The sequence below is a fragment of the Sycon ciliatum genome, chromosome 1, assembly GCF_964019385.1.
Source record: "Sycon ciliatum chromosome 1, ocSycCili1.1, whole genome shotgun sequence".
Taxonomy (NCBI): domain Eukaryota; kingdom Metazoa; phylum Porifera; class Calcarea; order Leucosolenida; family Sycettidae; genus Sycon; species Sycon ciliatum.
In genome coordinates, this window is record NC_088643.1 from 52,192,759 (window position 1) to 52,264,847 (window position 72,089).

General features: G+C 47.5%; 2 protein-coding genes across 2 annotated transcripts; both read right to left on the bottom strand.

The window, feature by feature from the left end:
* Positions 1–29,491: 29,491 nt before the first annotated feature.
* Positions 29,492–42,748, bottom strand: LOC135805306 (zinc finger protein 239-like; the record flags this gene model as incomplete). The annotated part of the gene is made up of 4 exons (XM_065319329.1): positions 29,492–29,887; positions 31,172–31,705; positions 37,812–37,826; positions 42,722–42,748. Coding segments are annotated over 4 exons (972 nt in total), but the record flags the coding sequence as incomplete, so codon positions are not given.
* Positions 42,749–47,532: 4,784 nt separating this feature from the next.
* Positions 47,533–53,861, bottom strand: LOC135805317 (uncharacterized). Its single transcript, XM_065319341.1, has 3 exons — positions 53,342–53,861; positions 51,293–52,804; positions 47,533–49,724 (listed from the first exon to the last, which is right to left on the bottom strand). Exons 1-3 carry the CDS (start codon positions 53,796–53,798, stop codon positions 48,145–48,147), a joined length of 3,549 nt encoding a protein of 1,182 aa, XP_065175413.1. The 5' UTR covers positions 53,799–53,861; the 3' UTR covers positions 47,533–48,144.
* Between the last annotated feature and the right edge of the window lie 18,228 nt (positions 53,862–72,089).

Below are 72,089 nucleotides of genomic sequence, written 5' to 3' on the forward strand. Positions count from 1 at the left end.
CATGCAGCAATGTGTATTTTTTCATTTGGGGAGGGGGGTAGCTATAATGATAATCATCCTCTTTGAGGTGTCGTTCGCTTGCTTCTTGCCATAATTCACACTGAACACATCTCCTATTTTAGGCTAAGTCAGCACTAACATGCATGGTTATCTGCCAATCTGTGCAGTTTTCTACCTGAAGAGTTGATGTATTACTCTCGACATAACGTTAGGTTAGATTAGAGAGGTTCTCAAAAACGAAAATGCGTGCAAACCTTTGCTCTACATCATGAAGTGATAGAGTAACTTCGCACGAACTTTCGCAACTTTGTACTCGCCACTTGTACTTGTTGTCTTGGTGGTATTGCAAGTAACCTGGAAATATGTGGCGACTGGATATGTTGTCTTCCTCGGTGTAAGACCATTGCTGGCTTTGGTGCTGATATCACATTACTGTAACTCAAAGGCGCAAACACATCATGATGTGCGAGTCCTGCATTTACATTGCAGCTCTTGCATGTGGGAACAGCACGCCATCAACCTGAGACTTGTACCCTATTGACCATGACTTGTCACCTTTACCAATTCTACGTTCCACGCATACCAACACCTATCGCCAGTCTGCACTCTGACCATTTCCTTTTTCTTGAGTGCATCGATCCTCAACACTTACCACCCACAACTCCAGCACCACTAACTGAGAAATATTCTCACCTGCATCTTACCACTGAATCTCATCACAATAAACTACTTTTAAACCATTTCTCACTCTATCAATCACCAAGTTGTGCATCTCGTGTGGCCTCCCGGTATTTTACGACTCCCTGGGTTCAACCGAAGACCAATCACACTGTGCACGGACACCATTCTCCTACCTCCGAAGTACGACTGAATGCACCAATTAGGTCCCGGCGGATAATGCTGGAGAATTTGATGGATTCTGCTTTTCAATATACTCGCATTCTGCTCCAAAAAAACACTGATAATCCTTGATTTCTGAATATACAAGAACCACAGAATTGTTATTACTCAGCAGGCAAAGGCGTGGTAGCTGGTAGTAGTCGGGAGGGCATTCCGCATTCTCACGAACATCCAATATTTTGCAGTAATACGCTAGCTTTTGCAAGAATATGCTAGTTCTCGCAAGAATATGCTAGTTCTCGCAAGAATATGCTAGTTCTCGCAAGAATATGCTAGTTCTCGCAAGAATATGCTACTTTTCGCAAATTATGTTAGTTGGTTTTCTGCAACACGTACGGGATTATGCTAGCGCAATGCTAGTTTCCAGAATGTGCTAAATATGCTAGATAATTATAATGTTAGCAATATCCGCTGGGGCCTAGAACCAATCCTTCAGCCTAACTATTTGATGCGGGATCACTGGGGCTATACTAGTGTAATGGGTAGCCGAGTGGTAGGCGCGGTGAAATCAACAATAATTACTTTTATTCTACTTCTTTCAGGTACACACCTGAGATATAATTGTTAGTGAAAGAAGAAGCGGCAAAATAACTGAATTTCTCTCCGGTGCACACCTGGAGGTTGAATAGCTCGTTATTATCAAAATCTCATCTTCATCAAAACAGAAATGCGCAGCCGCTTTTATGCAGCAGACGCCGTACGCTTACATACGGAGATACACTAAATATACATCAGGCAAAGCTCCGTATTAGTTCCGTACTGCTTCCGTATTAGTCGGACAGGGATACTACACCCTCCCTTCCTACAGATAATCACGCCCTCGTGATTTTCAAAAAATTAGTGAAGAGTTACGAACACAGCGTCAACCGGAAGATGGCAAATAATATATCGGAAATGATAACGTTTAGAGTAGACAGAAGAAATGAACTGATAACAAATCGTAAAGTAGAAGTAAAAGCACACAAGGTTCACACGATCTCACGGGGTCAAAAGGGAAAGAACTGTCCTCCAAATAGGACCTGAAACCACAGCACTCTTGCTGCACTACGCTGGCACAACCCGCCAGGAACATCGCAGATCAAAAACCGAACTGAATACATTATAACTATAAGGGGCGTTGTCACACACATTGTCCCACGTTAGCTGGGTAAACCGTGGCTCACCATGATCAGACGCCTACCAAACTAAACAGGATTCACACACTCGCATAAAGGAAGACTGAAGAGAACAAGGAGACTGAAGGAAGACAGGAAAGAAAATGCCATACCTGGAATCAGCGTTAGTAACCACGGCGGCGGCTGGAGCTATGGCGGAGGGCGAGCCAGGTTTTATCGTCATCTTGGTTGAGCCGGTCACTCAGAGCGGCTAGCTCGGCGTCAGACAAATAACCTCACTCCTCGTCTTGAATCGTGGTCTTCACATTGTCGATAGCATCGCTTTGCGCGACGTAAAGAGTGATGGTCTAGCCAGGAAGAGTGTTGACGAAAATCTGCTTCCCACCACGGAGGCGAAGTACCAAGTGAGCTCCTGCTTCCGACTGCGTGCCGGCGAAAATCAAACGCTGCTGGTCTTGGGGAATACCCTCCTCATCTTGGTCAGAAGCCTGCCTGTCGTCGTCATCATCAGCTTCGCTATCACCACCGGTAGTATACATGTAGGTTGCGGGTCGCTTGGAATCGCCATCTGAGTCTCCAGTGTGTGCCGTGCGGAAAGAATGGTGATCCACGTTAGCACCCTGACTGTGCTGCAGGCTAATAAGCATGGCCAAGCCCAGGAAGGCAAGAAACATGATTCTCATCTTGATTCGTCGCAGGGAGCTGCAGCGGGTTGAGCCATGGGGGTCTGGGGTCGAATCACGTTGTTTTATTTAAAACTACACCGCTGCCACCAATGTAATGGGTAGCCGAGTGGTAGGCGCAGTGAAATCAACAAGAATTACTTTTATTCTACTTCTTTCAGGTACACACCTGAGATATAATTGTTAGTGAAAGAAGAAGCGGCAAAATAACTGACTTTCTCTCCGGTGCACACCTGGAGGTTGAATAGCTCGTTATTATCAAAATATCATCTTCATCAAAACAGAAATGCGCAGCCGCTTTTATGCAGCAGACGCCGTACGCTTAAATACGAAGATACACTAAATATACATCAGGCAAAGCTCTGTATTAGTTCCGTACTGCTTCCGTATTGGTCGGGCAGGGATACTACACTAGCAGCCTGCATGACACACCCTTTCCGTCCTTGCCACAAGTCTCTACCGGCATTGACTCGATTGTAAATAAAGGACTCATACATAAAGATATGTTGGCGCCTCCGGATGATAGTAATTTGATGGCAGCACCAGAGCTGCCTCTAGTGCATGTGTGCGTGTTTTTTCTTGATATTTACCCTATGCTAGTGGCTTTGTTTGAGGTTTATGAAGTTGACGAAAAATTGGTAGCAAAGAAAACGGAGGTTTTTGTTGTTGGGCGGGAGATCGGGAGATCGGGAGAGGTTTCAAAAACATCAAAAAATCGGGAGATCTTGTGGCTGATAGGGAGATTTGGAACCTCTACCAATGTCGATGGTGTCCTTTTTTGCGACCTCTTTGAACTCCGCTCTTCAGTACCTAATACCTTACAATGTCGAGATTGCATTCACTCCCCCAATAGCTTATTTCTTTCCTGCGTTTTTCATTCACGCTACGGTCTGTTTTATCATTCTTATTTGGCTGAAGACAGATACAACAGAAATAGATATTCGGACTGCTGCATCCCCATTGCTATTTCGACATGCAGTACTTCGTAGAGTACCGATACATACTGTTACGGTATCACGGCCATTCGTACTCAGGGGCGCAGGACACAGGAGACAAGCACTCGTTTGTTTGCATTAACGTATTTGAACTAGGACATGACGGGAAACCAGGGACAATAACTCCACTGGAAGGAACAAAAAGACTCAAAAAGACAAAACTGAAGACTCAAACATCACGAATGCTCTTATCACGCCTCTATGCGAGGCAATAGACAGTTTGGTGAATGTCATCATGCAGAAAACAACACATCGTTTTACAACACCTGCCCCCTTGATGACATTCCAAAAGATCAGTACACGGAACAAACGAACACCACGTTCCACATGCACAACAGTCACATGAAGCAAAAGGAACCACAGGAAAAGAGAAAAACCACAAACGAACCAGCTGACATTGTATCAAAACAAGCCAAAACTCTATGCTATTTTGTATCATATTAATCAAAAAAGTGAGGGTTTTTTGATAGCGGAGGGTGGAGGGATGTCTGCACCGGCAAATGCATTTTTAGGCAAGTACGAGTACACGTGCATGTATGGCGGTCTGGGTGTGGCACCATATTTTGGGAGTTGAGGGTACGAAACGTACATACCCAAATTGTACTACTGAAGGCACACACACACGCACACATGTCAGATTCTTCTATTGCTCATATTCGGCACAGTACGCGCCAGTGTGCAAAGCATGCCCCTGCCCATAATTGGAATTAATCTCACGTAAACTGAAACTTCTGTCGCTGGTTTCTTCTTATTTGCTGCTCCTGCGGACATTGTTGTTTTTGAACCGGTGATGCGGGAGTAATAGTGCAGTGTCTGTTTAGTTGCATCCACTGGCAGGTTTGGTTTGCTTCTCGATATTCGCCTTGTGGGTACGCACATGCCGGTTGCGGTTGAAGGAGTGTGAGAATGCCTGTTCGCAGCCCGGGATAGTGCACTTGTATGGTTTCTCACCTGTGTGTGTTCTCTTGTGTTTGGTTAGTGCTGATTGTTCATAAAAACGTGAGTTGCATCTGTCGCAATGATGTGGCTTCCCCCCGGTGTGTTTTCGGATGTGCGCAGTTAGATTACGCTTATGCTTGAAGGCTTGTCTACACTCTGTGCAACGATATGGCTTCTCGCCGGTGTGCACTGTCATGTGTGTTTTGAGCTGCGACGGATAAGAGAAACTCCTTTTGCATTCCGGGCAGACTCGGTTGGCTTTGGCAGATTTTTCAGGTTCTTTACTCGACGGCTGCTGTTCAAGTACGTTACTCGGTGGTGGTGGCTCGCTGAGGTCATGGTGATGCGGTGGCATTACCTGCAGCCTGGGAATATGTGGTGGCTTGTGATGTTGTTGTTGTCGTTGTTGCTGTTGTAGGCCTCTTGCTAGTGATATTGATAGCAACACATCACTACGACGGTGCCCTCAGTGGACACGGAAACGGAGTACAATGTCATGTACTCTGACGCAGAGGGTACTGAACTCCTGCCAGTCAAGAACTCCAAGCCTGTGTTCAGCACCATCACGGACGACTCTTGGAAGTTGGTCTCAGCAGGACCACCCAAGACCAAGCGCTCTGTCGCCTATGTGGGCAACATCTCCCCAGATTGCACAGAGGGCCGCCTGAAACAGTTCATCATGGACAGAAGCGAACAGGCAATGTCAGGGTCTTCCATGCCCGTGCATACCTGCAGTGTACATGTAGGAGAGAGTGGACGAGTATCAGCCAGAGTCACTGTAGATGCCACCTCCATGCCTATTGTGACCGCCCCCAACTTCTGGCCTAGGCCTTTGTACTGCCGACCGTGGCGCTTCTCCAAAACTCTGGCGGAAACCGCAGCAGCAACAGCGAAAACAGCAGCAGCAGCAGCAACAGCGAAAACAGCAGCAGCAGCAGCAACAGCGAAAACAGCAGCAGCAGCAGCAACGACAACAGCAGCAGCGACAACAGCAGCAGCAGCAACAGCAGCAGCAGTAGCAGCGACAACAGCAGCAACAGCAGCAGCAGCGACAACAGCAGCAGCAACAGCAGCAGCACCGCAGAATCTTCCGCACCACAGGCAAACACCACTGGCAACGCAAGCAGTGCAGATGAAAGGGACAGTGAGGATGGAAGCTCTGCCAATGCAGGTACCTCGAGTCGAACTCCAGGGATGAAAGCTCGCTCCCACCAGCGAGATTAACCACCTGCAGACCAAGCAGCCAAGTAATCTGTCTCAGTTGGCAATGCGTTTGTACCCCTAAGCCGGTCATGACCAACAAAACCCTGAAACTGTTCGTAACAAATGCCTTTGGGCTAATGAGTAAGTTGGATGAATTCCGCCATGTGCTCCATGCTGAATCCCCAGATGTTGCCATAGTAACAGAGTCTAAGCTGTCAGAGGCTGTGACTCAAGCAGAGTTGACACTCCCTGGCTACTACCAGCCTCTGAGACGCGACCGAAACCGCCATGGTGGCGGGGTGGCAGTTTGGGTGAAGGCCACGCTAGCCATGAACGAACTGGATACCATTGATGGCTTCGGCCAGGAGCTAGTATGGCTACATGCACGGTCTTGAGCAGCTAGTCGACCAACCAACGCGTGGCCGCAACACACTGGACCTGATTATGTCCGACCTACCCGTAGAATCATTGGCTACTGTCTTGCCACCTCTTGGCAAATCTGACCATGCCTGTATACTTGCTGACTTCCAGATCCGTGCATCACGCGAGCCTCCCATATCAAGAACAGTATGGAGGTATCAGCATGCTGATTGGGCCAGGCTCCGTCACTTCTTCAGAACCACCAATTGGGCAGCTATTGCTCGGACTGATCCAGACCTGTCATGCACTGGCATCTCAGAGAGGATCCTGGAGGGTATGAAGAGATTCATCCCCTCTAAAATTCTGAAAACCCGAGCATCAGATCCTCCATGGTGGACCCCTGAGTGCACTGCTGCCACAGTGAGGAAACGACGTGCATGGAGGTGCCTGAGAGACGACCAGTCTGACCACGATCGGCAGTCAGCCTACCAAGATGCACGGCTCTCAACGATTGCCTGTCTCAAAACTGCCAAGAGTGCTTTCATGGCGAAACTGAGACAGAAAATGACCTCAAAGCAGCTGCCACCCAGTGACTGGTGGCGCACCGTCAAGCGTGCCTCTGGCAATGGGCGTAGTCAATCTGTTCCGACATTACGTGATCCCGATGGACGAGAGTACACAGCCAGCGCAGACAAAGCAGAATGCATGGCCCGCTATTTTGCAAGCAAATGCAGTCTCGCACAAGATGACCTGTCCGCCCCATTCCCATATGTCAGACCTCGAACTGACCAGGCTCTTTCGGACGTCCGTTTCCGCGTCGCTGCTGTTGAACGCACCCTTCGCCAGCTCAACCCATCAAAGGCAACCGGGCCGGATAGGATACCGGCACGAGTGTTGAAAGCCTGCTCTGCTGAACTGGCGCAACGCTTTCCATACTGTTTACCCAATGCTTCCAAACTGGGATACAGCCCAAGACATGGAAGATTGCCAACATAGTCCCTATATTCAAACGGAAATCAAAGTCTCTACCCTCCAATTACCGTCTAGTTTCGCTCTTGTGTATTCTGTCCAAGGTGATGGAGACAATCATCAACAGAACAATCACAAATTTCCTCGAGTCGAACAACGTCTTCTCCACCAGACAGTTTGTATTTCGCCATGGTCATAGTGCAGCCGACCTCCTTACCAGCCTCCACCACCAGTGGCTGCATACAGCCGGGGAGAAAAGCGCAGCACGCATACTCGCCATTGACATCGCCGGTGCGTTTGATCGCGTATCACACTCCGGTATGCTACACAAGTCCGACGTATACGGCCTGCGTGGGCAACTGCACCAGTGGCTCAGCAGCTACCTCAGTGAACGCTACCTTCAAGTGGTCATTTGTGGCCAGACATCCTCAAGGCTCCCAATTCAGGCTGGGGTCCCCCAGGGCAGTATTCTGGGTCCAACTCTCTTCCTCATGTACGTGAACGACTGCGAAGACCACGTACTAGCCGGTGCTGACCTAGCCTCGTTCGCAGACGACACTACGCTGTATGCCAACATCACCCCCACCACCCAAGAAGATACCACCCAAGCCCTCCAGCTAGCAGTCAACAACATCTCCCGCTGGGGTCAAGAATGGAAAATAAAATTTGAACCAGCCAAATCCCAGGCACTGACCGTCAGTTTCCACCGCACCCAATGGGACATGCCACCGATTGACTTCAACGGATCAAATGTGACGAAACAGGAGGAGCTCAAAATCTTGGGCATCAGTTTCGATGGTCAGCTTACCTTCCGGCGCCACCTTCGTACCGTAGCCCTCCGGGCAACACAGCGACTTGGTGCTTTGCGTAAGGCTTTCCACCTCCTAGACGTGCCCGGTCGCATCCAACCCTACAATGCTACTGTGCGCCCAGTGATGGAGTACTGCCCTATTGTCTGGATGGGAGCGGCCCCATCCCATCTTGCAAGACTCGACCGTGTGCAAGCCCGGGCCATCCGTGCCATCGCCCCGATGTGTTGGCTGCCAAGTCTTGCTCTTCGTCGGCTGGTTGCAGCACTTTGCCTCCTGTACAAGATGCATTGTCCGGATGGGCATCCCCTTCTACAGAGGACGCTGCCACCCCAGCAGCCCCAACACCGAACAGTCCACTCCACCCGTAGTACATTCCAGAGATGTAATGCTCACGCACACCAACTGGCCAATGAACTTCCAGTCCGTTCCCGCAACAACCTGTGTCGAGCCTACCCTCACGCAGTTGTCCCCGTCTGGAACCAGCTGTCCGCCGGAGTCTTCTCTGGTCCTTTCTGCACCAAGAACTTGCAACACTTCAAAGTTGCAGCTAACCGCTATTTGAAGACCAACGACTGGTCGTGGGCACATGACCATCTCTGATCATCAGCATCATATCTGCCTCACCCCATGACTTCCAAATTCCGCTCCACATACTATTCCCAATAACGTCTGTTCTTCTTTTCTCTCCTTCTCCTCCTAGCACTGTCTGTCTTATCATTCCCCTCCTTCTAATGTACTGTCTCTCCTCCTAACATTTCGTATCATGTACCTGTCACTCCTTTCATTTTTCTTCTTTTTTTCGTGCGTTATGTCCCCATGACGTCGAGACCTCAGGTCGGCTGAGGGCAAAAAGCCTCACCATCACTATGCTCCCACTATGCAATTTTTTGTCTTTGCCTGTGAGCTGTGATCATTGTAAAAAGATAAACTACCACGCGATGTCGCAAACACATCATGATTTAATCCTGTATTTACATCGGAGCGCATAGCGGTAGAGACTTTTGGCAGGTAGGGAAAGATTGCTGCATCACTCAAGCTGTTGAGTAGGTTACTCTGAATGAGTGGTTCCGCCTGACCTGGGTTTAAGGAGAATGGTGTCGCTGAGTAATCAGGTTCTTTCATTGACAGCTGCTGCCCGAGTAAGGTGCTCTGTGGAAGTGGCTCACTGAGGTCGTGACGACGACTTGGTGGCATTTCCGGTAAACTTGGAATATATTGTCGTCCTTGCCTTGACACGACCATCGCATTCGTGTCACCAGTAGGCGCAAACACATCATGAGGGAATCCTATATTTCCAAATGAGCTGACGCCTTTAGAACCTTGTGGCGGGAACGGAAAGAGTGCTCCATCACTCAAGCTGTTGGAATTATGCTGGTTATCCGGCATTAGGCTATGCGGAAGGATCGGTGTCGTCTGACCTTGGTGGAAGGAGAATGTTGTCGCTGGGGTTTCAGGTTCTTTCATTGACGGCTGCTTTCCGAATACGTTACTCTGTGGTAGTGACTGGCTGAGGTCGTGTGGACTTGGTAGTGTAATGGGTAGCCGAGTGGTAGGCGCGGTGAAATCAACAAGAATTACTTTTATTCTACTTCTTTCAGGTACACACCTGAGATATAATTATTACTGAAAGAAGAAACGGCAAAACAACTGACTTTCTCTCCGGTGCACACCTGGAGGTTGAATAGCTCGTTATTATCAAAATCTCATTTTTACAGAAATGCGCAGCAGCTTTTATGCAGCAGACGCCGTACGCTTAGATACGGAGATACACTAACTATACATCAGGCAGAGCTCCATATTAGTTCCGTACTACTTCCGTATTGGTCGGGCAGGGATACTACACCCTCCCTTCCTACAGATTATCACGCCCTCGTGATTTTCAAAAAAATTAGTGAAGAGTTACGAACACAGCGTCAACCGGAAGATGGCAAATTATATCGGAAATGAAAACGTTTGGAGTAGACAGAAGAAATGAACTGATAACAAATCATAAAGTAGAAGCACACCAGGTTCACACGATCTCTCGGGGTCAAAAGGGGAAAGAACTGTCCTCCAAATAGGATCTGAAAAACTACAGCACTCTTGCTGCACAACGCTGGCACAACCCGCCAGGAACATCGCAGTTCAAAAACCGAACTGAATACACTATAACTATAAGGGGCGTTGTCACACACATTGTCCCACGTTAGCTGGGTAAGCCGTGGCTCACCATGATCAGACGCCTACCAAACTAAACTGGATTCACACACTCGCATAAAGGAAGACTGAAGAGAACAGGGAGACTGAAGGAAGACAGGAAAGAAAATGCCATACCTGGAATCTGCGTTAGTAACCACGGCGGCGGCTGGAGCTATGGTGGAGGGCGAGCCAGGTTTTATCGTCATCTTGGTTGAGCCGGTGACTCAGAGCGGCTAGCTCGGGGTCAGACAAATAACCTCCCTCCTCGTCTTGAATCATGGTCTTCACATTGTCGATAGCATCGCTTTGCGCGACGTAAAGAGTGATGGTCTAGCCAGGAAGAGTGTTGACGAAAATCTGCATCCCACCACGGAGACGAAGTACCAAGTGAAGAGTGGGCTCCTGCTTCCGACTGCGTGCCAGCGAAAATCAAACGCTGCTGGCCTTGGGGAATACCCTCCTTGTCTTGGGCAGCAGCCTGCCTGTTATCGTCCTCATCAGCTTCGCCATCACCACCGGTAGTATACATGTACGTAGCGGGTCGCTTGGAATCGCCATCGGAGTCTCCAGTAAGTGGCGTGCGGAGAGAAGGGTGATCCACGTTAGCACCCTGACTGTGCTGCAGGCTAATAAGCAGAGCCAAGCCCAGGAAGGCAAGAAACATGATTCTTATCTTAAGTCGTCGCACGGAGCTGCAGCGGGTTGAGCCATGGGGGTCTGGGGTCGAATCACGTTGTTTTATTTAAAACTACACCGCTGCCACCAATGTAATGGGTAGCCGAGTGGTAGGCGCGGTGAAATCAACAAGAATTACTTTTATTCTACTTGGTCCGCCCAGCTAAAATTGGCGCTTATCTTCACACTTGTCTCAGGAAAGAAATACGAATATTCGAAGCAAGCTACGATCACAAAGCACTATATACATGATTATTTACATGTCAGTAAGCAACTCAGTCGAAAATTCAAGCAAGTTACACATCTTCCTCGCCACTATCGTCGCTGGAGGAAGAGCTCAAAACGTACGATCCGGACAGCTGCTGCAAGGGTCGTTTCATAGCTTGTTCCACTTCTCCTCGTCTCGAATCACGCTCAAAGGCAGTGCGTGCCTGTAACCTTCCCATCAGAAGCTGAGTGAGACTGCCCACATGTTGGCTGTAAGTGTTATCCCCGTTCGTCGCAATAATGCGACTTTGTTGGAGACAAAAAGGCAACGCCATATCAGTGTCGTTTTTTCAAATCGCCTCTCGATCTTGCGCTTGTCGTACTTGCTGATCAGCACCCGTACCCACGCGAGCCGCTGGTGCTTGTACATGCAGCGCAGTGATAGCTTCCGCTTGATGTAGCACCTGTGCGTACTGCACCTACAACGTTAACGCCGTGCACCATGCTTTTCGGCTAGTTTCCTGAAAGTCCTTTGCACAAGTGTTTCTCTCAGGACTTGGTGTTTCCTTTGATTAGCTCCTTTGCCCTGTCCTCTGTGAGCTTCAAAGTGTGTCCGCCGGATTGGTCTCACTTACTGGAGACATCGACATGAGCTGCAGTTTCTTCGTCAGCGATTTGCTGGTGATAGCCCTTCACTAGGAGCTGTACTGTGCAAGCACTGAAATTCAAGCTCGCGAAGCGCTTTTTCAGCTTTTCTATACCTCCCCGGGGTAAACACACCTTGCCATCAGACAGCTGGAAGTAGACAGAAACTGTATTCTCCATCGCTATGAAATGCGAACATCCTGACCTATTTTACGGACTCGAACGGAGGTTGCAGTGTTTTCTTGCGCTGACGGAAGTGTTTGTCGGCGGCAGCTCCGTCAAAAAGACTCAAACGAACCGATCGCAACTTCTGTGATGGTTTGTGCTGCTTGTCGTCGGATGCAATGGTCAATGGTCATGTTCGGATGGTGAATCGGTGGTTCCATGCCGTGTGGCACAGGCAGAACACCAAAAAACCAAGTGAGAAGATAAGCGCCAATTTTAACTGGGCGGACCAAGTACTTCTTTCAGGTACACACCTGAGATATAATTATTACTGAAAGAAGAAACGGCAAAATAACTGACTTTCTCTCCGGTGCACACCTGGAGGTTGAATAGCTCGTTATTATCAAAATCTCATCTTTACAGAAAGGCGCAGCAGCTTTTATGCAGCAGACGCCGTACGCTTAGATACGGAGATACACTAACTATACATCAGGCAGAGCTCCATATTAGTTCCGTACTACTTCCGTATTGGTCGGGCAGGGATACTACAGTAGCAAGTCAAGTAAGCCAGGATTATTTGGCGGATGGAGATGCTGTCGTCTTGGCTGTAAGGCCATTGCTGGCGCTGGTGCTGCCGTCAACTTAGTATCACCGAAAGGCGCAAATGCATCATGATGTACGAGTCGTGTGTTCACATTGGAGCCCATGCCCGTAAAGACTTCTGGCAAGGAGGGAAAAAGTACTCTATCAAAGAGGTTGTCATAGTGCTGGTGATCCTGAAGCTGAAGATTTGGTGCCGCCAAATTTTGTAGGTAGGAGAATGGTGTCGATGCGCTGCGTGATTGGTCTTGTGGAACTAAAGCGTCGTGAGCGTAGGAGTTTGACGCTACACCACTCTGACTGAGTTGATCAAAGGTAAACTGGCTCATCCTGCTTGCGTTGCTATTGTCCATGACAAAGACTAAAACTCACAAGGTGAAACAGAAACAAAATGGAGAGGTTCTGAACAACGGTTGCAGCGAATAGGCATGAATCTGGGTGGTGGTACGAGTTAATAGGGAGTTGATGGTGATGAGTTACGATGTTGAGGTGCAGGTGGTAATGTCTCTCAGTTAGTGGTTGTGGAGTTATGCAATGTTAGTGCTGCGGGTCGATACAGGTGAGTAAGGGGAAATTGTTAGGGGTGTAGGTTTGTATCTTCCCTCTGCATGGAAAACAGCTAATGTTATACCGATCTACAAGAAAGGGTCCCGCCACGAAGCATCAAACTACCTTCCGATATCTCTACTGTCCTGTGTTTCCAAACTCTGTGAGCGCGTTTTCTACGACCAATTGTACTGTCATGTCTCGTCACGTTTGAGTTCAGCTCAGTCCGGATTTCGCAGAGGCGATTCTACCACCCTTCAGCTGACGCGCCTGGTGCAATTAGTGTGTCGACATGCTAACCATAGGTGTTGGTGTTCGTGGGCGATAGACGTTGCAAATGTGGCAAGTCATGCTCCATAGGATATGTGAGTCAGGGTGACGGTGTGCTGTATTAGTCTGCAATCAGCTGACAGCGGGTGAGAAGTGGTAATCTGGGCTAAAAGTGAAGAGCTATGATTGAAAGTAGAATAAAGATTCACGTGTGCAATACGGTTGTGCATGCAGCATTGTGTAGCTTTTTATTTTGGATGGAGGGGGGGGGGGAGGGCGGTAGCCATCATAATAATCATACTCTTTGAGGTGTCGTTCGCTTGCTTCTTGCCACAATTATCGCTGAACGCATCTCCTGTTGTAGGGTATGTCAGCACTCACGTGCATGGTTATCTGCCAGCCTTTCCAGTTTTCTACCTGAAGAGTTGAGGTATTACTCACGACATGACGCTGGGTTAGATTAGAGAGGTTCTGAAGAACGAAAATGCGTGCAAACCTTTGCTCTACATCATGAAGTGAGAACCTTTGCACGAACTTTCGCAACTTTGTGCTCGCCACTTGTACTTGTCGTCTTGTTGGTATGGCAAGTAACCTGGAAATATGTGGCAACTTTATATGTTGTCTTCCTCAGTGTAAGACCATTGCTGGCAGTTTGGGAAATATCATCATACAGATAGGAAGTACATCGTTCTACAACACCTGCCCCCTTTGATGACATTCCACAAATAAATTTTGATGTTGTTTGTTTGTAGTGAGAATTCAAGTCCGCAGGAAAACAGCGAGATCCCATGTAGGGAGCAACACACTTTCCCCTGTTTCTTTGTTTGTTTACCTTTTTGAATTCACAAATCCAAAACGGGTACATGGAATAAACGACTAAAATGTTCCACATACACAACAGCAACATGTAGCAATAGGAAACACAGCAAAAGATAAAAGCCATAAAACAACAAGGTAACATTGTAGCAAAACTCGGCAAACCAAGAATGCGACTAAAAACTATACGCGAGGCAGGAGACAGGGAGAATTAAATCAATCATTCCAAAAACCAATATAGTACCCTGTACATATGCTGTTTTGCAATAATATATATATCAAAGACGTGACTGTGTTGATAGCGGAGGGTGTTAGGATGACTGCAGCAGCAAATGCAGTTTAGGCCAGGATACTACATGCACACACACACACACACACACTTGTCAGATCATTCTATTACTCAAATTCCACACAGTGCACGCCAACACAGAAAGCATGTTTCCAAAACGTATAACCGCATTTCCTGGCGCTGTTATCTTCTGATTTGGTGCTCCTGCCGACATTGTCGTGTTTGAACTGGAAATGCTCGTCCAATAGAGCAGTGTCTGTTTAGTTACATCCACTGACAGGTTTGGTTTGCTTCTTGACATTCGCCTTGTGGCGAAGCACATGCAGGTTGCGATCGCCGGACTGTGAGAATGCCTGTTCACAGCCCGGGATTGCACACTGATATGGTCTCTCACCTGTGTGTGTTCTCTTGTGGACGGGTATTACTGATGGGTCAGAAAAAGGTTTTTCGCATCTGTCGCAATGATATTATGGCTTCTCCCCAGCGTGTTTTCGGATGTGTACAGTTAGACTACTCTTCCGCGAGAAGGCGTTTCCACAATGCGTGCAACGATATGGCTTTTCACCGGTGTGCACTGTCATGTGTCTTTTGAGCTCCGACGGATATGAGCAACTCGTTTTGCATTCCGGGCAGACTAGTTTGGCATTGGCTGATTTTGCAGGTTCTTTAGTCGACAGCTGCTGTCCAAGTAAGTTACTCTGTGGTAGTGGCTCGTTGAGGTCGTGTTGATTTGGTAGCATTTCCGGTAAGCTCGGGAGTTGCGGCGTATGGAGATGTTGTTGTTCTCATTGCGGGTCTCTTGCTAGTAATGGTGATAGCAACACATCACTTCCACTCGAAGAGGCAAACACATCATGAGGTAATCCTGTATTTGCAATGCATCCGGTGCGGGTAGAGACTTGTGACGAGGACGCCGAAATTGTTGCATCACCCCAGCTGTTGGGTAGGTTAGGCTCAAAGAGTGGTCGGAAGGGGAATGGTGTCGCTGAGTTATCAGGGTGTTTCATTGACGGTAGCTGACCAAGTAAGGTGCTTTGTGGTAGTGGCTCCCTGAGCTCATGACGACTTTGTGGCATTCCAAGTAAACTTGGAATATGATGTGGCTGGAGACGTTGTCGTCCTTGCCTTGGCACTGCCATCGCATTCGTGTCATCCAAATGCGCAAACACATCATGTGGGAATCCTATATTTGCAAATGAACCCACGTCGGTAATGACTTGCTGCGGGGACGGAAAGAGTGCTGCATCCCCCACGCTGTTGGATTTGTGTTGGTCATTCGGCATTAGCCTAGGGGGAAGGTTGGGTGGCGCCGAACTTTGGTCGAAGGAGAATGTCAAGGCTGGATTTTCTGGTTCTTTCATTGATAGCTGTTGTCCAAGTACGCTACTCTGTGGTCGTGGCTTACTGAGGTCGTGTTGGCTTGGTGGTATGGCAAGTTAGCTTGAAATATGTGGTGGTGCTGATATCACATTACTATAACCCAAAGTCGCCAACACATCATGATGTACGAGTCCTGTATTTACATTGGAGCTCTCGCCCGTGGACACGTGTGGCAAGGACGGAAAAAGTACTCCATCACACAAGTTGTCATAGTGCTGGTGATCCTTAAGCTGAAGATTTGGTGCCGCCGAACTTTGAAGGGAGGAGAATGGTGTCGGTGCGCTGCGTGTTTGGTCTTGTGGAACCAAAGCGTTGTGAGCGTAGGGGTTTGATGCAACACCACTCTGACTGAGTTGATCAAAGGTAAAATGGCTCATCTCTCTTGACTTGCTGTTGTCCATGGCAAAGCCTAAAATACACAAGTTGAAACAGAAACAAAATGTAGAGGTTCTGAACAAGGGTTGCAGTGAATAGGCATGAATCTGGGTGGTGGTACGAGTTAATAGGAAGTTGATGGTAATGCGATACGATGTTGAGGTGCAGGTGGGAATATATCTCAGTTAGTGGTGCTGGAGTTGTGCAGGACTGCCTGATATATACAGGTGAGGAAGGGTAATTGTTAGGGGTGTAGGTGTGTAGTTTAAACATAGGTGTCGGTGTTCGTGGAATATGGACGTTGCAAATATGGCAAGTCATGCTCGATGGGATATGTGTGTCAGGGTAATGGTGTGCTGTATTAGTCTGCCACCAGCTGAAGGTGGGTGAGAAGTTGTAATTTGAGATACGAAGACGTTAAAAATGCCAGTTCACAGCCCGGGATTGTGCACTTGTATGGCTTGTCACCTGCGTGTTAACTTGGTGGCATTTCCGGTGAGCTCCAGATGCGCGGCTGTTGGGCATGTTGTTGTTCTCGTTGTAGAGCCCTTGCTAGTACGGGTGATATTAACACATTACTACCACCTGAACGTGCAAATACATCGTGATCTTGTCCTGTATTTACAACGGAGCCCATGCCGGTGGTGACTTTTGACAAGGACGGAACGTTCGCTGCCTCACTCAAGCTGTTGGCATCCAGCTGGTGATCCGGAATTTGGTTAAGCTGGATCTTTTGAGTCGCCGATCTTTGGAGTGTCTCTGAGCTGTGTGATTGGTCATGTTGAACCGAAGCGTTGTGAGTGTAACTGCTTGCTGCGACATCACTCTGACTGGGTTGATCAAAGGAAGGATGGCTATTCCTGTCTGCAATGCTATTGTCCATGGCAAAGACTACGCACCGAAGTCGGAATATAACCAAAATCAAGAGGTTCTGAACACTAGTTGCAGTGAATATGCAGAATTCTTTGTAGTGGCCTGAGTTAATAGGCAGTTGATGATGCTAAGAAAGGGTGATACTGTGAAGGCGGAAATATCAAACAGTTAGTGGTGCTGGAGTTGTGCAGGGTAAGTGTTGCGGGTCGATGCAGGTGAGAAAAGAGAAATGATCAGAGTGTACTGTATTGTGTTGTATTGAATTTATTTTACTTCACTGGCTCAACAGTACAATGTACAACTACAAAGAGGCCAGGAAAACAGATCAAAAGGAGATAAGTGCGGACTGGAAATCAGGGTTGGTGTGCGTGGAAGGAAAAAAGGTGACAAATGTAGCAAGTCATGGTAGATACGGTAAGGATGTCAAGAGAAGTTGTGACTTCGACTAAAACTGAGAAGCTGTCCAGTATAATAGAAATTAGCGGGTGCATGGAGAGGTATGCATGCACTGTGGCAGTGTTAGAAAGGACCGAGATTCAGAGCCAAGGATAAATTCATAGAAATGAAAAAGGGACCAAGGAACTACGAGCTACGCCATTATGTCCACTAACACCACCTTCCCCTCCTATGTTATCATAATACCTTAGAACCTTCCAAGTTGGCAGGCTGTTGGAGTGCGCATCCAAGTTGCGCTACAGCTGACAGCCAGTTAGTTGTGAAACGTCAGTACCGTCAGTCAGTGTGGTGCAATGTTATCGCATGAGCTGCGAGCCCGCGTTAATCTCTTTACATAAAGTTAGGTGGCATGTGGCTTTGCAAACTGCGAATTTGTAGTTAATTGTCTATTTGGCTATTGGAGATTCACGCATCCTGAACGGCTCTGGTTTTCTCTTTTCTTTCTGAGTACTTTGGTAGGTATGACCAGGGAGTAGTACACTACACGAAACTACAGCTACAAGACACCATCTTCGTGCGATTACTGAAGTGCGAAGTTGCTTGTTGGGCGTTTGCTGTTTACCCTTTTAAAACAATAAGGATTCAGTTTCCTCTGGTATTTCCACAGCAGTTACAGTGTTATCCGCGTAGCGAAAGAAAACGTCTCAGTAGATACTGTGTCGATTTTGAAGCTGTCCATGTTGATGGCGGCTAATGCAGTTCAGAGTTGGCTTCCCATTGCCAACCACCCTTTCTGCTGTAGAAACCAGATATAGCAGAATCCTTATTGAGAAATAACATACGTTCCTCTATTACAAGCGCAGTCTCTTGTAGAAGCCCAGTCTCTATTATAAGCGCATTCCAAGAGGGCTTCGAAGATAAACAAGCGCGGTCTCCAGTTTAAGCGCAGGCCTTTTATTGGAGAAGTGTATGGATCGTGTCCATGCAGGTTTGACATCACAAAGTGTCACAAACCCACATGCTGCGCACTGAGTACAAACACCAAGGCTGCCATATTCGAGAACGGGTCGGATGTAGGTCGTGTATTTTAATAATAGGCTGGAAGCGTTCATTGTGCCACGTGTCTTGTGGAGTTGGTGTAGTAGTTTTATTGGCTTTGTTGGTAATTATTTATATGATGTGTTGGGTCCATCGCATATCGTCTTGGAGTGTAACGCCAAGGTGCCTATGTTATTGGACCTGCTGCAACAGAGTCTATTGGAGCGTGATGTGGATGATATGGTGTGGTTGAAAGGAAAGGACGACGATTTTCGTGATGTTGACGAGGAGATGCCAATACCCAGCCGACTTCCGGAAATCAAGTGCGGAAAGGATGGTTCTGACCTCCTCCAGGATGGTGATGATTTCATTCAGTTCGCTTCCCATGATGCGCGACACGCCTATCTCTGGTACGGCTTTAGTTTTGTTGGTCCGGTGACGCACTTCTGGCTTTCAGAAATGAAAAAAAGATTATTAAACGCTTCCGCCTTTTCTCCATCTGATCTAGCCACTGTTTCGTTCGCTAAAATACATGTACTGTGTACTGCAGATCCGATGCGACCACGTACCAGCGCGCTGTAGCGCATAAATGCATGTGTGTACCGCTTATCCATGGCTGCATGGCCAGCGCCCTGGGACCGCTAGACGTGCGACTGGATTCCCATGTCCACGACAGTAGGTGAAGGGTCCTTGAACGGGGACGACCGCAGTGACGTCATTAACTTGTACAGGTTCTGCTTCTGCACACCAGTTACGTCGCCTTGCACGGGAGCGGATACAAAGGCGGATTTAGCTTCTCTCAGCTGTGTAGTGGTCCTATTGCGTTGAGTAACGAACGGAATCCAGTTCTCAGCGCTTTGAAAGTTTAAGTTCTGAGATACTGATTATGACGGTAGAGCTGATACTTGAGTTCAATGCTGGAAAGAAGCTGTGAGTCATCCATGGTCGCCGACCTGGGCGAGACTGGTGTTTACGTCGTGGTGCAAAGTTAGTACAGTACAAGTATGCTGTGTTGGTAAGCGAGTGATGCTAATGCGACCAGAGATCTGACATTGATAACTGCGGAATTTCCTCAGCTGGTGGCAAAAGCTGCATTGAGCCCAGGGCTCCTTTCAATGCGACGACGCGATCAGGGTCCAGGTTCCAGCGCCAAGTTTCGACGTGTTGCTGGGGTGTTGGTGCTTGTGGTGTGCATGAAATGGACTGATGTCCTCCGACGAGTACATGATCTGACGCTCCGACAGGATTATATGATGTGACAGATAGGTCTTCTTCTGGTACGTTACAGTGGAGATGACTACTTCGAGGCAGGACTTCAAATTGCCTCTGGAAATACAGGTCGGAAAAGACACGTGCTGGTTTGGTTGGTTGGTTTTCATTTCACTTCGCAAATTCAAACGGGATGACGACCCAATAAAATGACGGCGAAGGCTTAGCCTAGTAAAGGCTGTGGAAGCACATAGTAAGAGAGTAGGATACTAATAACTGCGAGTAAACGGGGGGGAGGGAGAGAGAGAGAGAGAGAATACGATGTATCTGTGATGCTACCCGAGGATTACTGAACTGCACGTGGAGCGAGAGCAGAGCTATCAGAAGAAACTCGAACTAGTACTCCCTACAGGCGTATGGTACACATGCATGCTTAAACTCAGGTAGCCGGATAATTGTGCGTACCTCTCCAGGGAGAGCGTTCCACAGCAGAGCACCAGCAACAGACAATCTCCCCGCGGCGGCTACAGTTTGCCTGGCTTAGTAGGCCAGTTTAATCCTGCAGTGTCCAGAAGGTCGCCAGCTCTATCAGTGGGAAGCCATGAGGTGTGTTTTGCGTTCATGCCTCATACCAATAGAAACGGAGAGTTGATATAGCACAGACCTAGACAGGGCTCCAGTTGTTGGCAGAATGTAAACGGATCTGTGTTTGGAGGAAGGTAGGAGCATCCAACTGTAAGTGATACATTCGATAGAACAAATTCAAGCCAAAGCTTTTGGAAGTTGTTCATCGTGATGATTGTTTTGTGTTTGTATGGGATGGATGAGTGAACATACATGGCGACTCCTCCGCCTCTACAGTGCTGCCGATCGTGCCTATAAAGGGAGTAGTCGGGGAGTTCGTATAGGGAGTCTGGCTTAAGGGGATTTGCCAACTTCACCCCTCATCAGTTGAGCTTGAGTAGGCTGAGGAAGATTGTGCCTGAAGAGCACCAATTATATTGCTCTCCAAGTACAAACATCAGCAGGGATACAAACTTACAGAGACGCTCCGTTTCCAGCGCGACAAAACCTCGTGAACACGAGAGAGCATCGTGAGTCAGTGTCGCACCAACGGTCCTAAGCGTTTGTTCAGCACCTCCATGAATGACACAACTTCCACGGAAGAAGAAGAAGACTGAAAAGGCAAGACTGAAAACTCACGAATTGCGTATGCTCATCTCACGCATGTACGCGAAACAAGAGACAGTTTGGGGAATATCATCATACAGAAAAGAAATACAATGTCATCGTTTTACAACACCTGCCCCTTGATGACATTCTACAACATCAGTACATGGAATAAACCAACACCACGTTCCACATGCACAATAGCAACATGTAGGAAAAAGAAGCACAGAAAATGGAAAAGCCACAAACGAACTAGCAAAACAAGTAGAAATCAAAACTCTGCAAACCCAAAATGCGACTACGGTAAAGTACTATACGCGAGGCAAGAGACATGGGTAATGTCATCATTCAGAAAACCAATGCATCGTTCTACAGCAATATAACGCCCACCGCTTTAGGAGCTGCATCTGCGCCTTGATCCATGAAGGGTGGTGGCGTTCCTACGGATGCGGAAAACTCGGCCTCTATATAGATAAACTAAGTCTGACGCGAACGGTGATTTTTTTGGGTGATGACGGCCATGAGTCGTCGCAGCCAGGTACGCTGTCACGGCGATGACGGTGAGCAGGAGCGGAAGGCTTATAGTCAGGTCGATGGAAACCATCCTCTGCTACCAGTGTTACCGGCTACTGCGGGTTGAGGAAAAGAATGATCTTTATTCATACTGCACAGGGTATATGATGTAAAGGTGTCAACTAGATAGGCGGGATGGTAGGTGATTGGCCGAAGGGCCGTGGATAGAGGGGATAGGAGTGTGAACCGCAGTTAACACTGTTACAAAGCCACTCTTAACAACTACCACGAGAGAACAAGAAGACTGAAAATGCAAGACTGAAGACTCCCTACTTACGTATGCTCATCTCACGCATGCACGCGAGACAAGAGACAATTTGAGGAATATCATCATGCAGAAAGGAAATACAGATAGACTCCCTCTAATTCGAATACGTTATGTACATTGTTCTACAACACCCGCCCCCCCCCTTAATTATGAGTGCGGACTGGAAATAGGTGTTGGTGTGCGTGGAAGGACACCACCACACTCCATTATTCACCCCAGTGTCTGGAGATATGTGGATTTTGTAGAAAAAAAAAGGAAGAAAGGTGACAAATGTAGCAAGTCATGGTAGATAGGGTAAGGATGTCAGGAGAAGTTGTGACTTGGGCTAAAACTGAGAAGCTGTCCAGTATAATAGAAATTGGTGGGTGCATGGAGAGGTATGCATGCACTGTGGCAGTGTTAGAATGGATCGAGATTCAGAGCCAAGGATAAATTTATAGAAAAGAAAAAGGGACCAAGGAACTACGAGCTACGCCATAATGTCCACTAACACCACCTTTCCCTCCTATGTTATCATAATACCATAGAACCTTTCAAGTTGGCAGGCTGTTGGAGTGCGCATCCAAGTTGTGCTAAACCTGACAGCCAGTTAGTTGTGAAACCTCAGTACCGTCCGTCAGTGTCGTGCAATGTTATCGCGTGAACTGCGAGCCCGCCTTAATCTCTTTACATAAAGTTAGGTGGCATGTGGCTTTGCAAACTGCGAATTTGTAGTCAATTGTCTATTTGGCTATTGGAGATTCACGCATTCTGAACGGTCCTGGTTTTCTCCTTTCTTTCTGAGTACTTTGGTAGATTTGAGCTGGGAGTAGTACACTACACGAAACTACAGCTACAAGACACGATCTTCGTACGATTACTGAAGTGCGAAGTCGCTTGTTCAATCCTACAGTGTCCAGTAGGTCGCCAGCTCTATCAGTGGGAAGCCATGAGGTGTGTTTTAGGGTTATATGATGTAAAGGTGTCAACTAGATAGGCGGGATGGTAGGTGATTGGCCGAAGGGCCGTGGATAGAGGGGATAGGAGTGTGAACAGCAGGTAACACTGTAACAAAGCCACTCTTAACAACTACCACGAGAGAACAAGAAGACTGAAAATGCAAGACTGAAGACTCCCTACTTACGTATGCTCATCTCACGCATGCACGCGAGACAAGAGACAATTTGAGGAATATCATCATGCAGAAAGGAAATACAGATAGACTCCCTCTAATTCGAATACGTTATGTACATTGTTCTACAACACCTGCCCCCCCCCTTTTTTATTATTATTATTTCACAATCACGATGACATAGTGCCAATAAGCATGTGATGCGGGCGATTTTAACCAGCCATGGTGGGGACAACTGAGAAAAAGAAGGAGAAGAAAAAGAGAAAAGAAAAGAAAACAAAAGGAGTACTATAGGAACCTGGAGAGAGCAGTATGAAGATTAGGCTAGCAATGGAAAACAACGAATTCAATTCAATTCAACTTAGGCGCGGGCAGAATGGAACAAAATGCAGCGAAGGTGTCACGAGACTTTACCTCCTGCGGAAGCCGAGACCAATGAGAATAGGACTTGAACAGAGGGGATTTTAAAAGGATCGATGACCTGGCAAGTGGGAAATGGAGAGAACATCTAGTACGCGAGCTATTATTGAACCAGCTTAAGTGCGCAAGTGCATGAGGAGGAGCAAGTTGAAGCTTAATACGGTGAATGAATTTGCATGCCGAGTGGGGAAAGCGTTCTGAGAGAGGGGAAGAGGAAGCCAAAATGTATAGCGTCTGAGAGGAGGTCAGAGGGGGCATGCGAAATATTAATCGAAGTAATTTACGGTGGGCGACTTCTAACCGATGCATAAGAGCGGAGGATAGACCGGAGGACCAACCGAGAGAGCAGTAATCAAACAAAGGAAGAACATAAGCGTGATAAATTTGTATTCGACAACCATGGTGTAGATGGGAGATGTGAGGAGAAATGCAGCCTATCGCGGAGCAAACTCGCTTTTCAATATAGGTTACGTGCGTTTAATTATGACATTCCACAAATAAATGTTGATGTTGTTTGTAGTGAGAATTCAAGTCGGCAGGGAAACCGCGAGCTTCCCATGTAGGGAGCAACACACTCATCCCCTGTTTCATTGTTTGTTTACTTTTTTTGAATTTACAAATCCAAAACGAGTACATGGAATAAACGAACAAAACGTTTCACATACACAACAGCAACATGTAGCAACAGGAAACACAGCAAGGGGAAATCCATAAACGAACAAGGTAACATTGTAGCAAAACTCGGCAAACCAAAAATGCGACTAAAAACTATACGCGAGACAAGAGACAAGAGACATGAGGGAATTAAATCATTCCAAGTGGTTTTCATTTCACTTCGCAAATTCAAACGGGATGACGACCCAATAAAATGATGGCGAAGGCTTAGCCTAGTAAAGGCTGTGGAAGCACATAGTAAGAGAATAGGATACTAATAACTGGGAGTAAACGGGGGGGGGGGGGGGCGGGGAAAGAGAGAGAGAGAATACGGTGTATCTGTGATGCTACGTGGGGATTACTGAACTGCACGGGGAGGGAGAGCAGAGCTATCAGCAGCAACTCGAACTACTCCCTACAGGCGTATGGTACACGTGCATGCTTTAACTCAGGTAGCCGGGTAATTGTGCGGACCTCATCAGGGAGAGCGTTCCACAGCAGAACACCAGCAACAGACAATCTCCGCTGACCGCGGCGGCTACGGTTTGCCTGGCTTAGTAGGCCGGTTTTATCCTGCAGTGTCCAGTAGGTCGCCAGCTTTATCAGTGGGAAGCCATCAGGTGTGTTTTGCGTTCATTCCTCCTACCAATAGAAACGGAGAGTTGATATAGCACAGACCTAGACAGGGCTCCAGTTGTTGGCAGAATGTGTACGGATCTGTGTTTGGAGGAAGGTAGGAGTGTGTCCCATATGGTGCAGTGGTATGTGCAGTCGATTTCCAATCGAGAGGTTGCGGGCTCAATTCCCGACGATTATGGTCGCACACGTCTTTCTTCTCTTTCTCGGACTCTTCCTGACTTTTCTTTCATTCTCCTGGGTGGTTACCAACAGCCAGTGTATGCCGGAGTATGTGGTGTGGTGTGTGTGTAGAAAAAAATGGAAAAATGAAAAATAGGGATTCACTGGCCAGAAAAAGTCACTTCAAACAGCTGTGTGGTGGATACCAGGCTAAAAATAGTGGCGGTCAATTCATCAGCCTTGCAAGCTGTTGAATGGTGTAATCCCAGCACAAGTTGCTATGTCTAACATAGCTGTTCGCTATCATCGCTTCCGCGATGGGCATGTCTGAGGTCTGAGGAGCATCCAATTGTATGTGATACATTCGATAGAACAAATTCAAGCCAAAGCTTTTGGAAGTTGTTTATCGTGTTGATTGTTTTGTGTTTGTGTGGGATGGATGAGTGAACATACACGGCGACTCCTCCGCCTCTACAGTGCTGCCGATCGTGCCTATAAAGGGAGTAGTCGCGGAGTTCGTATGCAGGGAGTCTGGCTTATTAAGGGGATTTGCCCAATTCACTCCTCATCAGTTGAGCTTGAGTAGGCTGAGGAAGATTGTGCCTGAAGAGCACCAATTATATTGCTCTCCAAGCACAAACATCAGCAGGAATACAAACTTACAGAGACGCTCCGTTTCCAGCGTGACAAAACCTCGTGAACACCAGAGAGCAGCGTGAGTCAGTGTCGCACCAACGGTCCTAAGCGTTTGTTCAGCACCGCCAAGAACGACACAACGTGAAAGACGGGACAACAACTTCCACGGAAGAAGAAGACTGAAAAGGCAAGACTGAAAACTCACTAATTACGTATGCTCATCTCACGCATGTACGCGAAACAAGAGACAGTTTGGGGAATATCATCATACAAAAAAGAAATACAATGTCATCGTTTTACAACACCTGCCCCTTGATGACATTCTACAATATCAGTACATGTAATAAACCAACACCACGTTCCACATGCACAATAGGAACATAATTATAGCAAAAGGAAACACAGAAAATGGAAAAGCCACAAACGAACTAACAAAACAAGTAAAAGTCAAAACTCTGCAAACCCAAAATGCGACTACGGTAAAGTACTATACGCGAGGCAAGAGACATGGGTAATGTCATCATTCAGAAAACCAATACATCGTTCTACAGCAATATAATACCCTGTACATAGGCTGTTTTGCAATAATACATAAATCAAAGACGTGAATGGTTGCCAGCGGAGGGTGTTAGGATGACTGCAGCAGCAAATGCAGTTTAGGCCAGGATACTACATTCACATGTACACACACACAAACTTGTCAGATCATTCTATTGCTCAAATTCCACACAGTGCACGTCAGCACAGAAAGCATGTTTCCAAACACGTACACCACTAATGGCCCTATAACTGCATTTCCTGGGGCTGTTATCTTCTGACTTGGTGCTCCTGCCGAAATTGTCTTGTTTGAACTGGTGATGCTGGTCCGAAAGAGCAGTGTCTGTTTACTTGCATCCACTGGCAGGTTTGGCTTGCTTCTCCATATTCGACTTGTGGGTACGCACATGCCGGTTGCGGGCGGAGGAGTGTGAGAATGCTTGCTCACAGCCCGGGATAGTGCACTGATATGGTTTCTCACATGGTTTTTTTTTTTTGGGTACGATGGCGGGCGGGAGCAAATTTGTAGCTCCTGGCTCAGCAGCATCTGTTCTCTTCCCCAAGGATCCAGAGTGGCCCAAGGACCACGTTTTCTTCATTGAGGAGCTATCCAAGAATGGAGTGAAGCCAGAGGAGTTGCTTCTAGTGGACTTACACGGAAAGCCAGGTTGGTATGTAGTAACGTTGTCCTGCCCAGCTGTGAGAGATAGGATCGCGGCAAGTGGAGTCCGGATCGCCGGTAAGGATGTGTATGTTATTGTTGGAGGCAGCCAAGTCACTGTGGTGTCCTTGTTCGGCTGTCCCTTGCATTTACACGATGGAGCGTTAATCAATTCTTTGGAGGCACATGGGAAAGTTTTCGGTCAGCCGACGAGGAAAACAGTCAAGCATGGAGATTATGCTATCGAAACAGGAACCAGGCAGATTCGAATCAGCTTGCAGAAAGGAGTACCGAGTACGCTGAGAGTAGGTAGTGTCACTGTACGTACATGGTACCCTGGCCAAGTACAGACATGCTACCTCTGTACACAGACTGGCCACGAGGCAAGGTACTGTCCAACACGCAAGAACAGCAACCAGGCGTACGCAGGGGCCGAGGGTCAAAGCAGCCAGACCCAGGCAACCCCAAACACGCATGCAGGAGAGAAAGCACTGTACTCACAGGTCACACAAGGTCAGAGCAATACGCAAGAACGGCATGGAAATACCGTAGCGAACACAAATGAAAGTGCTGAAGGCGGACAACAGGAAAAAGACGCATCAACCCCAGGCCGGGGAGAAATACACCCGACCGAACCCAAGGGAAAGCACCCCCTCGACGGGATCTCAGAAACCTCACAGCAGGAAAACGATACTTCCAGCACAGAGCAGAATGAAGAGACAAACCGTACATATGCCTCCACTGTTGATGAGCGGCATCACAGGCACCCTGACCCCAACAGCGCGGAACAAGCGACTGGCGATGAGTCTCTGCCCCAGGAAAGCCGGTCCGTGCAAGATGAACAACAATCATCTGTGGACTCAGCCAATCCTCCCCAAGGGCTGCAGCAGCAACAGCAGCAGGCCTCTACACCTGTTGCTCCATCGCTGCCACCACCATCCCGAGGTAAAGCCGCCCACTCATCTCCAGATGAAGAAGGTTTTACCCTAGCATCGGGGAAGCACACCTTCGCACCCCATGTCCTGACCCCCACCCAGCTGACCCCCGAGCAGCAGCCAGCATTCAATGTCGACATACAACAGCAATGGGCAAAGCAGGCCAGCGCGAAAGAGATGGCCGATGTTGCCAAACGAGTAGCCGCAAGTCATCGACGGCACTTGAGTAAGTAAGCATCCTAGTAATAGTGGTCAGGAACATTTTTGCGCATATCAATCTGTATTCTACTACTGTACTGATTCTGCCGACACTCTTACAAATGGCGTCTCTTAATCCCCTAGCACCCAGCTTTTTCCCCTCTAAGTCAAATCTAACCAGGCCTACCAGTATATGTCCTACTCACGATGCAGAACCCCTCCCTGCCCTTCTTGCTGATGTGACATCTAGCCATCCACCCTACACGCCCATAACACATTCATTCCACCTTAGGATAGGCCAACTCAACTGCCAAAGCGCCACTCATAAGATCCCAGTCATTGAGTCGCTACTACACACTTCGTCCCTTGACCTCCTATTCCTCTGTGAGACGTGGTTCTACCAATCACTGCCGGATGCAGCCATCTCAATTCCCGGATACAGCATCCTGCGCAAAGATAGAGACGGTGCCCGACACTCCGCGATAGGCGGAGGACTTGCTGTTTATATTCGACAATCGCTCATGTGCCATTTCCAACGGCGGACCGACCTTGAATGCAAACTGGAGCACATTTGCGTGGAATTTATAGAATCGCAGAGCAGTCGAAAGAATACATTCCACATGTTTTACAGGCCCCCTCACCGATCATCAGCAGAAAAACACGACTTTTTTGTGTCCTTCCAGTCCACCATTGCCAACGCACTGTCAGCCTCAGGCACGACAGTCATTCTCGGTGATTTCAATGCCAAACTCCGACAGTGGAACGCAACAGATGTTGATACGGCAGAGGGCAAACAGCTAGCAGGATTGTTAGACGACCTTGCACTACAGCAAATTGTCCGAAACACCGCAACGCGATACTCAGCTACGGGTAGCCAGTCATCACTTCTCGACCTGGTTATCACAGACGCAGAGCATCGTATATCCGACCTTGAAGTCCTAGATCCGCTATCAGACCACTGTCCCATAATCTTTAAATATCTCTCAGGAAAGCACACCCCAAAGCACCCGCCGCCCCGCTTTGTACCAGACTACGCGAACACTGACTTTCAATCTCTACGACAGAAACTTTCATCTCTTCCACTCCGGGAGTGTATGCTCGGTGCTTCCACCATCGAGAGTGCGTGGTGGGCATGGGAGTCATGCATCACACAAGCCATTGCCAGCTGCTTAGCGTACAGACGAGTTTCATCTCGAAGACAGCAAACCAAGCCTTGGTTCACCCCGCATCTGCATCACCTTCATCGCCAGAAGCAGCGCCTTTTCCGTGCCGCCAAGCGCCACCAAACAGTAGCATACTGGTTAACCTACAAGGCCCAGAGGAATGCATATCAGAACCAGTTAAGAAATGCCAAGACCCTGTACTTCAAGCGCCTCAGTGAGAATATTCACGATGAGCAAGATGCCCACCTTTGGTGGAAGAAAGCCAAGACACTTGCCAACATCTCCTGTAAGAAAGATAAAGTTCCTGACCTAACGTGTGAGGGCTACACGGCACAGAGTGAACCAGAGAAAGCAGAAATGCTCGCGAAGGTATTTGAGCGCCAGTGCACTCCTGCTCACGGTACAGGTCCAATACCAGCACCAGCCGACAACTGTCCGAATGAATTATTCTCTCTGCCAGTCTTGGCCGAATCCTCAGTGTACCGGGTGCTCCGAAGGCTCCCGCAGCATAAGGCAACTGGCGGGAACATCTCGAACAGGATCCTCCGAGAGATCGCACCATGTATAACATCCTCTGTTACCAACCTGTTTAACGCTAGCCTCACCTTAGGTGAGTTTCCTAGTGCCTGGAAGCTGGGAACAGTAATCCCCATATTTAAAAATAAAGGTAACCCGTGTGATCCCTCCAACTACCGCCCTATAACCCTACTCCCAGCTATTGCGAAAGCACTAGACAAGATTGTCGCCACCAAATTCGGTCACTATCTCGAGGTCAACAACATCATTGTCCCGGAACAGTTCGGCTTTGTCCGTGATCGCTCCACAGTTGACCAGCTGATACAGCTCACTACTAAGATCGCCTCGACCATGGATAAACGCATCCCTTACGATGCTGCATTTCTCGATTTTGCGAAGGCCTTCGATAAAGTGCCGCATGACGTGCTTCTCCAGCAACTCGGGACTATCTGCGATGCTCCGGCTACGAGTTGGTTTAAGAACTACCTCGATACGCGAACATTCAGCGTCCGCGTCCAACACCATCTGTCCTCCCCACGTCCCGTCAAGTCTGGAGTACCCCAGGGTTCCCACCTCGGGCCATTGCTTTTCCTGGTACATATCAACAGCCTACCCAGTGCCTCGAAACGCAACCAGCACGCTGATGTTTACCTGTTCGCGGATGACACCGCCGTCGGCCAAGCACGAACCAAAGGTACCAGCCCAATGGAGACTGCCCTGCAGGACACATTTGCCTGGGCCGACCGAGTAGGCGGAACCTTCAACCCATCGAAAACCGTTGTTATCTCATTCGCTGAGGAAGGAGCTGCAGAGACCATCCGCGGTATCCAGCCGTCAACCAGTCACCGTCACCTGGGCGTGTTGTTGAGTGAAACACTTAGCTTCCAGGAGCATATTGAACAGACAATAAGCAAGTTTAGACAGCGCTGCGTTCTTCTGTGCCATATGGCTGACCGTTTAACAGGAGACATCGTCAGGAAGCTGTACCTTACGTATGTCCGCCCCACAGCAGAATACGCCGCCCCAGTATGGGAGTCCTCCCTCTCTGCTGCACAGCGGCTCACCCTTGAACGGCTGCAAGCCAGAGTAGCTCGCACAGTCATGCGGCTTGAGAGATGCCCTTGCCCATCAGACGAGCCCAAGTCATCATTGTTTAAACAGCTGGGGTGGCCAAGTCTATCCTGGCGCAGGAAGATCGCCTGCCTTATGGAATTCTTCCATTTGGTCACCACCCAACCAGAACTTTTTGAAGCAGCGGGATACTGCCCCACGCGTAGTCGCCGCCGCCAACTCGCATTCACTCTGCCACGGGTTGGGAAACACGCCGGGAGGTCATTTCTCTTCCGCACCGCTACTGTCTGGAATGCCTTGCCCGCAGACCTGAGAGCCACAGCCTCGCAGTCCCTGTTTCACAGTCACATTTGCACGCACTTCTCTGACACCAAACACAGTGCCACTCCTCACTGACATGCCTCTGTCCTCCTTCTTTGTGCGTTGCGCTTATTCTTATTAATTTTTGTGTTTCTGTTTCGGTACATTTCGTATTTCAAGGCATATCCCGAGGCTATAGGTATCATTGATTAAAGGACCATTCTGGAACATTCAGCATAATTGTATTTCTCTTGCTAGGCTGTTCATTACGAATTATTAGCCCTCCACTGTCTGCTATCTCAACCCTACAGCCTCCCATTATAATGGAACTCCCTTCAATTTAGACTACGTCTTTGGGAAATCCTCAAATATATATAATAATATAAAATAATAATAATAACCTGTATGTGTTCTCTTGTGTCGGGTTAGTGTCGATAGCTGAGAAAAACGTGAGCTGCATTTGTCGCAACGATAAGGTTTCTCCCCAGTGTGCGTCGCTATGTGGCTGTCGCGGGTGCAGGCCTGTGCGAATGCCTGTTCACAGCCCGGGTTTGTGCACTGATATGGTTTCTCACCTGTATGTGTTCTCTTGTGTCGGGTTAGTGTCGATAGCTGAGAAAAACGTGAGCTGCATTTGTCGCAACGATAAGGTTTCTCCCCAGTGTGCGTCGCTATGTGTCTGTCGCGGGTGCAGGCCTGTGCGAATGCCTGTTCACAGCCCGGGTTTGTGCACTGATATGGTTTCTCACCTGTATGTGTTCTCTTGTGTTGGGTTAGTGTCGATAGCTGAGAAAAACATGACCTGCATTTGTCGCAACGATAAGGTTTCTCCCCAGTGTGCGCCGCTATGTGGCTGTCGCGGGTGGAGGACTGTGCGAATGCCTGTTCACAGCCCGGGATTGTGCACTTATATGGTTTCTCACCTGTGTGTGTTCGCTTGTGGGCGGCTAGAACTGATGAGGTAAGAAAACGTTTTTTGCATATATCGCAATGATAAGGATACTCCCCAGTGTGTTTTCGGATGTGGATTTTGAGATTCCATGACGTTGGAAATGCCTGTTCACAGCCCCGGATTGTACACTGATATGGTTTCTCACCTGTGTGTGTTCTTCTCTTGTGGACGGTTAGTTCTGATGAGGTAAAAAAACGTTTTTTGCATATGTCGCAATGGTATAGATACTCCCCGGTGTGTCTTCGGATGTGGCTTTTGAGATTCCATGACGTTGAAAATGCCTGTTCACAGCCCGCGATTTTGCACTTATATGCCTTCTCACCTGTGTGTGTTCTCTTGTGAACGGTTAGATCTGATGAGGTAAGAAAATGTTTTTTGCATATGTCGCAATGATAAGGATACTCCCCGTTGTGTTTTCGGATGTGGATTTTGAGTTTCCATGACGTTGGAAATTGTATGGCTTGTCACCTGCGTGTTGACTTGGTGGCATTTGCGGTGAGCTCGAGATGCGCGACTGTTGGGCATGTTGTTGTTCTCGTTGTAGAGCCCTTGCTAGTACGGGTGATATGAACGCATTACTACCACCCGAACGTGCAAATACATCGTGATCTTGTCCTGTATTTACAACGGAGCCCATGCCGGTGGTGACTTGTGGCAAGGACGGAACGTTCGCTGCCTCACTCAAGCTGTTGGCATCGGGCTGATGATCCGGAATTTGGTTAAGCTGGACATTTTGAGTCGCCGATCTTTGGAGTGTCTCTGAGCTGTGTGATTGGTCATGTTGAACCGAAGCGTTGTGAGTGTAACTGGTTGCTGCTTCATCGCTCTGACTGGGTTGATCAAAGGAAGGATGGCTATTCCTGCCTGCACTGCTATTGTCCATGGCAAAGATTACGCACCGAAGTCGGAATATAACCAAAATCAAGAGGTTCTGAACGCTAGTTGCAGTGAATATGCAGAATTCTTTGTAGTGGCTTGAGTTAATAGGGAGTTGATGGTGCTAAGAAAAGGTGATACTGTGAAGGTGGAAATATCAAACAGTCAATGGTGCCGCGTGGAGTAGTGCAGGGTAAGTGTTGCGGATCGATGCAGGTGAGAAAAGGGAAATGATCAGAGTGTACTGTATTGTATTGTATTGAATTTATTTTACTTCACTGGCTCAACAGTACAATGTACAACTACAAAGAGGCCAGGAAAACCGATCAAAAGGAGTTAAGTGCAGACTGGAAATAGGTGTTGGTGTGCGTGGAAGACAAAAAGTGGCAAATGTAGCAAGTCATGGTAGATAGGGTAAGGATGTCAGGAGAAGTCGTGACTTGGGCTAAAACTGAGAAGCTGTCCAGTATAATAGAAATTAGCGGGTGCAAGGGGAGAGGTATGCATGCACTGTGGCAGTGTTAGAATGGACCGAGATTCAGAGCCAAGGATAACTTTATAGAAAAGAAAAAGGGACCAAGGAACTACGAGCTACGCCATTATGTCCACTAACACCACCTTCCCCGCCTTAGTTATCATAATACCTTAGAACCTTCCAATTTGGCAGGCTGTTGGAGTGCGCATCCAAGTTGCGCTAGAGCTGACAGCCAGTTAGTTGTGGAACGTCAGTACCGTCCGTCAGTGTCGATCAATGTTATTGCATGAGCTGCGAGCCCGCGTTAATCTCTTTACATAAAGTTAGGTGGCATGTGGCTTTGCAAACTGCGAATTTGTAGTTAATTGTCTATTTGGCTATTGGAGATTCAAGCATCGTGAACGGCTCTGGTTTTCTCTTTTCTTTCTGAGTACTTTGATAGAATAATAAATTAAATAATATTTAATTTTAAAATAATGATATGACCAGGGATAAGTACACTACACGAAACTACAGCTACAAGACAAGATCTTCGTATGATTACTGAAATGCGTTTGCTGTTTATCTTTAACAATAAGGATTCAGTTTCCTCTGGTATTTCCACAGCAGTTACAAAGTCATCCGCGTAGCGAACGAAAACGTCTCAGTAGATACTGTGTCGATTTTGAAGCTGTCCATGTTGATGGCAGCTAATGTAGTTGGCTTCCCATTGCCATTCACCCTTTCTGCTGTGGAAACCAGATATAGCAGAATCCTTATTGAGAAATAACATAATTATCTCTATTACAAGCGCAGCCTCTTGGAGAAGCCCAGTCTTTTTATAAGCGCATTCCAAGAGGGCTTTAAAGATAAACAAGCGCAGTCTCCAGTTTAAGCGCAGGCCTTTTAATGGAGAAATGTATGGATCGCGTCCATGCAGGTTTGACATCACAAAGTGTAACATACCCAAATGCTGCGCACTGAGTACAAACACCAAGGCTGCCATATTCGAGAACGGTGTGGATGTAGGTCGTGTATATTAATATTAGGCTGGAAGCGTTCATTGTGCCACGTGTCTTGTGGAGTTGGTGTAGTAGTTTTTTGGCTTTGTTGGTAATTTATATGATGTGTTGGGTCCATCGCATATCGTCTTGGAGTGTAACGCCAAGGTGCCTATGTTATTGGACCTGCTGCAACAGAGTCGATTGGAGCGTGATGTGGATGATATGTTGTGGTTGAAAGGAAAGGACGACGATTTTCGTGATGTTGACGAGGAGATGTCAATCCTTCAACCATCGTCCGGCTGTGTCCACGGCACGTTGGAGGAATGCAGCTGATAAATCCCTCGTGTAATGTGTCGCGATGAGTGCCGTGTCATCGGCAAACTGGGTGCATTTGGAGTGCGAGTTTGTACATGCTGGGGGGAGGTCGATCGTGTACACCAGGAAAAGAAGGTGCCCCAGAACAGAGCCCTGGGGTACTCCAGCTGGAATGGATTTCCATTATGAAAAGGCGGAGCCAACCTTGACGCGTTGTCGGCGGCGAGTCAGGTAGCTTGTGAGCCCGCTATGGGCAATGCCACGGACACCAAGTTTGCTTGAGTTTGGCCAGGAGGCCAGCATGCCAAACTCCGTCAAAGGCCTTTGATAAGTCAAAGACGCATGCTGACACAATGTCTCGGCTGCCGGAAATCTCATGCACTAGGCAGGAGAGCTGTATTTCAGTGCTATCCTTAGATCGAAAACCAGATTAGTCGGCGGGTAGGTGGGGCTCAATGTGGGCGTTGGTGAACAATCCTCTCCTTAACCTTGCTGACAACGCTCAGGAGCGTTATTGGCCTTTAGTTGGTTATCTCTGCACGAAAGGCTTTCTTGTGTAGAGGACTGATAGTGGCGTTGCCCCAGTCCTGCGGCTGCTCGCGTCGCGAGGAGGACTCATTGAAAAGCGTTGCGAGGGTGCACAATATTTCCTCTGCAGTGATCTCAATCAATTTCGTCGGGATGCCATCGTACCCAGCCGACTTCCGGAAATCAAGTACGGAAAGGAGTTTTCTGACCTCCTTCAGGGTGGTGATGATTTCCTTCAGTTCACTTCCCATGATGCGCGACACGCCTATCTCTGGTACGGCTTTAGTTTTGTTGGTCCGGTGACGCACTTCTGGCTTTCAGAAATGAAAAAAGATTATTAAACGCTTCCGCCTTTTCTTCATCCGATCTAGCCACTGTTTCGTTTGCTAAAATACATGCACTGTGTACTGCAGATCCGATGCGACCACGTACCAGCGCGCTGTAGCGCATAAAAACATGTGCGTACCGCTTATCCATGGCTGCATGGCCAGCGCCCTGGGACCGCTAGACGTGCGACTGGATTTCCATGTCCACGACATTAGGTGGAGGGTCCTTGAACGGGGACGACCGCAGTGACGTCATTAACTTACACAGGTTTCGCTCCTGCACACCAGTTACGTCGCCTTGCGCGGGAGCGGATACAAAGGCGGATTTAGCTTCTCACAGCTGTGTAGTGGTCCTATTGCGTTGAGTAACGAACGCGATCCAGTTCTCAGCGCTTTAAAAGTTTGAGTTCTGAGATACTGATCATGACGGTAGAGCTGATACTTGAGTTCAATGCTGCAAAGAAGCTGTGAGTCATCCATGGTCGCCGACCTGGGCGAGACTGGTGTTTACGTCGAGGTGCGAAGTTAGTACAGTACAAGTATGCTGTGTTGGTAAGCGAGTGATGCCAATGCGACCAGAGGTCTGACATTGATAACTGCGGAATTTCCTCAGCTGGTGGCAAAAGCTGCATTGAGCCCAGGGCTCCTTTCAGTGCGACGACGCGATCAGGGTCCCAGTTCCAGCGCCAAGTTTCGACGTGTTGCTGGGGTGTTGGTGCTTGTGGTGTGCATGCAATGGACACATGTCCTCCGACGAGTACATGATCTGACGCTCCGACAGGATTATATGATGTGACAGATAGGTCTTCTTCTGGTACGTCACAGTGGAGATGACTACGTCGAGGCAGGACTTCAAATTGCCTCTGGAAATACAGGTCGGCTGGTTTGGTTGGTTGGTTTTCATTTCACTTCGCACATTCAAACGGGATGACGACCCAATAAAATGACGGCGAAGGCTTAGCCTAGTAAAGGCTGTGGAAGCACATAGTAAGAGAATAGGATACTAATAACTGTGAGTAAACGGGGGGGGGGGAAGAGAGAGAGAGAGAGAATACAATGTATGTGTGATGGTACGTGAGGATTACTGAACTGCAAGGGGAGGGAGAGCAGAGCTATCAGCAGCAATTCGAACTAGTACTCCCTACAGGCGTATGGTACACATGCATGCTTAAACTCAGGTAGCCGGGTAATTGTGCGGACCTCACCAGGGAGAGCGTTCCACAGCAGAGCACCAAGAACAGAAAATCTCCGCTGACCGCGGCGGCTGCGGTTTGCCTGGCCTAGTAGGCCGGTTTAATCCTGCAGTGTCCAGTAGGTCGCCAGCTCTATCAGCGGGAAGCCATGAGGTGTGTTTTGCGTTCATGCCTCCTACCAATAGAAACGGAGAGTTGATATAGCACAGACCTAGACAGGGCTCCAGTTGTCGGCAGAATGTGTACGGATCTGTGTTTGGAGGAAGGTAGGAGCTTCCAACTGTAAGTGATACATTCGATAGAACAAATTCAAGCCGAAGCTTTTCGAAGTTGTTCATCGTGATGATTGTTTTCTGTTTGTGTGGGATGGAAGAGTGAACATACACGGCGACTCCTCCGCCTCTACAGTGCTGCCAATCGTGCCTATAAAGGGAGTAGTCGGGGAGTTCGTATACGGAGTCTGGCTTAAGGGGATTTGACCACTTCACCCCTTATCAGTTGAGCTTGAGTAGGCTGAGGAAGATTGTGCCTGAAGAGCACCAATTATATTGCCCTCCAAGCACAAACATCAGCAGGGATACAAACTCACGGAGACGCTCCAGTTCCAGCGTGACAAAACCTCGTGAACACCAGAGTGCAGCGCGAGTCAGTGTCGCACCAACGGTTCTAAGCGATTGTCCAGCACCTCCATGAGCGACACAACGTGAAAGCTAGGACAACAACTTTGACGGAAGAACAAGAAGACTGAAAAGGCAAGACTGAAAACTCACTAATTACGTATGGTCATCTCACGCATGTACGCGAAACAAGAGACAGTTTGGGGAATATCATCATACAAAAAAGAAATACAATGCCATCGTTTTACAACACCTGCCCCTTGATGACATTCTACAAAATCAAAATCAGTACATGGAATAAACCAACACCACGTTCCGCATGCACAATAGCAACATGTAGCAAAAGGATACACAGAAAATGGAAAAGCCACAAACGAACTAGCAAAACAAGTAGAAATCAAAACTCTGCAAACCCAAAATGCGACTACGGTAAAGTACTATACGCGAGGCAAGAGACATGGGTAATGCCATCATTCAGAAAACCAATACATCTTTCTAAAGCAATATAACGCCCACCGCTTTAGGAGCTGCATCTGCGCCTTGATCCATGAAGGGTGGTGGCGTTCCTACGGATGCGGAAAACTCGGCCTCTATATAGATAAACCGAGTCTGACGCGAACGGTGATTTTTTTGGGTGATGGCGGCCATGAGTCGTCGCAGCCAGGTACGCTGTCACGGCGATGACAGTCAGCAGGAGCGGAAGGCTAGTAGTCAGGTCGATGGAAACCATCCTCTGCTACCAGTGTAACCGGCTACTGCGGGTTGAGGAAAAGAATGATATTTATTCGTACTGCACAGGGTTATATGATGTAAAGGTGTCAACTAGATAGGCGGGATGGTAGGTGATTGGCCGAAGGGCCGTGGATAGAGGGGATAGGAGTGTGAACAGCAGGTAACACTATTACGAAGCCACTCTTAACAACTACCACGAGAGAACAAGAAGACTGAAAATGCAAGACTGAAGACTCACTACTTACGTCTGCTCATCTCACGCATCCACGCGAGACAAGAGACAGTTTGAGGAATATCATCATACAGAAAGGAGATACATTGTTCTACAACACCTGCCCCCCCCTTTAATTATGACATTCCATAAATATATTTAGATGTTGTTTGTTTGTAGTGAGAATTCAAGTCGGGAGGGAAACCGCGAGCTTCCCATGTAGGGAGCAACACACTCATCCCCTGTTTCTTTGTTTGTTTACTTTATTTGAATTCACAAATCCAAAACGAGTACATGGAATAAACGACCAAAACGTTTCACATACACAACAGCAACCCGTAGCAACAGGAAACACAGCAAAAGAGAAAAGCCATAAACCAACAATCGGACATTGTAGCAAAACTCGACAAACCAAAAATGCGACTAAAAACTATACGCGAGACAAGGGACATGGGGGAATTAAATCATTCCGAAAACTAATATAATACCCTGTACATATGCTGTTTTGCAATATAAAAATCTAAGACGTGACTGTGTTGATAGCGGAGGGTGTTAAGATGGCTGCAGCAGCAAATGCAGTTTAGGCCAGGATAATACATGCACACACACACACTTGTCAGATCATTCTATTGCTCAAATTCAACACAGTGCACGCTGGCACAAAAATCATGTTTCCACAAACGTACACCCCTATAACCGCATTTCCTGGCGCTGTTATCTTCTGATTTGGTGCTCTGGCTGACATTGTCCTGTTTGAACCGTAGATGCTGGTTCAAAGGAGCAGTGTCTGTTCAGTTGCATACACTGACAGGTTTGGCTTGCTTCTTGATATTCGCCTTGTGGCGACGCACATGCAGGTTGCTGGCGGAGGATTGTGAGAACCCCTGTCGACAGTTCGGGATTGTACACTGACATGGTTTCTCACCTGTGTGTATTTTCTTGTGTTTTGTTAGTGCTGATTGGTTATAAAAACGTGAGTTGCATCTGTCGCAATGATACGGCTTCTCTCCGTTGTGTTTTCGTATGTGCACAGTTAATTGCCACTTGTGTTTGAAGGCCTGTCCACACTCTGGGCAACGATATGGCTTCTCAACAGTGTTCACTGTCATGTGTGTTTGAAAGGTGACCGTGTTGAGAAACTCTTTTTGCATTCTAGGCAGACTGGCTTGGCTTTGGCTGATTTCGCTGGTTCTTTCATTGACGACTGCTGTCCAAGTACGTTACTCCATGGTAGTGACTGACTGAGGTCGTGTGGACTTGGTAGCATGTCAAGTAAGTTAGGAATATGTGGCGGCTGGAGATGTTGTCTTCCTCTCTGTAAGGCCATTGCTAGCGCTGATGCTGATATCACATGACTATCATCGAAAGTCGCCAACACATCATGATGTACGAGTTCTGCACTTACATTGGATCCTATGCCTGTAGAGAGTTCTGGCAAGGACGGTAAAAGTACTCCATCTCTCAAGTCTTCATAGTGCTGGTGACCTTTAAGTTGAGGATTTGGAGCTGGTGAACTTTGGAAGAAGGAGAATGGTGTCGGCGTGCTGCGTGATTGGTCTTGGGGAACGAAAGCGTTTTGAGTGTGGGGCTTTGACGCTCCACCAGCGCGTCGATCAAAGGAAAGATGGCTCATCCAGTCTGAGTTGCTATTGTCTATGACAAAGCCTAAGTACACTAGTTCATCATAAACAAAATTGAGATATTCTAAAGGACGGTTGCAGTGAATATGCAGGGTGATGGTACGAGTTAATGGGGAGTTGATGGTGATGAGATACGATGTAGAGGTGAAGGTGGGAATATCTCTCAGTTAGTGTTGCTGGAGTTGCGCAGGGTACGTACAGGTGAAAAGAGTAAATTGTAGGGTGTATGGGGTGTAGATTAGAAATAGGTGTTGATGTGCGTGGATGATAGACGTGGCAAATGGTGTGAGATATGGTCGATAGGGTGAGGGTGATAGGTTTATGTTCGTTTGTTTTAGTCTGGCGTGGTGTTTAAGGCAGGTGAGAAGTGGTGATCTGGACTAAATTCGAGAAGCTGTGGAAATTAGAATAGACATCAACGTGTGCATGGAGAGGTGTGCATGCCCTGTGGGTGTGTTGTGTTGGCGTAGGCTACTTCAAGAATCAGGTTTCCTGTCAATCTTTCTTCGACTGATCATTGGTTTCCTTCTGCGAATCACATACTTCAAGTAGCCGGGCCTCGCGGATCCGGCGCGTCAGTTCACCTAGCATCCCTCCCCAAACAATTAACCAACAGTTCACGCACACCTCTCCTTGTATACGCTAATCTTTACTATAGTAAGTCTTTCAATCACAGCATTTCCATTTTTCATCTGATCAAAACTGCTCACTTACCTTTACATGATCGTAGACTGGTACAGTACACTATCAACCTGATACTCTTATCCTATCGAGCACGATTTGCAACTGTTTCCACTTCTACCTTCCACGCAAACCACAATTGCCAGTCTGCACTTTGTCTTTGACCAGTTACGTTTTCTCACCCGTATTGATCCCCAGCACGTACCCTTCACACCTCCAGCAGCACAAACTGAGAGATAATCTCACCTGTAACTTACAACCGCGTCTCATAACGATCAACTCCCTAGCTTTTACGGCAACTCAAGCCACCGACCAGAACCCTGTATATTGACTGTAACAGTGGCTAAGAGCTGCTAAACTTTGTTTATGGCTCAACTTGGGTACGAATTCTTTGGAGGTGCTACCTCCGACAAGCGAAACTTGGTGCGTTTTTTTTGTGGTGGTAACACAAGGTTGTGAGGTACGACCTACTTGTAGCTCGATGCAGGAAGCCAAGCGACGAGCTGGTCCGTGGTACATAGCTCAGACACAAAACACCAACTTGGTTCGATTACTGAGGTTCGAACTTGATTGTTGGGCCTTTGCTGTTTAATTCTCACAATAAGGATTCCACTTCCTCTGGTATTTCCAAAGCAGTTACAGTTTCGTCCGCATAGCGAACGAAAGCGTCTCAGTAGATACTATGTCGATTTTCAAGCTGTCCATAATGATGGCGGCTAATATAGTTCCGATTTGTCGTCCAATGGTAAGCCACCTTATCAGTTGTGGCAACGAGAAAAAATTCTTATATGAGAAATGTATTCAACCACAAATACCCACGAACCAAGTACATGTACGATTTTGATTTTCATAAGTTGAGGGAATGGAAAACTTGGTTTTCGTTTGTTGTTGTGGGTTTCTTGCCAATCTTCAAAAATAGATAAAAAATACTTTCCTGACAGTGAAATCAAAGTCAAGGTCTTTGTAAAAGTAGCTCAAAAGGAATAACAATAAGCAGCAGCAACATTTCCACCATGATCCCATGACAGTCAAGATGGCAGTCGTCGACAACGGGCACACACTAGCACAAGAGAAGAGTGCACAGAAATTGGTGGGTAAGGCCTGCAAAGTTACTAGCCCGTGTAAGAAATACAGCCCAACAACGAAAGGAAAACAACCATTGTTCAGAATACCCTACATCTTCGGCAAAGTCTATGGTCAAGTACGACAGGCACTCAAGTTTCAACAATAGCTAAACGAAAATGCACCCACAGGTTCACAGTTTATGAAGCCTGATGCCACCTAACATAATGTCGAGAGAAAAACGTGAGCTCGACTGGTAGACAATTGCACACCCGGCCAGCACAGAAGCATGTCAACGCTGCCAAAACCCAAAAAAAGTCCTGCGTTCGGTGGGAATTATGCCAAGGAGCAACCGAGTGCCACACCAAAGAGCGAGTATGAGGGATTCGGGAAGCGCATTAAAGCGGTCAGCACCAAGGAATGAAATAGATTTGTATCCAGCTTGAGTTTGCATAAATGGATAAAGAAAGGGAATTATTGATTTGGCCGCGGGTGACTCTATCTGTGTGAGCGCAGTCACGGCGAAGGGAGAACATGTCAGAGAGGAGTAAACTGCTGATATTGTGGATGCATCGGAACACGAACAATATGGACTTAGTATGATATTTTGTGTCTAAGCTAATTATGTGGTACCTCTCAAGCAAGTATGATGTGCGCGTGAATGTGTCATGCTCAAATATGCATCTAAGTGCTCTTTTACTTATGCATGGCAGCTGAACTCTCACGTTGTCAGCGAGACAGTGTACTTAGGCAGTGCTCGCGTACTCGAGCTTGCTCTGGACTACTGACAAGTAGAACTGCTTTCTGGCCTGAACAGCAAGGTTCTTCCTTCCACGTTGAAAAGCACCTAGTTTCTTTCCGATATGTTCCCTGAGGGAATTCACGTGGGCACTGAAACTTTTAAAAGTTGAGTCGACAGTCAATACCAGGTACTTACCTTCGTCAGGCGGGGCAATAACAGTCGAACCACAGACAATGCTCAGGTGGAGGATGTGAGCTTCTGCCGTGGATCAGTAGTACATGTTCCTCCTCCATCGGACACGCACACACGAACAGGCACCGAGATTCCCCCATCCCCTCCATCGGACACGCACACCCGAACAGGCACCGAGATTCCCCCATCAACAGTTCCCTCACCCTGGCCTCTACAACTCACTCCCTATCGACATCACAACCCAACCTCGTAGAAATTCTTTCCGAAACAATGCATCCAGTCTTCTTTTGAGCAGTACCTGTTCCTGGTCCGCGCATCCCCCTGGTTTCTGATACCTAGAACGTGTACTTAACTATATCGATCACCCCTGCTAACGTTATTGCCCCCGCTTGTTTTTCATGATCCATTGCTTCTTGCCTCCCTGTTAAGGGGGCAGCCTACCCATAAATTTCATATGGCATTCAATTGACCGTAACTTTGGTGTTTCTCAATGGATTTGAGTGAAATGTTGACCACACACTCCTGCCACTATGCTGGCCGTCAGGACATGATTTACAAGTTCTTGCGCCTCACTGACAGGCTTTCCAGGCCGGAAAAACTCAATTTTCCGGCATAGTGCCACGGCGTGCGAGCCACCCAGGAGCCAAACAAATGCATTTACAATTTTTTCACATTTTCGTGCTCATTCTGTTCGTGCGCGGGACTCAAACCTAGAACAAGTCCAGAAGCAGCCATGGGTGATGGGGTAGGGCGCCTCAACGAGGCCCTGGAATCTGTCACAACGGAACGAGTGGGCGTTCTCTCCCACACTCCCACAGACCCAAGTCAATTTTTGAATTTTTTTAGGTTTAGCACGTGCTACGAGGTCGTACCTTTGATACAACATCCAGTGCTGGGACCTCCACAGCAAGCCATTTCCACAGCGCTGCACACCAAATCCAGGATACCCTCAGAAACCGGCAAAGACTACCACTCACGTTTCAATACTGCCTAGTACTGAATCCTACCTGACTTCTTGACACGACTCAAACTTGCCAAAGTCACTAAATCAACGTCAACTACAATAATCAAGCCACATATCTGCAACGTCACGAGGGTGCTGGCAAAAGTCCTGCTGCACGGCGGCGGGCTTCGCCTTCGCCCGCCGCCGTGCAGCCCAATACGTGGCTCAAAAACCTGATTTTTTGGACTTGGAGCAAAATTCTGCACACTTTCACGTGTTTCCATGATACGACAAGTTGCGCACGGTCTGCTCACATTCAAATACAGTGCTGCCAACAAATGACAGCGTGCAACAAAAAAATCTTTCCTTGCAAGGGCACATTTTCGGCCATAACTCTTGAACGGCCGGTCAGATCGGGACACAATTTTCAGAGAATTTGCAGCTATTCATGCTCTTTCAACTGACGTAGCACTCAATATGAATTTACAAATTCGATTTTTCAGTGAATTTTTGGGTAGTCTGCCACCTTAAAGGGGAAGTATACCCTAAAATCAAATTTTCACCAGTTGTAGTCTTCGGGGTGCTGAGTCGAATGGTCTTAGTCCGAGGAAGCTGCGACGCTCCCTTCCTACTTGAATCCCAATCGAACTCGCGCACTTCCACCGAAACTGGGTGACTGCGCCCTACTAGATGGGGATTTGTATGCAAAATGTCACTAAAAGCGCCATTTCGTTCTTATAAAAGCACGGATGACCGCGATTGGCCCATATGTTGTAGTCTTTTGGACGCTGAGTCGACTGGTTTTGGTCCGAAAAGGCTGCGATGCAGCGTTCCTCCTTTATTCCCAATCGAACATGGTTGAACAAGCGGTCACGTGCTCCTGGGTGCCCAAATCACCTGGTCACCGCGCCAACAGGCGACAACTTTCACACCAACGTTCAACTCGAGTTCAACTCGAGTGCCAGGACTGCACCCAAAAAAGGTCAAACAGGCTAGTAAGTTGTACCCTGTAGGCACGGTGACCAGGTGACTGGTGTACGCAGGAGCACGTGACCGCTTGTTCAACCATGTTCGATTGGGAATAAAGGAGGAACGCTGCATCACAGCCTTTTCGGACCAAAACCAGTCGACTCAGCGTCCAAAAGACTACAACATATGAGCCAATCGCGGTCATCCGTGACCCATGACCCATCCATATCCGAGGACCTACTCGGACAAGCGCTCACTTTCGCCACACAGTACACGGACATTACGCAGCACGATAAGGAAATCGTCATGCACTCGCGGAAGTCCCTGCTTTTCAACAGGGATCGGGAGTGGATGAAGAAAGACGGGAGAGGACTTTTCGACGTGACCATGGGCTGCTTCGACGGTGCAGAAGTCTGCGAACTGGTCGGCACATATGCCCTGTCAAAGCTATCGGAGGAGTTCGACAGCGCAGACATCGGATTGTACCGCGATGATGGACTAGCGGTGATCAGAGATGCGACGGGCAGTACAGCAGACCGCGCCAGAAAAACCATATGCCAGATTTTCACGAATCTCGGTTTGAAACTGACCATCAGCGCTGGCATGAAGACGGTAGATTTCCTGGATGTGACACTGGATTTGTCAACAGGGAAATACCAACCATACCGGAAGCCGAACAACAAGCCCGTCTATGTCCACCAACTTTCCAATCACCCACCGGCAATCATCCAACAATTGCCAAAGACAATCAGCAGACGACTAACAGGCATATCAAGTGACCGACACATATTTGAGGAATCGGCACCAGCGTACAACGATGCCCTCAGAGAGAGTGGATACGTGGAACGAGTCGAGTACATGGAAGAGAGGAAGGAGTTGACAGGGCGAAGAAAGAAAAATAGGCGGCGCAACATCACTTGGTACAACCCACCCTTTAGCAAGAACGTAGCCACAGACATCGCACACAAATTCCTCCGACTCCTCGACACACACTTTCCTCACGGCTGCGGATTGCGCCAGATATTTAACCGCAACAACGTCAAAGTTAGCTATTCATGTATGCCAAATATGTCCGCAATAGTCAAATCCCACAACAACCATGTTCAAAGGAAGAGACAAACACAGGACAAGAACGTCCCCGACAAACGATGCAACTGCCGAGACAAATGCACCTGCCCAATGGACGGCGACTGCCAAGTACGATGCATCGTGTACAAGGCAACAGTCCAGCACACCGGAAGAGAGCAGCGGCACGAGTACCTCGGCCTAACAGAACCACCCTTTAAACAGAGATACAACAATCACATGAGCACGACGAGGCATGAGAGGATGGAAAAAAGCACGGAGCTGTCCAAGTGCATATGGAAGCTCAAGCGGTAGAACACTCCGCACTCTGTGAAATGGGCCGTCGTCACCAAGGCCCAGGCCTACTCGAACGCGACCAAGCGGTGTCCCCTATGCCTTGCTGAGAAACTGGAGATCCTGGAAGCAGACAAAACGGTCAACATCAACAAAAGGTCGGAGTTGGTGTCGAAATGCAGACACGAGAACAAGTATTACCTGTCCAGATTCTCACCATCAGTTACGTGAGTTTTTCGACATGGCGCAACCTGAACCAGGTTTGGCGCCATGGTGCTTTCTCTCTCCCTCTTCACTCTTGCTGTGGTCTTGCGCTACCGTCACTATCGCCTTTAATGACTCGGTAACACTGCCCTGTGATCGCCTCTAATCTCACCTATATCCGTTAACTCTCACAAAACAACTCAATACCATTGTCCCAATGCCACGTCTTCACTTCGCACATATGCACTAACTTCCACACTAGCATCAAATATCTAGGCCTGCTCGTAGAGAATTCGATAGTGAATGCTGCTGTCTGATGATCGCTCCGATGCGTGAAACTTTAAGTTACAGCTAGCACAGCCTTTCGCCTCTGTTGTGTGTGTAAAAGAATAATAATAATGTTGTCGCGTAGCCAAGAGAGAAAAGGTCCGCCGATGCCTACTCGCTTGTTGAGGAGGCCGACGTGAGAGACGCCATCAAACGCACCGGCAATATCAATTGCTAATATTGGGATACAGTCCCTCCCCCCTCTCACACCCGTTCGCTCTGGAGTGCTGTAAGAAGGCCAGCTGTGCCCCGACCACGCCTAAAACATGTAAAACCACACTGGCTGCACTAAACAGTTACGTGATGGGAGCAGCAAGTTCCTTACAGCACTCTTTCAACACCAGAGATGGAATACAGTTAGGTCCAGATGCCTTGGATGGGACTAGCCTTGCTTCTCATGCATAACATATTACTTAATAGAATACCCTTGCATATGCAGGCTTATAATTGGTTCTCCGAAACACGGAACACCCAGAACTCATTCAGTCTCCCAAGCGCTGCCTCCACCCTATCCACTAGATCCGCGATCTTTACTGGCTATGTGTTTTGCGCAACATTAACAACGCAGGCCAAGACCAGCACGTCGATGAATAATTTTGTTGCTAAATTCTCTGCTCAATTATAGGTTTCATGTATTTGCATGACATCCTGCTGGTTTGTCTCCTCCTTTGCCTTCTTTGCCTTTTATTATCCACTAGATCCCCGATCTTTACTGGCTATGTGTTTTGCGCAACATTAACAACGCAGGCCAAGACCAGCACGTCGATGAATAATTTTGTTGCTAAATTCTCTGCTCAATTATAGGTTTCATGTATTTGCATGACATCCAGCTGGTTTGTCTCCTCCTTTGCCTCTTTTGCCTTTTATTTGCATTCTTTTATCTGTTTTACTGCTGCGGTTGGCTTTCATCCTTGTCACAGTTTTACTGGCCGTCATCATGATGTGCCATAAAAATAATAATGATATAAATACAAATGCAAATACAATCGCTCGCGAAGCAGAGTGGGATCGTCTGACATTATCGACTGCCAGTCGTGACCGTGGTAAAATGCCCTAAGACTGTTCCAGTCAGCACTGTCGTATTTCCACACCTTGTGAGAGGTTGTTGGATCGCAGCGTGCGGAGACCGCTTTCAAGTTGCATATCAAAATGGCATGATCGGACCTGCCGAGGGGAACAAGCACCTTGGTTGATACGGTGGTAGTGAAGTCGGAGAGACCTAGGTCTAACGTGTTTTCACCGAGTGTTGGATGGTGTATATGCTGGTCGAGGTAGTGGGTTGCATACAACACTCCCAGGGCTTCCCAAGCAACAGTTGTCTTTTTACTGCGAAGCCAATCTTAAAAACTTCCACGGGAGAACAAGAAGACTGAAAAGGCAAAACTGAAGACTCACTAATTACGTATGCTCATCTCACGCATGCACGCGAAACAAGAGACAGTTTGGGGAATATCATCATACAGAGAGGAAGTACATTGTTCTAAAACTCCTGCCCCTCCCCCCCCCCCCTTGATGACATTATTGACATTCCACAAATATATTTTGATGTTGTTTGTTTGTAGTGAGAATTAAAGTCGGCAGGAAAACCGTGAGCTGCCATGTAGGGAGCAACACACTCTTCCCCTGTTTCTTTGTTTGTTTACTTGATTTCAATTCACAAATCCAAAACGAGTACATGGAATAAAGGACCAAAACGTTCCACATACACAACAGCAACACGTAGCAACAGGAAACACAGCAAAAGAGAAAAGCCAAAAACCAACAAGGTAACGTTGTGGCAAAACTCGACAATCCAAAAATGCGACTAAACCTATACGCGAGACAAGAGACGGGGGGCAATTAAATAATTCCGAAAACCGCTATAATACCCTTTTACTGGTTTGCAATATATAAATCAAAGACGTGACTGTGTAGATAGCGGGGGGTGTTAGGATGACTGCAGCAGCAAATGCCGTTTAGGCCAGAATACTACTTGTACACACACACACACTTGTCAGATCATTCTATTGCTCAAATTCCACACAGTGGACGCCAACACAGAAAGCATGTTTCCAAAAACGTACACCCCTATAACCGCATTTCCTGTCGCTGTTATCTTCTGATTTGGTGCTCCTACCGACATTGTCGTGTTTCAACTGGAGATGCTGGTCCAATAGAGCAGTGCCTGTTTAGTTGCATCCACTGGCAGGTTTGGTTTGCTTCTCGATATTCGCCTTGTGGCGACGCACATGCCGGTTGCGGTTGAAGGACATTGAGAATGCCTGTTCACAGCCCGGGATAGTGCACTTGTACGGTTTCTCACCTGTGTGTGTTCTCTTGTGTCTGGTTAGTGCTGATTGTTCATAAAAACGTGAGTTGCATCTGTCGCAATTATATGGCTTCACCCCGGTGTGTTTTCGGATGTGCACAATTAGACTACGCTTATGGGAGAAGGCTTGTCCACACTCTGTGCAAGGATATGGCTTCTTGCCAGTGTGCACTGTCATGTGTGTTTTGAGCGATGACGAGAAACTCCTTTTGCATTCCTGGCAGGCTCGTTTGGCTTTGGCAAATTTTTCAGGTTCTTTTTTCGACGGCTGCTGTCCAAGTACGTTACTCGGTGGTAGTGGCTCGCTGAGGTCATGGTGATGCGGTGACATTACCTGCAGCCTGGGAATATGTGGTGGCTTGTGATGTTGTTGTCGTTGTTGTTGCTGTTGTAGGCCTCTTGCTAGTGACGGTGGTAGCAACACATCACTACCACGCGATGTCGCAAACACATCATGATGTAATCCTGTATTTACATCGGAGCGCATAGAGGTAGAGACTTTTGGCAGGTAGGGAAAGATTGCTGCATCACTCAAGCTGTCGAGTAGGCTAGGCTGAATGAGTGGTTCCGCCTGACCTGGGTGTAAGGAGAATGGTGTCGCTGAGTAATCAGGTTCTTCCATTGACGGCTGCTGCCCGAGTAACGTGCTCTGTGGAAGTGGCTCACTGAGGTCGTGAAGACGACTTGGTGGCATTTCCGGTAAACTTGGAATATAATATTGTCGTCCTTGCCTTGACACGACCATCGCATTTGTGTCACCAGTAGGCGCAAACACATCATGAGGGAATCCTATATTTCCAAATGAGCTGACGCCTTTAGAAAATTGTGGCGGGAGCGGAAAGAGTGTTCCATCACTCAAGCTGTTGGAATTATGCTGGTAATCCGGCATTAGGCTATGCGGAAGAATCGGTGCCGTCTGACCTTGGTGGAAGGAGAATGTTGTCGCTGGGTTTTCAGGTTCTTTCATTGACGGCTGCTTTCCGAATACGTTACTCTGTGGTAGTAACTGGCTGAGGTCGTGTGGACTCGGTGGCAAGTCAAGTAAGCCGGCAATATTTGGCGGCTGGAGATGCTGTCGTCTTGGCTGTAAGGCTATTGCTGGCGCTGGTGCTGCCGTCAACTTACTATCACCCAAAGGCGCAAACGCATCATGATGTACGAGTCGTGTGTTCACATTGGAGCCCATGCCCGTAGAGACTTCTGGCAAGAAGGGAAAAAGTACTCCATCAAACAAGTTGTCATAATGCTCGTGATCCAGAAGTTGAAGATTTGCTGTCACCAAATTTGATAGGTAGGAGAATGGTGGCGATGCGCTGCGTGATTTGTCTTGTGGAACTAAAGCGTCGTGAGTGTAGGGGTTTGACGCTACACCACTCTCACTGAGTTGATCAAAGGTAAACTGGCTCATCCTGCTTGCGTTGCTATTGTCCATGGCAAAGACTAAAACTCACAAGGTGACGCAGAAACAAAATGGGGAGGTTCTGAACAACGTATGCAGTGAATAGGCATGAATCTGGGTGGTGGTACGAGTTAAGAGGGAGTTGATGGTGATGAGATACGATGTTGAGGTGCAGGTGGGAATGTCTCTCAGTTAGTGGTTCTGGAGTTATGCAGTGTTAGTGCTGCGGATAGATACAGGTGAGAAAGGGGAAATTGTTAGGGGTGTAGGTGTGAAGTCTAACCATAGGTGTTGGTGTTCGTGGACGATAGACGTTGCAAATGTGGCAAGTCATGCTCGATAGGATATGTGTCAGGGTGTGCTGTATTAGTCTGCCATCAGCTGAAAGCGGGTGAGAAGTGGTAATCTGGGCAAAAATTGAAGGGCTGTGATTTAAAGTAGAAAAAAGATTCACGTGTGGAATGCGTTAGTGCATGCAGCATTGTGTAGCTTTTTATTTTGGGAGGGGGGGGCGGTAGCCATCATAATAATCATACTCTTTGAGATGTCGTTCGCTTGCTTCTTGCCACAATTATCGCTGAACGCATCTCCTGTTTAAGGGTATGTCAGCACTCACGTGCATGGTTATCTGCCAGCCTTTCCGGTTTTCTACCTGAAGAGTTGAGGTATTACTCTCGACATGACGCTGGGTTAGATTAGAGAGGTTCTGAAGAACGAAAATGCGTGCAAACCTTTGCTCTACATCATGAAGTGAGAACCTTTGCACGAACTTTCGCTACTTTGTGCTCGCCACTTGTACTTGTCGTCTTGTTGGTATGGCAAGTAACCTGGAAATATGTGGCGACTGGATATGTTGTCTTCCTCAGTGTAAGACCATTGCTGGCAGTTTGGGAAATATCATCATAGAGATAGGAAATACATCGTTCTACAACACCTGCCCCCTTTGATGACATTCCACAAATATATTTTGATGTTGATTGTTTGTAGTGAGAATTCAAGTCGGCAGGAAAACCTCGAGCTCCCATGTAGGGAGCAACACACTTTTCCCTTGTTTCTTTGTTTGTTTACCTTTTTGAATTAACAAATCCAAAAACGGGTACATGGAATAAACGACTAAAATGTTTCACATACACAACAGCAACATGTAGCAACAGGAAACACAGCAAAAGAGAAAAGCCATAAAACAAGAAGGTAACATTGTAGCAAAACTCGGCAAACCAAGAATGCGACTACAAACTATACGCGAGGCAGGAGACAGGGGGAATTAAATCATTCCGAAACCAATATAATACCCTGTACATACAGTTTTGCAATATATCAATCAAAGACGTGAGGGTGTTGATAGCGGAGGGTGTTAGGATGGGTGCAGCAGCAAATGCAGTTTAGGCCAGGATACTACATGTACACACACACACACTTGTCAGATCATTCTATTGCTCAAATTCCACACAGTGCACGCCAACACAGAAAGCATGTTTCCAAAAACGTACACCCCTATAACCGCATTTCCTGGCGCTGTTATCTTCTGATTTGGTGCTCCTGCCGTCATTGTCGTGTTTGAACTGGAGATGCTGGTCCAATAGAGCAGTGCCTGTTTATTTTCATCCACTGGCAGGTTGGGTTTGCTTCGCGCTATTCGCCTTGTGGGTACGCACATGGCGGTTGTAGGTGGAGGCATGTGAGAATGCCCGTTCACAGCCCGGGATTGTACACTGATATGGTTTCTCACCTGTGTGTATTCTCTTGTGGACGGTTAGTGTCGATAGCTGAGAAAAATGTGAGTCGCATCTGTCGCAATGATATGGCTTCTCCCCGGTGTGTTTTCTGATGTGCGCTGTTAGATTAGGCTTCTGCGTGAAGGCTTGTCCACACTCTGTGCAAGGATATGGCTTCTCGCCAGTGTGCACTGTCATGTGTGTTTTGAGCTGCGACGGATATGAGAAACTCTTTTTGCATTCCGGGCAGACTCGTTTGGCTTTGGCAGATTTTGCAGGTTCTTTAGTCGACGGCTGCTGTCCAAGTAACTTACTCTGTGGTAGTGGCTCGTTGAGGTCGTGTTGATGTGGTGGCATTTCCGGTAAGCTCGGGATTTGCGGCGTATGGAGATGTTGTTGTTCTCGTTGCGGGTCTTTTGACAGTGATGGTGATAGCAACACATTACTGCCACTCGAAGAGGCAAACACATCATGAGGTAATCCTGTATTTGCAATGCATCCCGTGCCGGTAGAGACTTGTGACGAGAACGGCGAGATTGTTGCATCACCCAAGCTGTAGGGTAGGTTAGGCTCAAGGAGTGGTCGGAAGGGGAATGGTATCACTGAGTTATCAGGGTCTTTCATTGACGGTAGCTGACCAAGTAAGGTGCTTTGTGGTAGTGGCTCCTTGAGGTCGTGACGACTTTGTGGCATTCCAGGTAAACTTGGAATATGATGTGGCTGGAGACGTTGTCGTCCTTGCCTTGGCACTGCCATCGCATTCCTGTCATCCAAATGCGCAAACACATCATGTGGGAATCCTATATTTGCAAATGAGCCCACGTCCGTGATGACTTGTTGCGGGGACGGAAAGAGTGCAGCATCACCCAAGCTGTTGGATATGTGCTGGTTATTCGGCATTAGCCTAGGCGGAAGGATGAGTGCCGCCGAACTTTGGTCGAAGGAGAATGTCGTCGCTGAATTTTCTCGTTCTGTCATTGATAGCTGTTGTCCAAGTACGCTACTCTGTGGTCGTGGCTTGCTGATGTCGTGTTGGCTTGGTGGTATGGCAAGTAAGCTGGAATTATGTGGTGGTGCTGATATCACATTACTATCACCCAAAGTCGCCAACACATCATGATGTACGAGTCCTGTATTTACATTGGAGCTCTCGCCCGTGGACACGTGTGGCAAGGACGGAAAAAGTACTCCATCACACAAGTTGTCATAGTGCTGGTGATCCTGAAGCTGAAGATTTGGTGCCGCCGAACTTTGAAGGGAGGAGAATGGTGTCGGTGCGCTGCGTGATTGGTCTTGTGGAACCAAAGCGTTGTGAGCGTAGGGGTTTGACACTACACCACTCTGACTGAATTGATCAAAGGTAAAATGGCTCATCTCGCCTGCCTTGCTGTTGTCCATGGCAAAGCCTAGATACACACGTTGAAACAGGAACAAAATGCAGAGGTTCTGAACAGCGGTTGCAGTGAATATGCAGGAATCTGGGTGGTGGTACGATTTAATAGGAAGTTGATGGTAATGAGATACGATGTTGAGGTGCATGGGGGAATATATCTCAGTTAGTGGTGCTGGAGTTGTGCAGTGTAAGAGCTGCCTGATAGATACAGGTGAGAAAGAGTACTTTGAAGTAATGGTTAGGGATGTAGGTGTGAAGTTTAACCATAGGTGTTGGTGGTCGTGCAAGATAGACTTTGCAAATGTGGCAAGTCATGCTCGATGGGATATGTGTGTCAGGGTGATGGTGTGCTGTATTAGTCTGCCACCAGCTGAAGGTGGGTGAGACGTGGTAATCTGGGCTAAATTTGAGAGGCTGTGATTGAGAGTAGAATAAAGATTCCAGTGATACTCCCCGGTGGGTGTTCGGATGTGGATTTTGAGATACGAGGACGTTGAAAATGCCTGTTCACTGCCCGGGGTTGTGCCCTCACATGTGAATGGTCTCTCACCTGCGTGTTGACTTTGTGTCATTTCCGGTGAGCTCGAGATGTGCGTTCTCTTGTGGACGGTTAGTGATGGCGGGCAAGGAAAACGAAATTTGCATATGTCGCAATGATAAGGATACTCCACGTTGTGTTTTCGGATGTGGATTTTGAGATTCCATAACGTTGAAAATGCCAGTTCACAGCCTGGGATTGTGCACTTGTATGGCTTGTCGCCTGCGTGTTGACTTGGTGGCATTTCCGGTGAGCTCGAGATGTGCGGCTGTTGGGCATGTTGTTGTTCTTGTTGTATAGCCCTTGCTAGTAAGGGTGATATGAACACATTGCTACCAGCCGAAGGTGCAAATACATCGTGATCTTGTCCTGTATTTACAACGAAGCCCGTGCCGGTGGTGACTAGTGGCAAGGACGGAACGTTCGCTGCCTCACGCAAGCTGTATGCATCGGGCTGATGATCCGGCATTTGGTTAGGCTGAACAATTTGAGTCGCCGATCTTTGGAGTGTCCCTGCGCTCGGTGATTGATCCTGTTGTGTGTGTAGCTGCTTGCTGCTCCATCACTCGGACTGGGTTGATCAAAGGAAGGATTGCTATTCCTGGCTGCATTGCTATTGTCCATGGCAAAGACTAAGCACAGAATTTGAAATATAAAGAACATTTATAAGTTCTGAGCAAAAGTTACAGTGAATATTATTATGCAGAGTTCTTTGTAGTGGCTTGAGCTAATATGGAGTTGATAGCGTTGAGAAACGGTGATACTGTGAAGGTGGGAATATCAAACAGTAAGTGGTGCTGAAGTTGTTCAGGGTAAGTGCTGGGGGTCAATGCAGGTGAGAGAAGGGAAATGATCAGCGTGTATTGTATTGTGGTGTATTGAATTTATTTTTACTTCACTGGCTCAACCGTACAATGTTCAACTAGAAAGAGGCCAGAAATACCGATCATAAGGAGATAAGTGCGGATTGGCAAGATGTGTTGGTGTGCGTGGAAGAAAAGAAGTGGCAAATGTGGCAAGTCATGGTCGATAGGGCACGGATGTCAGGTTAGGAGAAGGGATGATCTGGACTAAAACTGAGATGATGTCGAGTATAATAGAAATAAGCGGGTGCATGTAGAGGTATGCATGCACTGTGGTAGTGTTAGAACTTAGATTGGACTCAGAATGAGAGCCAAGGATAAATTTATGGAATAGACAAAGGACCAAGGAATGACAAGTAAATTGGTCACGCTATAATGTCCACTAACACCACCTTCCCCTCCAATGTTATCATAATACATTAGAACTTTCCAAGTAGCAGTTGACAGTCTGTTGGAGTGCGCATCCAAGATGCGCTAGAGCTGTTAGCCACTTAGTTGTAGAACGTCAGTACCATCCGTCAGTGTAGTGCAATGTTATCGCATGAGCTGATTGTTTTGTAGCTGTTGGTGTTAGTGGACATAATAGTGTAACTTGTAGTTCCTTGGTCCAAAACCGAAACACAACGCAAAAGCGTTCTGCACTGAGGTGTTTCGGGAGCTCTAGGAAGCAAGGTACAGTTCAGTGGGGTGAAGACAAGGTGATCGTTGTAGGAATGGAGAATGGACTACAGTCACACTTAGCCATGGAATGCTGTCGCCCATCAGGTGCTGACATATGCGGGACTTGAAGACCTGCATTGCCTTCGATGCATGGGGCTCCGGGATGACTTGCTCAGGAATGTCGTTCGTTCCCTGCTGCAATAATGGTGTAGGAGAATGACCTTAGCAGGTAGTTCCGTGCTGTCCAAGCAAGTGGCCATTGCATCTGGAAGGGGTGACGAGAAGTTAGTTGTCGGCGAGTTCTAGGAGTAAGTGCAGGCGCTGAAGGTCACATGTGGCGGGAGGAGGGCTGTCAGCTGCGGTGGGCCCTCAATGTAGTGTAACTTGAACACGTGATTATGCAAGCCCTGAGACTGCCCTCCTGAGCTGCAAGCTCTGAAGAATCGTGGCAGATCTGACGATCCGCATTGCCTTCTCCTGCACCCTGTCATAGTGTGCTAGCAAGGTGGGATTGGGCTGCACACAATGTGACAAGGCGAGCGTTCTCCAAAGTGGGCCGAATGAACCCCTTAAGTTATACACGGCAAGGCGGCCCTCATGACCCTGAAGCCAAGCAGCACGTCGCAAGAATCCCAGGCGCTGGCTGGCCTTGACAATAACAGCATGGATATGGCGCTGGACCCCGAGCAAAGATGTGATTCCAAGAAGGTTCAGGTGGTCTGAGTCCGGAATAACTTCGCTGGCAAAAGTGGTTGGTGGAAATTCAGGGCGCTCTCCAGCACTGCATAAAATCAGGCGCTGGCTCTTGGTGGGCTCCAACTGGATCCGCCATTGCTGGCCCTCGTGCGGCAAGATTGCTGAGGGTTGTCTGTAAAGATACTGTCTTCTCGTGGAGGTTGTACTTTGGTCTGACTGTACAGGGTAGTGTTATCAGCGAAAAAGATGAGCCTTAAACCATGCGAGAGCCATTGTTCAATGTCGGCAGCAAATAATATGAAGAGTGTGGGGCCGAGGACGCTTCCTTGGGGCACTCCGGCAGTGATGGGGTACTTCTTGGAAGCGTTGCTTCTAGTAACCACCTATAGGCAGCGGTTACTCAGGTAGTATTGTACTGTATTTTTATAATTTTACTAGGGCATTTTACAGGGTGCCCAAGATGAATGAGTTTGTTTTAAAGTTCCTGGCGAAATGAATTGGGGATACGATTTGTGCGAAGTGATTCGGGAAGCGCATTAAAGCGGTCAGCACGAAGGAATGAAAATTAATAGATTTCTATCCAGCTTGAGTTTTTAGTTCGCACAATGGGTAAAGAAAGGGAATTATTGACTTGGCCGCGGGTGACTCTATCTGTGTGAGCGCAGTCACGGCGAAGGGAGAACAGAGAGGAGTGAACTGCTGATATTGTGGATGCATTGGAACACGAACAATATGGACTTAGTATGATATATTTTGTCTAAGCTACTTATGTGGTACCTCTCAAGCAAGTATGATGTGCGCGTGAATGTGTCATGCTCAAATATGTATCTAAGCGGTCTGTTACTTACTGTCAGCGAGACAGTGTACTTAGGCAGTGCTCACGTACTCGAGCTTGCTCTGGACTACTGACCAGTAGAACTGCTTTCTGGCCTGGACAGCAAGTTTCCTCCGTTCACATCGAAAAGCACCTAGTTTCTTTCCAATATCTTCCCTGAGGGAATTCACGTGGGAACTGAAACTTTTAAAAAGTTGAGTCGAGAGTCAGTACCAGGTAAGTCAGACGGGGAAATAACAGTCCAACCACAGACAATGCTCAGGTTAGGTGGAGGAGGTGAGCTTCTGTCGTGGATGAGTAGTACATGTTGTCGCGTAGCCAAGAGAGAAGAGGTCCGCCGATGCCTACTCGCTTGTTGAGGAGGCCGACGTGAGAGACGCCATCAAACGCACCGGCAATATAAATTGCTAATATTGGGATACAGTCCCTCCCCCCCCTCTCACACCCGTTCGCTCTGGAGTGCTGTAAGAAGGTCAGCTGTGCCCCGACCACGCCTAAAACATGTAAAATCATACTGGCTGCACTAAACAGTTTCGTGATGGGAGCAGTAAGTTCCTTACATCACTCTTTCAACACCAGAGATGGAATACAGTTAGGTCCAGATGCCTTTGATGGGACTAGCCTTGCTTCTCATACATAGAATATTACTAAATAGAATACCCTTGCATATGCAGGCTTATAATTGGTTCTCCGAAACACGGAATACCCAGAACTCATTCAGTCTCCCACGCGCTGCCTCTACCCTATTCACTAGATCCCCGATCTTTACTGGCTATGTGTTTTGCGCAACATTAACAACGCAGGCCAAGACCAGCACGTCGATGGATAATTTTGTTGCTACATTCTCTGCCCAATTATAGTTTTCATGTATTTGCATGACATCCTGCTGGTTTGTCTCCTCCTTTGCCTTCTTTGCCTTTTATTTGCATTCTTTTATCTGTTTTACCGCAGCGGTTGGCTTTCACCCTTGTCTCAGTTTTACTGGCCCTCATCATGATGTGCCATTATATAATGATATAAATACAAATATAATCGCTCGCGAAGCAGAGTGGGATCGTCTGACATTATCGACTGCCAGTCGTGACCGTGGTAAAATGCCCTAAGTCTGTTCCAGTCAGCACTGTCGTATTTCCACACCTTGTGAGAGGTTGTTTGATCACGGCGTGCGGAAACCGCTTTCAAGCTGCATATCAAAATGGCATGATCGGACCTGCCGAGGGGAACAAGCACGTTCGTTGATACTGTGGTAGTGAAGTCGGAGAGACCTAGGTCTAACGTATTTTCACCGAGTGTTGGATGGTTTTTACGCTGGTCGAGGCGGTGGGTTGCATACATACCTTCAGGGCTTCCCCAGCGACAGTTGTCTTTTTACTGCGACGCCACTCTTAACAACTTCCACGGGAGAACAAGAAGACTTAAAAGGCAAGACTCAAGACTCTCTAATTACGTATGCTCATCGCACGCATTCACGCTAAACAAAAGACAGTTTGGGGAATATCATCATACAGAGAGGAAGTACATTGTTCTACAACTCCTGCCACTCCCCCCCTCTTGATGACATTATTGACATTCCACAAATATTTTTTTTGATGTTGTTTGTTAGTAGTGAGAATTCAACTCGGCAGGAAAATCGTGCGCTGCGATGTAGGGAGCAAAACACTCTTCCCCTGTTCCTTTGTGCGTTTACTTTATTTCAATTCACAAATCCAAAACGAGTACATGGAATAAACGACCAAAACGTTCCACATACACAACAGCAACACGTAGCAACAGGAAACACAGCAAAAGAGAAAAGCTACAAACCAACAAGGTAACGTTGTGGCAAAACTCGACAGTCCAAAAATGCGACTAAAACTATACGCGAGACAAGAGAGGAATTAAATAATTCCGAAAACCACTATAATACCTTTTTACTGGTTTGCAATAATTATATAAATCAAAGACGAGAATGGTTGATAGCGGAGGGTGTTAGGATGGGTGCAGCAGCAAATGCAGTTTATGCCAGGATACTACTTGTACACACACACACACTTGTCAGATCGCATGTTATCTTCTGATTTGGTGCTCCTACCGACATTGTCGTGTTTGAACTGGAGATGCTGGTCCGATAGAGCAGTGCCTGTTTATTTTCATCCACTTGCAGGTTTGGTTTGCCTCTCGATATTCGCCTTGTGGGTACGCACATGCCGGTTTCGGCTGGAGGACAGTGAGAATGGCTGTTCGCAGCCCGGGATAGTGCACTTGTACGGTTTCTCTCCTGTATGCGTTCTCTTGTGTTTAGTTAGTGCTGATTGTTCATAAAAATGTGAGTTGCATCTGTCGCAATGATGTGGCTTCTCCTCGGTGTGTTTTCGGACGTGCACAGTTAGATTATGCTTCTGCGAGAAGGCTTGTCCACACTCTGTGCAACGATATGGCTTCTCGCCGGTGTGCACTGTCAAGTGTATTTTGAGCTGCGACGGATAAGAGAAACTCCTTTTGCATTCCGGGCAGACTCGTTTGGCTTTGGCAAATTTTTCAGGTTTTTTACTCGACGGCTGCTCTCCAAGTACGTTACTCGTTGGTAGTGGCTCGCTGAGGTCATGGTGATGCGGTGGCATTATCTGCAGCCTGGGAATATGTGGTGGCTTGTGATGTTGTTGTTGGCGTTGTTGCTGTTGTAGGCCTCTTGCTAGTGATGGTGATAGCAACACATCACTACCACGCGATGTCGCAAACACATCATGATTTAATCCTGTATTTACATCGGAGCGCATAGCGGTAGAGACTTTTGGCAGGTAGGGAAAGATTGCTGCATCACTCAAGCTGTTGAGTAGGTTAGGCTGAATGAGTGGTTCCGCCTGACCTGGGTTTAAGGAGAATGGTGTCGCTGAGTAATCAGGTTCTTTCATTGACGGCTGCTGCCCGAGTAAGGTGCTCTGTGGAAGTGGCTCACTGAGGTCGTGACGACGACGACTTGGTGGCATTTCCGGTAAACTTGGAATATATTGTCGTCCTTGCCTTGACACTGCCATCGCATTCGTGTCACCAGTAGGCGCAAACACATCATGAGGGAATCCTATATTTCCAAATGAGCTGACGCCTTTAGAAACTTGTGGCGGGAACGGACAGAGTGCTGCATCATCTGTTGGAATTATGCTGGTTATCCGGCATTAGGCTATGCGGAAGGATCGGTGCCGTCTGACCATGGTGGAAGGAGAATGTTGTCGCTGGGTTTTCAGGTTCTTTCATCGACGGCTGCTTTCCGAATACGTTACTCTGTGGTAGTGACTGGCTGAGGTCGTGTGGACTTGGAAGCAAGTCAAGTAAGCCAGGATTATTTGGCGGATGGAGATGCTGTCGTCTTGGCTGTAAGGCCATTGCTGGCGCTGGTGCTGCCGTCAACTTACTATCACCCAAAGGCGCAAACGCATCATGATGTACGAGTCTTGTGTTCACATTGGAGCCCATGCCCGTAAAGACTTCTGGCAAGGAGGGAAAAAGTACTCCATCAAAGAGGTTGTCATAGTGCTGGTGATTCTGAAGCTGAAGATTTGCTGCCGCCAAATTTTGTAGGTAGAAGAATGGTGTCGATGCGCTGCGTGATTGGTCTTTTGGAACTAAAGCGTCGTGAGCGTAGGAGTTTGACGCTGCACCACTGTGACTGAGTTGATGAAAGGTAAACTGGCTCATCCTGCTTGCGTTGCTATTGTCCATGACAAAGACTTAAACTCACAAGGTGAAACAGAAACAAAATGGAGGGGCTCTGAACAACGGTCTCAGTGAATAGGCATGAATCTCGGTGGTGGTACGAGTTAATAGGAAGTTGATGGTGATGAGATACGAAGTTGAGGTGCAGGTGGGAATGTCTCTCAGTTAGTGGTTCTGGAGTTATGCAATGTTAGTGCAGCGGATAGAGACGGGTGAGAAAGGGGAAATTGTTAGGGGTATAGGTGTGTAGTCTAACCATAGGTGTTGGTGTTCGTGGACGATAGACGTTGCAAATGTGGCAAGTCATGCTCGATAGGATATGTGTGTAAGTGTGATGGTGTGCTGTATTAGTCTGCCATCAGCTGAAAGCGGGTGAGAAGTGGTAATCTGGGCAAAAATTGAAGGGCTGTGATTGAAAGTAGGATAAAGATTCACGTGTGCAATGCGTTTGTGCATGCAGCATTGTGTAGCTTTTCTATTTTGGGAGGGGGGGGGGCGGTAGCCATCATGATAATCATACTCTTTGAGGTGTCGTTCGCTTGCTTCTCGCCACAATTATCGCTGAACGCATCTCCTGTTTAAGGGTATGTCAGCATTCACGTGCATGGTTATCTGCCAGCCTTTCCAGTTTTCTACCTGAAGAGTTGAGGTATTACTCACGACATGACGCTGGGTTAGATTAGAGAGGTTCTGAAGAACGAAAATGCGTGCAAACCTTTGCTCTACATCATGAAGTGAGAACCTTTGCACGAACTTTCGCGACTTTGTGCTCGCCACTTGTACTTGTCGTCTTGTTGGTATGGCAAGTAACCTGGAAATATGTGGCGACTGGATATGTTGTCTTCCTCGGTGTAAGACCATTGCTGGCAGTTTGGGAAATATCATCATAGAGATAGGAAATACATGGTTCTACAACAACTGCCCCCTTTGATGACATTCCACAAATAAATTTTAATGTTGTTTGTTTGTAGTGATAATTCAAGTCGGCAGGAAAACCGCGAGCTCCCATGTAGGGAGCAACACACTTTCCCCTGTTTCTTTGATTGTTTACCTTTTTTGATTTAACAAATCCAAAACGGGTACATGGAATAAACGACTAAAATGTTCCACTTACACAACAGCAACATGTAGCAACAGGAAACACAGCAAAATAGAAAAGCCACAAAACAACAAGGTAACATTGTAGCAAAACTCGGCAAACCAAAAATGCGACTAAAAACTATACGCGAGGCAGGAGACAGGGAGAATTAAATCAATCATTCCAAAAACCAATATAGTATCCTGTACATATGCTGTTTTGCAATAATAATTATATATATCAAAGACGTGACTGTATTGATAGCGGAGGGTGTTAGGATGACTGCAGCAGCAAATGCAGTTTAGGCCAGGATACTACATGCACACACACACACACACACTTGTCAGATCATTCTATTACTCAAATTCCACACAGTGCTCGCCAACACAGAAAGCATGTTTCCAAAACGTACACCCCTATAACAGCATTTCCTGGCGCTGTTATCTTCTGATTTGGCGCTCCTGCCGACATTGTCGTGTTTGAACTGGAAATGCTCGTCCAATAGAGCAGTGCCTGTTTAGTTGCATCCACTGACAGGTTTGGTTTGCTTCTTGACATTCGCCTTGTGGCGAAACACATGCAGGTTGCTATTGCCGGACTGTGAGAATGCCTGTTCACAGCCCGGGATTGCACACTGATATGGTCTCTCACCTGTGTGTGTTCTCTTGTGGACGGTTAGTGCTGATGGGTCAGAAAAAGGTTTTTCGCATCTGTCGCAATGATATTATGGCTTCTCCCCAGCGTGTTTTCGGATGTGTACAGTTAGACTACTACTCTTCCGCGAGAAGGCGTTTCCACAATGCGTGCAACGATATGGCTTTTCACCGGTGTGCACTGTCATGTGTCTTTTGAGCTGCGACGGATATGAGCAACTCGTTTTGCATTCCGGGCAGACTAGTTTGGCATTGGCTGATTTTGCAGGTTCTATAGTCGACAGCTGCTGTCCAAGTAAGTTACTCTGTGGTAGTGGCTCGTTGAGGTCGTGTTGATTTGGTAGCATTTCCGGTAAGCTTGGGAGTTGCGGCGTATGGAGATGTTGTTGTTCTGGTTGCGGGTCTCTTGCTAGTAATGGTGATAGCAACACATCACTTCCACTCGAAGAGGCAAACACATCATGAGGTAATCCTGTATTTGCAATGCATCCGGTGCCAGTAGAGACTTGTGACGAGGACGCCGAAATTGTTGCATCACCCCAGTTGTTGTGTAGGTTAGGCTCAAAGAGTGGTCGGAAGGGGAATGGTGTCGCTGAGTTATCAGGGTATTTCATTGACGGTAGCTGACCAAGTAAGGTGCTTTGTGGTAGTGGCTCCCTGAGCTCATGACGACTTTGTGGCATTCCAGGCAAACTTGGAATATGATGTGGCTGGAGACGTTGTCGTCCTTGCCTTGGCACTGCCATCGCATTCGTGTTATCCAAATGCGCAAACACATCATGTGGGAATCCTATATTTGCAAATGGACCCACGTCGGTAATGACTTGCTGCGGGGACGGAAAGAGTGCTGCATCACCCACGTTGTTGGATTTGTGTTGGTCATTCGGCATTAGCCTAGGGGGAAGGTTGGGTGGCGCCGAACTTTGGTCGAAGGAGAAAGTCAAGGCTGGATTTTCTGGTTCTTTCATTGATAGCTGTTGTCCAAGGACGCTACTCTGTGGTCATGGCTTGCTGAGGTCGTGTTGGCTTGGTGGTATTGCAAGTAAGCTGGAAATATGTGGTGGTGCTGATATCACATTACTATCACCCAAAGTCGCCAACACATCATGATGTACGAGTCCTGTATTTACATTGGAGCTCTCGCCCGTGGACACGTGCGGCACGGACGGAAAAAGTACTCCATCACACAAGTTGTCATAGTGCTGGTGATCCTTAAGCTGAAGATTTGGTGCCGCCGAACTTTGAAGGGAGGAGAATGGTGTCGGTGCGCTGCGTGTTTGGTCTTGTGGAACCAAAGCGTTGTGAACGTAGGGGTTTGATGCTACACCACTCTGACTGAGTTGATCAAAGGTAAAATGGCTCATCTCTCTTGACTTGCTGTTGTCCATGGCAAAGCCTAAAATACACAAGTTGAAACAAAAACAAAATGTAGAGGTTCTGAACAAGGGTTGCAGTGAATAGGCATGAATCTGGGTGGTGGGACGAGTTAACAGGAAGTTGATGGTAATGAGATACGATGTTGAGGTGCAGGTGGGAATATATCTCAGTTAGTGGTGCTGGAGTTATGCAGGACTGCCTGATATATACAGGTGAGGAAGGGTAATTGTTAGGGGTGTAGGTGTGTAGTTTAACCATAGGTGTTGGTGTGCGTGGAAGATGGACGTTGCAAATATGGCAAGTCATGCTCGATGGGATATGTGTGTCAGGGTAATGGTGTGCTGTATTAGTCTGCCACCAGCTGAAGGTGGGTGAGAAGTGGTAATCTGGGCTAAATTTGAGAGGCTGTGATTGAAAGTGCAATGAAGATTCGAGTGATACTCCCCGGTGTGTGTGTTCGGGTGTGGATTTTGAGATACGAAGACGTTAAAAATGCCAGTTCACAGCCCGGGATTGTGCACTTGTATGGCTTGTCACCTGCGTGTTAACTTGGTGGCATTTCCGGTGAGCTCGAGATGCGCGGCTGTTGGGCATGTTGTTGTTCTCGTTGTAGAGCCCTTGCTAGGACGAGTGATATGAACACATTACTACCACCCGAACGTGCAAATACATCGTGATCTTGTCCTGTATTTACAACGGAGCCCATGACGGTGGTGACTTTTGGCAAGGACGGAACGTTCGCTGCCTCACTCAAGGTGTTGGCATCGGGCTGATGATCCGGAATTTGGTTAAGCTGGACATTTTGAGTCGCCGATCTTTGGAGTGTCTCTGAGCTGTGTGATTGGTCATGTTGAACCGAAGCGTTGTAATTGTAGCTGATTGCTGCTCCATCACTCTGACTGGGTTGATCAAAGGAAGGATGGCTATTCCTGCCTGCACTGCTATTGTCCATGGCAAAGACTACGCACCGAAGTTGGAATATAACCAAAATCAAGAGGTTCTGAACCTTAGTGACAGTGAATATGCAGAATATTTTCTAGTGGCTTGAGTTAATAGAGAGGCGATGGTGCTAAGAACAGGTGATACTGTGAAGGTGAAAATATCAAACAGTTTGTGGTGCTGGAGTTGTGCAGGGTAAGTGTTGCGGATCGATGCAGGTGAGAAAAGGGAAATGATCAGACTGTACTGTATTGTATTGTATTGAATTTATTTTACTTCAGTGGCTCAACAGTACAATGTACAACTACAAAGAGGCCAGGAAAACAGATCAAAAGGAGATAAGTGCGGACTGGAAATAGTTGTTGGTGTGCGTGATAGAAAAAGAGAGGTGACAAATCATGGTAGATAGGGAAAGGGTGTCCGGTTAAGAGACGTTGTGATTTGGGCTAAAACTGAGAAGCTGTCCAGTATAATAGAAATTAGCGGGTACATGTAGAGGTATGCATGCACTGTGGTAGTGTTAGAATGGACTCGGATTCAGAGCCAAGGATGAATTGATGGAATAGAAAAAGGGACCAAGAAGATACAAGTTACGCCATTATGTCCACTAACACCACCTTCCCCTCCTATGTTATCATAATACATGTACCTCAGAACCTTCCAAGTTGGCAGGCTGCTGGGGTGTGCATCCAAGATGCGCTAGAGCTGATACCCATTTAGTTGTAGAACGACAGTACCGTCCGTCAGTGTCGATCAATGTTATCGCATGAGCTGCGAGCCCGCGTTGACCTCTTTACATAACTGTTGAGTACGAAAAGGACGACAAAATATTCTCCAGACATTACAACGGACAACGGGAACAGGTTAGGTCGAACAACATGTATTGGGGAGACGAAGGGACTGAGACAAAGACGAACGAAACGACAATATTGTGGAAGAGAGAGACAAGAGGTAGAGATCTAGTGTGAACGGCAAGATAAAGGGCCTGGGTAGCTATGGCAATTAGGGGCGCGCAAGTAGCTAGCTACCCAGGACAACGGAGCAAAGGAGAAAGGTGAGTAGGAGAGTGCATGCAGGTCAGCTTGGATAAGGTTGTAGAAGGTACGAGAGTGCATGCAGGTCAGCTTGGATAAGGTTGTAGAAGGAACGAGAGGAGGTACCTAACCTAACGTTAGGTGACATGTGTCTTTGCAAACTGAGAATTTGTTGTTGAATGTCTATTTGGCTATTGGAGATTCACGCATCATGAACGGCTCTGACTTTCTCTTTTCTTTATGAGTAATTTGATAGATATGATCAGGGAGTAGTACACTACACGAAACTACAGCTACAAGACACGGTCTTCGTAATATTACTGAAGTACGAAGTTGATTGTTGGGCGTTAGTTGTTTACCTTTCACAATAAATATTCCGCTTCCTCTGGTATTTCCACAGCAGTTACAGTGTCATCCGTATAGCGAACGAAAACGTCTCAATAGATGCTGTGTCGATTTTCAAGCTGTCCGTGTTGATGGCGGCTAATGTAGTTCATGTGAAGAGTTGGCTTCCCATTGCCAAGCACCCTTTCTCCTGTGGAAACCAGATATAGCAGAATCCTTATTGAGAAACAACATAATTATCTCTATTACAAGCGCAGTCTCTTGTAGAAGCCCAGTCCCTATTATAAGCACATTCCAAGAGGGCTTCTAAGATATACAAGCGCAGTCTCCAATTTAAGCGCAGGGCGTATAATGGAGAACTGTATGGATCGTGTCCATGCAGGTTTGACATCACAAAGTGTCACATACCCACATGCTGCGCACTGAGTACAAACACCAAGGCTGCCATATTCGAGAACGGGTCGGATGTAGGTCGTGTATATTAATAATAGGCTGGAAGCGTTCATTGTGCCACGTGGCTTGTGGAGTTGGTGTAGTAGTTTTATTGGCTTTGTTGGTAATTTATATGATGTGTTGGGTCCATCGCATATCGTCTTGGAGTGTAACGCCAAGGTGCCTATGTTATTGGACCTGCTGCAACAGAGTCGATTGGAGCGTGATGTGGATGATGTGTTGGTTTTGAATGGAAAGGACGACGGTTTAAGTGGTGTTGACGAGGAGATGCCAATCCTTCAACCATCGTCCTGCTGCGTGTCCTGCACGTTGGAGGAATGCAGCGGATAAATCCCTCGTGTAATGGGTCGCGATGAGTGCCGTGTCATCGGCAAACTGGGTGCATTTGGAGTGCGAGTTTGTACATGCTGGGGGGAGGTCGATCGTGTACACCAGGAAAAGAAGTTGCCCCAGGACAGAGCCTTGGGTGCTCCAGCTGGAATGGATTTCCATGATGAAAAGGCGGAGCAAACCTTGACGCGTTGTCGGCGGCGAGTCAGGTAGCTTGTGAGCCAGGTGAGGGCAATGCCATGGACACCAAGGTGCTTGAGTTTGGCCAGGAGGCCAGCATGCCAAACTCCGTCAAAGGCCTTTGATAAGTCAAAGACGCATGCTGACACTATGACGGGCATCTCGGCTGGCGGAAATCTCATGCACTAGGCGGGAGAGCTGTATTTCAGTGCTATCCTTAGATCGAAAACCAGATTAGTCGGCCGGTAGGTGGGGCTCAATGTGGGCGTTGGTAAACAATCCTCTCCTGAACCTTGCTGACAACGCTCAGGAGCGAGATTTGCCTTAAATTGGTTGTCTCTGCACGAGAGGCTTTCTTGTGTAGAGGACTGATAGTGGCGTCGCCCCAGTCCTGTGGCTGCTCACCTTGCGAGAAGGACTCATTGAAAAGCGTTGCGAGGGAGCACAATATTTCCTCTGCAGTGATCTCAATCAATTTCGTCGGGATGTCATTGTACACAGCCGACTTCCGGAAATCAAGAGCGGAAAGGAGTTTTCTGACCTCCTCCAGGGTGGTGATGATTTCCTTCAGTTGTTGTTGTTGTGGTTGTTGTTTGGCTTTATTTAAAGTGGAGTTCCAAAAGAGGCCTAAACCTAATGACAATGGTCCCACTGATAATATTATTATTATTATTATTCACACATATCCGCCGGATGAGTACGCGTGGCCCATGCACCATGGGGACCCACGAATACAAACCAGCATATGTTCCCTCAGCAATACAAGCAAGCAAGCACGCAAAGATAAATGAGAGCCCAGGCAGCGAAAACAAAACGAAGAGAGATGAGGACATAGGCAACGAAAACAATTCCAAAGCATAGCCAGGGATTGAATGTGTGCATCTGGGTACGACAGTTAACACGGCTAGTGCAGCCGTACAGAGCGCAGCAGCATGTAAATACAAAAGCGCCACAGCAGCAGCAGCCAAGAGTGTGCAAACACTAAAAAAGAAGATCAGTCCATGAAAAAATTATTGTCGCCACAGGTAGACATCTCCGGCAAGAATGAATGCGTGCGCACAAGTAGGCAGGTAAGCATGTCAGATGTAATCGTATTATTATGATAAGAGAAAAGAAAAATATATAATAATAAGCGGACAAACAGAACCAAGAAGAAGATACAGCTGTAGTTAGATAACTAATATGAGCACGGCAGCAGGGGAAAAAAAGTCACAAGCACGGCAACCGGGAAGAAAGGAGTGAGTGAGTGAGAGAGAGGAGAGAGAGAGAGAGAGAGAGAGAGAGAGAGAGTTGGCTTCCGATGATGCGAGACACGCCTATCTCTGGTACGGCTTTAGTTTTGTTGGTCCGGAGGCGGACTTCTGGCTTTCAGAAATGAAAAAATTATTAAACCCTTCCGCCTTTTCTCCATCTGATCTAGCCACTGTTTCGTTTGCTGAAATACATGTACTGTCGTGGATATGGAAATCCAGTTAATTGACCGGGGCCAGCGCCCTGAGCGCGCGTACAGAACGCTGCCTATAGCCATGTTGATCCAATGTGACCACGTACCAGTGCACTGTAGCGCATAAATGTGTGTGTGTACCGCTTATCCAAGGGTGCATGGCCAGTGCCCTGGGACCGCTAGACGTGCAACTGGATTTCCATGTCCACGACAATAGGTGGAAGGTCCTTGAACGGGGACGACCACAGTGACGTCATTAACTTGTACAGGTTTCGCTGCTGCACACCAGTTACGTCGCCTGGCGCGGGAGCGGATACAAAGGCGGGTTTAGCTTCTCTCAGCTGTGTAGCGGTCCTATTGCGTTGAGTAACGAACGCGAGCCAGTTCTCAGCACTTTGAGTTCTGAGATACTGACGATAGAGCTGATGCTTGAGTTTAATGCTGCAACGAAGCTGTTGAGTCATCCATGGTCGCCGACCTGGGCGAGACTGGTGTGTACATCTTGGTGCGAAGTTAGTACAGTAAAAGTATGCTGTGTTGATAAGCGAGTGATGCCAATGCGACCAGAGGTCTGACATTGATAACTGCGGAATTTCCTCAGCTGGTGGCAAAAGCTGCATTGAGCCCAGGGCTTCTTTCAGTGCGACGACGCGATCAGGGTTCCAGTTCCAGCACCAAGTTTCGACGTGTTGCTGGATTGTGGGTGCTTGTGGTGGGCATGCAAGGGACACATGTCCTCCGACTAGTACGCGATCTGACGCTCCGACAGGAGGATATGATGTGACAGATAGGAGGTATTTTCTGGTACGTTGGAGATGAGTACGTCGAGGCAGGACTTCAAATTGCCTCTGGAAATACAGGTCGGAAAAGACACGTGCTGGTTTAATCCTGCAGTGTTCAGTGGGTAGCTCAGTAGGTCGCAGCTCAATCAGTGGGAATCCATGAGGTGTGTTTTGCGTTCATGCCTCCTACCAATAGAAACGGAGAGTTCATATTGCAGAGACCTAGACAGGGCTCCAGTTGTTGGCATAATGTGTACGGATCTGTGTTTGGAGGAACGTAGGAGCATCCAACTGTGAGTAATACATTCGGTAGGTCAAGTTCAAGCCAAAGCTTTTCGAAGTTGTTCATCGTGATGATTGTTTTGTGTTTGTGTGGGATGGATGAGTGAACATACACGGCGACTCCTCCGCCTCTACAGTGCTGCCGATCGTGCCTATGAAGGGAGTAGTCGGGGAGTTCGTATAGGGAGTTTGGCTTAATTAAGGGGATTTGCCCACTTCACCCCTCATCAGTTGAGCTTGAGTAGGCTGAGGAAGATTGTGCCTGAAGAGCACCACTTATGTTGCTCTTCAAGCACAAACATCAGCAGGGATACAAACTTACAGAGACGCTCCGTTTCCAGCGCGACAAACACCTCGTGAACACCAGATAGCAGCGTGAGTCAGTGTCGCTCCAACGGTCCTAAGCGTTTGTTCAGCACCATCATGAGCGACATAACGGGAAAGCTGGGACAACAACTTTTTTTACGGAAGAACAAGAAGACTGAAAAGGCGAGACTGAAAACTCACTAATTACGTATGCTCATCTCACGCGTGTATGCTAAACAAGAGACAGTTTGGGGAATATCATCATACAGAAAAGAAATATAATGTCATCGTTTTACAACACCAACCCCTCGATGACATTCTACAAAATCAGTACATGGAATAAACCAACACCACGTTCCGCATGCACAGTAGCAACATGTAGCAAAAGGAAACACAGAAAATGGAAGACCCACTAATGAACTAGCAAATCAAGTGAAAACTCGGCAAACCCAAAATGCGACTACGGTAAAGTACTATACGCGAGGCAAGAGACATGGGTAATGTCATCATTCACAAAACCAATGCATAGTTCTACAACAAAATGCCCTGAACATAGGCTGTTTTGCAATTATATATAAATCAAAGACGTGAGGGTGTTGATAGCGGAGGGTGTTAGGATGGGTGCAGCAGCAAATGCAGTTTATGCCAGGATACTACTTGTACACGCACACACTTGTCAGATCATTCTATTGCGCAAATTCCACACAGTGCACGCCAACACAGAAAGCATGTTTACAAAAACGTACACCCCTATAACCGCATTTCCTGGCGCTGTTATCTTCTGATTTGGTGCTCCTACGGACATTGTCGTGTTTCAACTGGAGATGCTGGAGCAGTGTCTGTTTAGTTGCATCCACTGGCAGGTTTGGTTTGCTTCGCGATATTCGCCTTGTGGCGACGAACATGCCCGTTGCGGGCGGAGGACTGTGAGAATGCCTGTTCACAGCCCGGGATTGTGCACATATATGGTTTGTAACCTGTGTGTGTTCTCTTGTGCTCAGTTAGACTATACTTCCGTTTGAAGGTTTTTCCACACTCTATGCACTGATATGGCCTCCAACCTGTGTGTGTTCTCTTGTGCAAATTTAGATTAGAATTCGTCTTGAAGGTTTTTCCACACTCTATGCAAGGATATGGCCTCTCGCCAGTGTGCACTGATATGTGTCTTTTGAAGTCCGACGGATACGAGAAACTCTTTTTGCATTCCGGGCAGACTAGTTTGGCTTTGGCAGATTTTGCAGGTTCTTTAGTCAAAGGCTGCTGTCCAAGTACGTTACTCTGCGGTAGTGGCTCGCTGAGGTCGTGTTGATGTGGTGGCATTACCTGTAACCTTGGAATATGTGGCGGCTTGTGATGTTGTTGTTGTCGTTGTTGCTGTTGTAGGCCCCTTGCTAGTGATGGTGATAGCAACACATCACTACCACGCGATGGCGCAAGAACATCATGAGTTAATCCTGTATTTACATCGGAGGGCATGGCGGTAGAGACGTTTGGCAGGTAGGGAAAGATTGCTGCATTACTCAAGCCGTTGAGTAGGTTAGGCTGAATGAGTGGTTCCGCCGGACCTGGGTTAAAGGAGAATGGTGTCGCTGAGTTATTGGGTTCTTTCATTGACAGCTGCTGCCCGAGTAAGATGCTCTTTTGAAGTGGCTCACTGAGGTGACGACGACTTGGTGGCATCTCCGGTAAACTTGGAATATGTTGTCGTCCTTGCCTTGACACTGCAATCGCATTCGTGTCACCAGTAGGCGCAAACACATCATGAGGGAATCCTATATTTCCAAATGAGCTGACGCCTTTAGAAACTTCTGGCGGGAACGGAAAGAGTGCTGCATCACTCAAACTGTTGAAATTATGCTGGTTATCCGGCATTAGGCTATGCGGAAAGATCGATGCCGCCTGACCTTGGTGGAAGGAGAATGTTGTCCCTGGGTTTTCAGGTTCTTTCATCGACGGCTGCTTTCCGAATACGTTACTCTGTGGTAGTGACTGGCTGAGTTCGTGTGGACTTGGTAGCAATTCAAGTAAGCCTGGAATATTTGGCGGCTGGAGATGCTGTCGTCTTGGCTGTAAGGCCATTGCTGGCGCTGCTGCCGTGAACTTACTATCACCCAAAGGCGCAAACGCATCATATTGTACGAGTCGTGTGTTCACATTGGAGCCCATGCCCGTAGAGACTTCTGGCAAGGAGGGAAAAAGTACTCCATCAAACAAGTTGTCATAGTGCTCGTGATCCTTAAGCTGAAGATTTGGTGCCTCCAAACTTTGTAGGTAGGAGAATGGTGGGCGATGTGCTGCGTGATTGGTCTTGTGGAACCAAAGCGTCGTAAGCGTAGGGATTTGACGCTACACCACTCTGACTGAGTTGATCAAAGCTGAAATGGCTCATCCTGCTTGCGTTGCTGTTGTCCATGGCAAAGACTAAAATTCACAAGTTTTTCAACTTGTGAATTGTTTCTGTTCAAAAAACAGAAACAATATGCAGAGGTGCTGAACAAGGGTTGCAGTGAATAGGCAGGAATCTGGGTAGCGGTACGAGTTAATAGGGAGTTGATGGTGATGAGATACGATGGTGAAGTGAAGGTGGGAATGTCTCTCAGTTAGTGGTGCTGGAGTTATGCAATGTTAGTGCTGCGTTTCGATACAGGTGAGAAAGGGGAAATTGTTAGGGGTGTAGGTGTGTAGTCTAACCATAGGTGTTGGTGTGCGTGGAAGATAGACGTTACAAATGTGGCAAGTCATGCTCCATAGGATAGGTGTGTCAGGGTGATGGTGTGCTGCAGTAGTCTGCCATCAGCAGACTACTGCTCTAC

Coding starts and splice junctions, on each gene's coding strand:
- LOC135805317 (XM_065319341.1), bottom strand. CDS start 53,798: ATGCCGGATCATCAGCCCGATGCATACAGCTTGCGTGAGGCAGCGAAC. Junction 52,805..53,341: donor GACACAAAGTCAACACGCAG/GTGAGAGACCAT, acceptor GTGTGTATCTAG/GCTTTGCCATGGACAACAGC. Junction 49,725..51,292: donor GAAGCAAACCCAACCTGCCA/GTGGATGAAAAT, acceptor TGTGAGTTTTAG/TCTTTGCCATGGACAATAGC.